The 72,089-nt window shown below is 38.7% G+C and overlaps 1 non-coding gene across 1 annotated transcript; it reads right to left on the bottom strand.

The window, feature by feature from the left end:
* Positions 1-38,400: 38,400 nt before the first annotated feature.
* LOC141616356 (small nucleolar RNA R71) lies at positions 38,401-38,507 on the bottom strand. Its single transcript, XR_012530709.1, has one exon. It is a non-coding gene; the product is annotated as a small nucleolar RNA R71 (small nucleolar RNA).
* Positions 38,508-72,089: the final 33,582 nt, after the last annotated feature.

The raw sequence follows: 72,089 nt of genomic DNA, 5'->3' as shown, positions 1-72,089 counted from the left end.
GGTTGGAATGTATATACGGTAGCTAGAATTGTCTATCATATCAGTTGCATGCATGTTTATGTGAGTCGTAGTCTAGGTGAGCGACTATTTTTCTTTCTCTCTTACATATATATGTTCACCCTTTGCTTCATGAGAGAAGAGTGACCCGTGAGAGTCCATTATTAAAGGTCTTGCAAGGTCGACGGTTCAGCTTTATTTATAAACATCTTACAACTCGTTTGCATTTGACTATTTGCTATAGGTGTTAGTTTCCTTGCATTAAATTGGCTTAAGTGGGCATTTGTAGCTAGCTCTGAGTTATCTTTTTCCGTTCCTTTAGTTGCATTTTAGTTTACTCGGGGACGAGTAAAGGTTTGGTTTGGGGAGATTTGATACGTGCATTTTATATAGTCTTATTGGTCTATTTTATGCACGTATTTATATGCTTTTATCGTGGTTTTATGCTACGAAATGCCCCGAATATGCTACTTTGGGTTGTTTTGTCTTATTTGCAGGAATGAACCCAAAAGTAGTGAAATCAAGCCTTTTACCATCCTTTTAGCATGCATTTGGAGGAAGAGTGAATTTGGAGCGGGAATGAAGCTATTTTGAGATGCGCATTGGAGTAAGGAAGTTAGGCGAGCCAAGAGAGTGCTTCAATTTGCTAGTTCCTGCTTGTAAGAGCCATATCTCGAGTTCTACAACAGATATTCAGGTGATTCCAATTGGAGATGAAAGTTTGTCTTTTTAGCTTTCCAACGCCACCAACCACGCCCTGTTTGCCTAAGTAACGAAGAAATGGCAGCCGTTTGAAGTTTGGTGCGCGAAGCAGGAATTACGCGTCGAGAAGTGCTCGATCGAGGACTACTTGTTCGATCGAGAGCCCATTTGCTCGATCGAGAGCTACTTCTACTCGATCGAGTGATTAAAGGGAAAGAAGTTCTGGATCGAGAGGAATTGTTCTCGATCGAGAGGAATGCTAAGGAATATCACTCGATCGAGAGCCTTAAGTGCTCGATCGAGTGGATTTTGCTGGTGGGCTTTTTAGGTTTAATTCCGTCATTAGGTTTAATAAACCTTATTTTCTTATAAATAAGGAGTCAGTATGTCGATGTAAACTCTCTCACACACAGACTACTTCGTTTCTTTTCTCTCCGGTTCGAGGACATCACATTACTTTTGTTCTTTCATTTAGGATCCATTAATTTAGTAATTCTTTCTTCCCTTCTCTCTTTAATTTAATGTTTATTGTTTTTATTTCTTTTATTTATGTTCCCCTTATTTCCATGTCTAGCTAATTCCCCCTAGTATGTTAGGATTAGGGAAGCCGTGGTAGCAATGCTTTAATTGTACTAAATAGATTAGCCCTGCGATAAGAATTGTATTAGGCAATTTAACTGTTATCCGGTCGAATGAATGCATGCAGGAGACCATAAATCTAGTTAACCCCGACCTAGATCGAAAGATTGGAAGGGAAGGCTTGCTTAATTACAATAGGGTATTGCAGTGAGGGCGAAAGTTAAGCTGTTTACACTCTAGGGCGGTTTAAGGACCGAAAGGTGACGACCATAGCTCTTCTTATCAATAGTCTAATCGTCTTAGTATTCCTGATAGTTCAAGATCTGATAGCTGCCACGGTGGACCGACTCCTAGCATACTCCCTTCTCCTACTGTTAATTCTCTTATTCATTTCCCTTGCCTTAATCTCTAGTTTAGTTGAATCAATCAAAACCCCCAATTGTGACATTTAGACAGATAAACAGGCAAATAGATAGTACACCGCCTCCCTGTGGAGATCGACCCTACTTACCGCTGACTTCTGTTAGCAGTAATCTAGGTATTTTATTTTTGGTGTAGAAACGACCGCATCAGGAGTATTGGAATTCCGGCGGATTATTGGAATCATCGTCGTCACTGATGCGGTCAGACACGCAGGCGGGAGCGACAACGATAGTACCATCACCGTCATCAGCTCCGATGTCGCCGTCGTCTTCAAATGTTTCAATGAAGAAGAAAACCGCCAGTCTCTACAAAAAATCTCAATTTCATCAACTTCAGTTCTATATACTTGAATTTGATGTTCTGATTATTGATTGACTAAGTTTTGTTCAGGTGTAGAAGCCAAACGGACAGAAACACAGACCACCGAAGCCGGCGTCAAAATCATCACCGTCGATACAAGACGAGATTGAAATTGAAGTCGCCGAGGTTTTATACGGTCTTATGAGACAAACACAAGCACCGTCAACTTCAAAACCCGAAACCGTATCCAATGATTCACCTGCTGTCTGTTTGTTAAATTCGATTGAAAAATATAGAGGCGGGATCTCGTGAGTTTGCTGTCTGTTTTCTTTCCAGAAATTGTAATAACCTTGCTTGTGACTTGTTTTTGCTGGACTAAAATGCAAGTGTGCTCAAAATGGGTAATGTGCGTGCAGATGGGAGAAGAAACCTTTACGAAACAGGGAGAATTTGCCAGTATTGGGAAGAATACTAGAGATGAGTCGTAGAGGTTCAATGCTAGCTACCATGTTTTGATTGGCTTTGGGAAAGATCCTTTTTCCTGATCATTTTGTGTTCAACAAACTTTCACTCAAATATGGTACGATGATGATGATAGAATGGTAATGATGGTGGTGCTTTTAATGGTGTAGATGTATGGTGATTAATGGGATTAAATGGGATAGATATGATATAGTGGTAATTGGGCTTATGGCAGCGGGACTTCGTGTACACATTTGCCATTGCTTCAAGTCAAGAATTGACACTTGTGCTACATTTAGAGTTACGAGAGACTTTTGTGTGAGACTCGGCTCAACCCGTTTTATTCCCGCTTTAACACCAGAATAACAGTAAAATAACACTAGAAAAACAATAACAGCACAATAACACGGGAAAAAAAAGAAAAAAAATTAAAGTGACACCGGAATAACATCACAATAATGAGAATAAAAGAGAATAACAAAGACAATAACACGTGGTAAAAAAAAGAAACCAAATCAAAGTCGTAAAAAAAATCAAAGTGGCACCGGAATAACATCACATTAACACCAGAATAACAGCACAATAACATGCGGTAAAAAAAGAGTAAAAAAATCAAAGTAGTAAAAAAAATCAAAGTGAGACTTGGAATAACATCACAATAACATCGGAATAACAGAAGAATAACATCACAATAACACGTGGTTAAAAAAAAAATCAACGTCGTAAAAAAAATCAAAGTGGCAGCGGAATAACATCACAATAACACCAAAATAACATCACAATAACAATAGGTAAAAAAAAGAGTACAAAAATCAAAGTAGTAAAAAATATCAAAGTAGTAAAAAAATAAAGACACCGGAATAACATCACAATAACAGCAGAATAACAGTAGAATAACAGCACAATAACACGTGGTAAAAAAAGAAACAAAAAATCAAAGTCGTAAAAAAAATCAAAGTAACAGCAGAATAACATCACAATAACAGCACAATAACATGTGGTAAAAAAAAAAAGAAAAAAAAATCAGTCAAAGTCGTTAAAAAATCAAGTTAAAAAAAAAAGCACAATAACAGCATAATAACACGAGATAAAAAAAATAAGACTGAAAAAAAATTCAAGCAAAAAAAAATTTGGTACAAAAAGAAAAAGAAAAAAAAGGTAACATAATGAGAAAATTAGAGAAAAACATAAGAAAAAAAAAATCAAAGTTGTAAAAAAAAAGCATAATAACACGACGTAAAAAAAAGAGAGAAAAAAATTAAAGTAAAAAAAAAAAAGTAGTGCTAGAAAAAAGAGAAAATAAACTAAATAACAATGCTTTTATATGACAACTAAGATTAATGTTGGCCACTCATCTCTAATTTAATCTAATGGTTGAGATTCCCCCAACTCACAACTCACCATAAGAACCAAAATCACCAAATCCAATCTCTCTCTCTCTCTCTCTCTCTCTCTCTCTCTCTCTCTCTCTCTCTCTCTCTCTCTCTCTCTATATATATATATATATATATATATAGAGAGAGATGAGTTCTAATGAGTCATCCTTCCCAATTGAGTCCATAAGTCCTTCTAAGGGTCATTGGATGGACTCATTGGATGGTTGAGATGAGTTTGATTAAGGGCTATTAAAAAGAAAAGGAAAAAAATGTGGATGGGTGGTTGAGATTGAAAATTACCAAAAAAAATTACCAATAATCAAATATCTATACACTAATTAATTTTTCTTTCTCTCTCTAGCCCCTAATTAATCAGTTTTGAGTTTCAGATTTAAGAAGTGTAAATGTAATGTTGTATGAGTTTTACAAGTGTAAATGTGATGTTTTACGAGTGTAAATGTAACATTTTAAGAGTGTAAATTTGATTTTTTGTGACGGAAATTTTGAATTTATATAATTTTAACATTTTACAAGTGTAAATGTGATGTTTTACGAGTGTAAATGTAACATTTTAAGAGTGTAAATTTGATTTTGTGTGACGGAAATTTTGAATTTATATAATTTTAACATATTACAAGTGTAAATTTGATGTTTAACGAGTGTAAATGTAACATTTTAAGAGGGTACATTTGATTTTTTGTGACGGAAATTTTGAATTTATATAATTTTAACATTTTACAAGTGTAAATGTGATGTTTTCCGAGTGTAAATGTAACATTTTAAGAGTGTAAATTTGATTTTTTGTGACGGAAATTTTGAATTTATATAATTTTAACATTTTACAAGTGTAAATGTGATGTTTTCCGAGTGTAAATGTAGTATTTTAAGTGTGAATTTGAAAGTTTAAGAGTATGAATTTGGTCCTTTGAGTGTGACTTTGGTCCTTTATAAGTGTAACTTTGGTCCTTTTACGATTAAAACTTTTGTCCGACTCCCAACAAACACCACCAACGCCGTCCTCCACCACCAACTCATATCCACGAAAATATGAGTGCAAATATATATATAGATTTAACGAGTGTAAATGTTCAGATATACGAGTGTAAATGTAAAGAAATATGAGTGTAAATGTTAAGAAATATGAGTGTAAATGTACACAAATACAAAACACCAACTTTTTATATTATTAAAACACTACTTTAAAAAAAAAAAAAAAAAAAAAAAAAAAAAAAAAAAAAAAACGACACAAACATGAAATGCAGGACAACAATGAAAACAAAAAACAATATGAATCACCATCAACAACAACGACAACAATAAAAAAGTGTGTAAATGTAAAGAAATAAGTGTAAATTTAAAAAAATACGAGTGTAAATGTGAGGACATATAAGTGTAAATTTAAATAAATACGAGTGTAAATGTGAGGAAATACGAGTGTAAAAGTGAGGATATACGAGTGTAAATGTAAAGAAGTATGAGTGTAAACTTAAAAAAAAAAAAGGTAAAAACATTTAAAAACAGAAACTTTGGTGTAAATGTGACGAAATACAAGTGTAAGTTTAAAGAAACACAGGTGTAACTGTAAAATAACACAAAAAAAACAAAAAGATCTAAAGCCACAATAGTGTAACTTTATAGATCTAAAAAAATAAAAAAAAAGAGGAGATTTGAAACTCTGAAAGTGATGACAATAACCATAACAATAAAAAAAATATAATTAAATAGAAAAAAATAACAATCAAACACACATGGACGACAACTATAATATGACGAAATAGAGGAAAAAAAATATATCAAACAAACACACACATCACACTGGACAAACAAATTCAATAGAAAAAAAAAAAGAAAAGGAAAAGGCGACAACTACACATCGAAGACAACAACAACATTCAGATCTGAAAGTTGTGATGGCAGTGCGACGTTGGCTCAGATCTGGAGTGGAGGCCGTCGGAGATTTTTTTTGTAGGTGATGGTGGTGGTGGCGGTTCGGGTTGGAGAGGAAGGAGGGATAGTGCGTGGTGGTGGCGTTCGGTCGTGTGTGTTGTTTGGTGGTGTGTGGTGGTTGGTTTCATCGTGGAGAAGGTGGTGGTGTACGTGGTGGGATGTGGTCATGGTTGTAGATATGACGGTGGTGGTGGTGTGGTTGGTGGGGCCGCGGCGGACAAGAGGGAGAAGGCAGGGAAGGGAGGGAGGTGTGGGGTAGTGGTGGTGGTGGAGGCGTGGTGAAGGGCAGGTGGCCGTGGTGCGGTGCCGTGGTTGGAGGCGAGGATGGATCCGGGAAGTTGGGACGAGAGGGTGAAGTTTTTTTTATTTTTTTTGTTTTCTGATGGTGGTGGTGGTTGTAGGATGTTGGTGGTGGTGGTGAGGATGAGAGGAGGCAATTTTTTTGGGCTTTTTGAATTTCGTGGTGGTGATGGTGGTGGCTGAAAGGTCGGGGTAGTAGGGTGGGGTGGTCGGTGGTGGTGAGGATGAGAGGAAGGAATTTTTTTTTTTTGGTTTTTTGAATTTTTTGGATTTTTGGATTTTTTTTGGTTTTTAGAGAGATGGAGGGATGATATTTGTGTGATAGGAGAGAGAAGTGAGTGGAAAAAGAATGGTTTTATAGTGAAATTAGGGTTTGATTAGTGATAGTAGAGAGGGAAAGTATTTAATTATGATTGATCCTCTAATTTTTACACTAATCCTCCCTTTTTCTCTTTCAATCTCAACCCTTCATCCCATCTTTTTAAGGGTCCTAAAGAGGATTTATGGACTCAATGAAAAAGGGGTGGACTCATTAGATCTCATTTATATATATATATATATATATATATATATATATATATATATATATATATATATATATATATATATATATAATTAGGATCACATGAGTCCATCCTATCTTTTTGAGTCCCGTGAGTCCACTTATGTATCACACGCTCTACACAAAAATATCACGTTTTTTTTTTACAAAAAAAAAATGGATATTGTTTAGTATAACCTGTGATATTGTATCTGAGTCTGTGAGTCCAGTAAAAGAGTATCACGAGTTATACAAAACAGTATCACACCTTACAATAAACAATATCACTGGTTGTACTAAACAATATCACGGGTGACTTGTGACCACGATACTGACAATTGCATTTAGCCAATGAGGTAGTGTGGTATCAACAATTAGCCTATGTGTTTCGCAGGCTTTTAAGTTCCCTGCACATCTGCCTTCGGTTCGTTGCTTGGCAATTGCATTTAGCATTTGTGAGTTGTGACCACGATACTGACTCTTCTTGGCCATGGAACCACATCTATTGCTGTAATAACTTTCACGTTATTAACCTGAAAATTTCTTGTCTAATACTCCCTCCGTCCCGGTCAATTGTTGTCCTTTGGTTTTGGCACAAAGACCAAGGAATGAGGAAAAGGCCAATAACTAAATGACAAGTGGAACAAATTGAATGAGAATGATCAAATTACTCATTAAGTTCATTTTTAAAATAGAAAGGACAACAAATGACTGAAACACCCCAATATGGAAAATGACAACAAATGACCGGGACAGAGGGAGTAATTAGTATCAACTTGTAGAAAAATGCTTCAACATCACCTTCGTAGTATAGGTTCACGTTCTTAGTTCATATTCTTATAAGTTGCTTGTTCCGTTGGTGTACTTTCTACAACTCAAATGTGGTTTGTGTTCATGTTGTATCTATATGTTAGTGGATATTGCTGGAGGTAGAAGTTAGGCCAAGCTTGCTTTCATCTGAATCTTGAAAAGTACTTCTTGAAGATATTGAACGGGTATGAAGTTACCTGTCTCAAATGGTTTTGCCTAGACATGTCTTTCCTTGCACACACTTTCGTAATCTTTCAGCTGCTTATTACGAAGTACTTGTGTAGTTGTGTACTGTGTGGATGATAATTTATGTTCCGACGGTTGGATTGTACATTCAGATTAACGAGAAATGTCAGAAGTAGCTTTCTTTATTAGCTTAAAAAGACGAAAGTAGTTTCTGAGTTTAATAATACGCTTTTATTTTCTCATTTTCCTAAGAGACTGTGCATGGAAATCTCGCTGGAATTTCAGGAAGAGGCTCCATATTTCCGACATTCGTGCTCTTAATTTTACTGTGATACATGATACTAAAATTAACAAGTGATATTCTTGTGTACAGCGTGTGATACATAAGTGGACTCATGGACTCAAAAATATAGGTGGACTCACCGGATCTTGCCTTTTATATATATATATATATATATATATATATATATATATATATATATATATATATATATATATATATATATATATATATATATATATATATATATATATATACTTCAACAAAAAAGTATCCAAAATCAAATCCATATATAAATATTGGGTAGCCAGAGGTCATATAAACAAAAACTCAAAACAAGGCCAAATATATAGAACACGAACTATTCTATACAATAATGAAATCTTTTTTAATTAAGTAAGGCAGAGGCGATTATTCGCTCTGATACCAACTGTAAGTTTTATAATCTAAAATAACATGTTCTAGTCTCATAATGAACATGTATAAACTGAATGTGGAAGCGATAAAAGAGATCAATTACTTACCTCCAGCCATTGCTTGAAATAATTGGAAATAATTGATCCATCTTATTGAATAACCCAATTTCTTATGCACTAAATCTGACTTGGCTTCCAAACCCTCAGCCTCACAATTTAGATGTTGTATTTTCTTAATAAGGTAGGCTTGGTGAACCTTAATCAGAATAAATATGTTCCCCTTATATAGACTATTGCCATCAAAGAGTCAACTGAAGAGTTTCCTAAATTGTGAGTGGTGGGAGATAATAGTGGAAATAGAATCCTAGGTAAATTTCATCATACAATGAATCAACTTAATTTACATAAAATAACTTAATTAAATATTAATATAATACTTATTTGATTTATGGAAATATCATTGAGGCCTACTTATTTGCTAATAATCTTCTATCAATATAGAAATCATGTAATTAGCATCAAATCTCATCCTAAATTCCTAGTTGTTCAAAAGTGAAAAATAGAAACGCCAATTTATTGTGGAAATGAAGATGGGAAATGGATGTCAATCTCAGAGAAAAGGATAGAGAGCATCGAAACAAAGAAAAAGGAAAGGAAGTCGGAATTTCGAAAGCATACCTTTGTTTATGTACTGCAGGACGACGATTTGGTATGTCTATGTGATTTCGTTTTCGGATTTTGCTTGAAAAAGAAGAGTGAGATTGTACGTGTGGAAATTGTTAGCAGCATGGTGTATAAATACTGATCATCGTCGGTATTCAAAAGAGGGAATAAGATCATTGACTAGCCAGAGATTTGGTACTTAATGCCCTGATAATTATTCCATATGATTTGTAACGGATGAATGTTTGGAAAAAAAAATCAAGGGATATTTTGTTACAACTAAAATCTCGCCTCCCAGTCTTGTCTAAGTTGAGTGGGTACAGTGTACAGTTGTACACTACTAATTTCATTCAAATTGGCTTTATTAGGAATATCGTATATTATTCGATATACGATATTCCATAAGTCAAAGATTTTATATTCGGTTGTTATTTTATGCGATATTTTACCGATTACGTTCACATATACATTGTAACTATATAAGCCGATATTCACAAATCAATGAAATCATCGCTTTCCCTTCTACTCTCCTTACATGGTATCATCGTCAGGTCAATTACTTCCTTTTCCACGTTCTCCATAAACCACAAACACGAAAATAATTAAAACCCTAATCATGTCGACTGGCGGAACTACCACAACGTCGACTGATTTTCCAAAAATCGATCCTTCAAGTCCTTATTATCTCGGGTCCAACGATGGTCCGGGTCAAAAAATTTCAAACATCATGCTTCGTCGGGATAATTATGCCGACTGGAAACAATCCATGACGATGTCGCTCAAATCAAGGAGAAAGTTTGGCTTCGTCAATGGCTCTATTAAGAAACCCACAAATGCGTTTGATCTCGAAAATTGGGAGGCAGTTCACGGTACAATTGTGCAGTGGATCCGTAATACAATTGATTCCTCTATTCTTGAAACTGTGTCCAACGTTGATGACGCCTCTGTTTTATGGGACGAATTGCGACGCCGACAACACCAATCATCATGGACATTCGCCATTGCACTCTTTTGGATGTCGGTGGCTTTCGCTTTCCTGTCACTGGCGACTTTATGGACTCACGATGTACATTTCCGACTCCGAATAATCAGCAGAAGCATCAAATGGAATTAGTTTTTTCAAATTTTGGCTATAAATGAATAGATCTAGTATACTCAATTCAATGTTGTGATAAATTTGCTAAAAAAGAAAAAAAATGGGAGAGGCATGTGATGAATTGGGGATACTGAGGATGACGACTTTGCCGGTGGTCGCAGGGTGGTTGATGTTTGCGTCGTCGGAGGCAGCGACGGGATGACGATGGTAGATAACTACGAAGTATGAAGGGAGGTCTGCTGGGGTTGAGTTTGGAGTGAGAAAGTGACGTGTGATTGTGAGGATATATTTGGTTTTAATAGTAGCAGTGCTAATCTGAATTAGATTTAACGGCTAAGATTTAGTTCGTACGGTTCGCACCGTACTTTAGTTCGCACCGACCCCCCTATATATATATATATATATATATATATATATATATATATATATATATATATATATATATATATATATATATATATATATATAAGGCCCTAAGTCCTTATAAGGGCCTTTGGATGGAAGGGATGAAGGGATGAGATTACATCTCATTCAAGGGTCACAATTCTTCCTCCCTAATCTCCTTCCCTAATTGTGTATAACTCTACCTAATTTTGTACAACTCTTCCACCATTCTAATCTCCCAACTCACTTCCTCATTCACTCATCCCCTCTCATTTCTCACATTCACTCTTTCTCTCTCATTTTCTCCCACCCTCTCTAAACAAAAAAAAAACCAAGTTGATAAAAAAAAACCAAACTAAAATAATTCAAAAAAAAAACCACAAAAATAACTCCACCACACCCGACCCACCACCACCCCACCACTACCCGACCCCACCACCACCCTATCACTGCCTCCACCTCCTCACACCGCCCACTTCCAGCCCCACCACCGCCAACTCCAGCCCCCACGACGGCTCAACTGGCCACCCTCCTTCCTCAACCCGTCACCCTCCTTCCTCCTCCTTCCTCAGCCCGTCACCCTCCTTCCTCAACCCTCCTTCTCTCATTTTTTTTTTTGTTGGATTTGTATTGTTATTTGTTGTTTTTGGTTTTCTTGTTTGTTTGTTGTTTTTGGTTTTGTTGTGTTGTTTGTTTGTTGTTTTTTTTTTTTTTTTTTTTTTTTTTTTTTAAATATGTCTTGTTATATGTGTTATTTGTTGTTTTTGGTTTTCATTGTTTTCCTGTGGGTTTTTTTTCATTGTTAAATTTTTTGGTTTGTTTCATTGTTATCATTGTTTCGTTTGGTTTTTTTTTTTTTTTTTTTTTTTTTTTTTTTTTGATTTGGTATTTTAATGTTATTTATTATTGTTGGTATTTTTTGGTTGTTATTTTTTTATTTGGTTGTTATTGTTATTTGATTTTTTGGACTAAAGTTATACTTCTTGTCTATTAAAGTTATACACTATGTGCATTAGAGTTATACACACGATATTTAAATTTGGTTTTGTTATTTGGTTTTTTTTTATTGTTATTTGGTTTATTTCAGATTTCGGGTTGGGTTGGGTTGTTGGTTTTTTTTTTTTTTTTTTTTGTTATTTACTTATTATGTTGTTATTTATTTAGATCTAGTTTTTAGATTTTTAGATTTGTTTTAGATTTTTCATATTATTTTTTTTGTTTTTTTGTTGTTATTTTTTTTTTTGACTAGAGTTATACATCAAATGCCTAGAGTTATACATTGTATGTCTAGAGTTATACAGATTGTGACTAGAGTTTTACATCTTTTGACTAGAATTATAAATACTGTGACTAAAGTTATACATTAAATGCCTAGAGTTATACATTATATGCCTAGAGTTATACATCATATGCATAGAGTTATACATTATATGACTAAAGTTATACAATTTTGGACTAAAGTTTTACAAATATGGACTAAAGTTATACATATGAAGGACTAGAGTTATACAAAAATGGACTAAAGTTATACAACTATGGACTAAAGTTATACAAAAATATGGACTCAAATATATAATGGACCTTAGATTTTTAGATTTGTTTTAGATTTTTCATATTATTTTTTTTGTTTTTTTGTTGTTATTTTTTTTTTTGACTAGAGTTATACATCAAATGCCTAGAGTTATACATTGTATGTCTAGAGTTATACAGATTGTGACTAGAGTTTTACATCTTTTGACTAGAATTATAAATATTGTGACTAGAGTTATACATGAAATGCCTAGAGTTATACATTATATGCCTAGAGTTATACATCATATGCATAGAGTTATACATTATATGACTAAAGTTATACAATTTTGGACTAAAGTTTTACAAATATGGACTAAAGTTATACATATGAAGGACTAGAGTTATACAAAAATGGACTAAAGTTATACAATTATGGACTAAAGTGATACAACTATGGACTAAAGGTATACAAAAATATACCAAAGTTGTACAAAAATGAACCAAAGTTATACAAAAATAGACCAAAGTTATACAAAAATAGACCAAAGTTATACAAAAAAAGACTAAAGTTATACAAAAAATGGACTAAAGTTATACAAAAATTGGACTAAAGTTATACAAAAATGAACCAAAGTTATACAAAAATGAACCAAAGTTATACAAAAATTGACCAAAGTTATAAAAAAAATGGACTAAAGTTAGTCAAAAATGAACCAAAGTTTTACAAAAATGAACCAAAGTTATACAAAAATAGACCAAAGTTATACAAAAATAGACTAAAGTTATACAAAAAATGGACTAAAGTTATACAAAAAATTGGACTAAAGTTATACAAAAATGAACCAAAGTTATACAAAAATGAACCAAAGTTAGTCCATATTTGTATAACTTTGGTCTATTTTTGTATAACTTCAGTCTTTTTTTGTATAACTTTAGTCCATATTTGTATAACTTTAGTCCATTTTTGTATAACTTTGGTCCATTCTTGTATAACTTTGGTTCATTTTTGTATAACTTTGGTTCATTTTTGTATAACTCTGGTTCATTTTTGTATAACTTTAGTCCAATTTTTTGTGTAACTTTAGTCCAATTTTTCTATAACTTTAGTCTTTTTTTGTATAACTTTGGTCATAAAATGTATAACTTTAGTCGTAAATAGTAAAAAAATCAAATAATAAATATGAAAAATATGAAAAAAAAAAATAATAACAAAAACCAAAAAAACTCATAATAACAAAAACAAAAAACCAAATAACAATAATAAAACCAAAAAACCAACAACCCAACCAAACCCGAAATCTAAAATAAACCAAATAACAAGATTTAAAACCCGAAATCTTAAAAAAAAGTATAACAAGAAGAGATTTGAGAAAATGAATAAAAAAGGAGATGTAACAAAATAAAAGAAAATAAAAGACAACAACAAAAAATGAATTGAAAAAACAACTCAAAACATGAAAATAAAGACCAAACGAAAATAAAAAAAAAAAAAAAAAAAAAAAGTTGGGGGCCGTGCGGTGGCGGCGGTGTGGTGGCGGCGGTGGTGGGCGGTGAGTTGGTGTCGGGTGGGATAGTGGTGGGTGGTAGTGAATGAGGAAGAGAAGAATGAATGATTTATTTGGGTTTTTTGATTTAATTGGATTTTTTGGGTTTTTTGATTTAATTGGATTTTTTGGGTTTTATTTATTTATTTGGGTTTTGGGTTTTTTATTTATTTGGATTTTTATTTTTTGGGGTTTTAGAGAGAAGATGAGTTGTGTGATATGTGAGAAAAATGGATGAGAGGAAAAGAAGTTATAGTGAATTAGTGATTAATTAGAAAGATTAGTGAAGGAGGAGAGAATGAGTGATATTAGTACATAAACACATTTTTGGAGGTTGATCTTGGTCATCCATCTCCCTCCATCCAATGGCTCACAATAGAACTTATGGACTCAATATATATTGGGACCTTAGTTGATCTCTTCTCTATATATATATATATATATATATATATATATATATATATATATATATATATATTTTTAAAAAAAAATGTGAAAAGATGAGAAATACAAAAGATATACGTGCTTAGATTTTTTTTTTTTGGTAATAGGTATATATTTTTTTACAAAAATGACGATTATTTCGGAAAAACTAAAATAAAATTAAAGTTTCTATTTTTCAAGAATTTTAAATTTGTCTTTGTTTACATTTAAAAAAAAAAAAGAATTTTACACTTTTCTTCAAACAAAATATAACCTAATTGAGTCTTCCTGTATGAGAATATGAATTTCTCATGAGTTTTTGGGGGTAAGGGACTTAATTTCACCTTTTGCACAACTTATGGAGCCTAATTGCTACAATCTAAACTTAAGGGGTTTGATCTCACGATTAGTCAAAGTAATAAGGCTAAATTACCACTTTCGCGTAGTATAAAGGGAATGACGACAATCAGTCTTAGCAAATTACGTGATCGTTAGTGCGTCCGATCAACAACAAATTTGACCTTAAAACAACAGCCTTAAAACTTGTACTTCCTATCATTGATGAAAAATACATCTTCTCGATTCAAGAAATAAGGATAATATAAACCAACATCAAATAGTATCAAGACATAAGTAATTATTTTGTGATATATTTATAATAATTGAATCTAAAAGAACAATTAAGAATTGTAAACTTGTACACTATATAAACTAACATTTGATGGATATTTGATATTAAATGCCCAAATCCTTACAGCATATTAAAAAAAAACATACAATAATCAGGATATGTATGAAATATTAACGATTGTACTTGTACAAAATCGAGTTTATCATCAGTATCTAAAGTTTCACCACTTCAAGAATCCTGTATATATTGAGAATGTTGTGTGTAAAGAAGAATGTATAAAATATTTTAGAAATTGCCCATTACATGGTTATATACAACTATCAGTCATCACTTTGAAGGAAAAAATTAGTCGAGCATAGTAGCGAATGGGAAAGGTAGAGTTGTTAGGTTGATTTTTTTCTTACAGAGGAATTGACGGCATAAGCTAAGATTTAAGAAGATAATTTTAGGGTTTTTTATGTTGGGATATTATTATGTTTAGATTACTCTTCTATTATTGCATGACGTTTAGCGGGAAACAAAGCTCTATAATTTCGACACGTGTACAGTAGATTGTTTAGTGGTTCTTCTATTATACTTTTGGGAGGCAGTTCACGGTACAATTGTCCGACAATCCATGTTCACGTGTCCAGTCTAATGTATAGTGGTTCTTCTATTATACTTTTATATAGATTCAATAACTTAATAAGAGACTGTCCTTCCAAAGTTTTAGTGTTCACCATAAAAAAGATTATAACAAACAATGTCATTTCGTTTTTGGTACGCACAAACAATGTCATTTCTAAAATAAAATAAAACAACACAAACTGAATATTCAAATTCATTGTAACTACTTGACTGCACATCAGTTAGAGGTGACGACAGATAACACACACCAAACAATGTCATCACCACAATTAATTCTCCACTTAATCATGCGTTATGATTAACTTAAACCTTCTCTCTCCCTATAACTTGGAGCCGCCAACAGAGTCCCGTCGATGAGTATTATTTTTGTACAGATGAATGGGGAGTATCTAACAACCGTGTAGTTTTCAGTCTCATTTGTAATTGTCACTTTTGTCCACTGTTAGGGATAAAAATACCACCTATTTTTATGGGTGACGTGGCAAGGGATCATTGGTAAATGAAAAGGGGAAAGGACCGGTGACATGGCGCAAGGAGAGCCACAAGATCAAAAGTAAACAAACACAACTTGGCAAATAAGAAAACACACGTGCAAAAGAGAGGGGCTATTAACCAAGTCAATAACCACTTCCTATTCTTGTGGGGTTGACCAAGAGTATAGGAGCAAAAGCAGGGAAGAAGTTTTTTGGACTCTAAACCTAGCCTCTACAACTATATAAAGCGAGGGAAGAGCAAAGCAAAAGGATCATCTCATTCCATACACAATACTTCAACACACTTTACTACTCAATATTCCGTCTACTCTTAGCAATAATTAGCTAGCAAATAAGTCTTGTATTTCCTTGCTAGCATAACTCCGTCTCGATTCTAGTGCAAAGTTGGTGGGATTCCGTTTCCCCCCGCGGTTGTTCCCACATCGGGTTTTCCGCGTCACCAAAATTCCTCGTGTCAATCTCTTATTTCGTTACTTTTTTATTCGTTCATATTGTTGCATTTGTTTAGTTTGTTGGCCTTAGATCGATCGCTTTAACCCACAATTCAAATCAATTAGTCGGTAAATTTTTACCAAAACATCCACCTTTCTTCAACCCAACCCTATATGGCTATATACCTACACTTAATAATACGAAAGTGTGAGAAGAGGTTAATAGGGATAGATACGATAGAACCATAGTTAGAACATTGCAGCGAAAAAAGGATAGGTTGGGATTTTTTAGGTAGCAATACCATGGAAAAGTTTGAGAGATGAGAGGGAGAATAAAGGCAGGGAATATGATTTAAAATTTTCATTAAAACCGTCTTAACTTAAAAAAATTTAGGTAGGAATACCACGGAAAAGTTTGAGAGAGGTGGAAATTAGAGAAGGTTATGATGGGTTTTAAGTTAAGACGGTCTTAAGCATAACAAACTAAAATTTCATACGGAGTACAATTGATGGATCCTATTAAGAAAATGAAATTTGACAAATTTGCTTGTGTCTTGAATGACCGTTTAACATACGTCGCAAGTCAATTAAGGAGTCCAAAACCATCAATAAACCTAGAAGATTATAGTGAATATAATCTTGCCCTCGACAACATAATACTTAGTGGAAGCAGCACCCACACCGTAAGAAAATCAAAGACTGGGTTGGGGTCATCGTTCTCCACTTATACAAAGTTGTGACTAATCCCTCAAAATGGCTTATTAGAAGCATCGTCAAAGTAAAGAAATAATGTTCACCAAAAAAGACTAAAGAATAATGTTCACTAATAACTTAATAAGGCAGCGTCGAAAGTCACTCTGTAACACATTGATTTACCATCGACAATTTTTTCATTCACCAACAATATACTCCTATACTCCTATTGTCGTTTGTACAAAATCACTTCAAATTATATCCATAAAATCATTCAATGAGAAATTTAAATTTACTACTGCAACGAAGAAAAAGAATTGCATAAATGTGAGTAATTTGCAAATTTGTTTTAAACAATCAGCCTTATTTAGTTTTTTCACCTATAACTCTATGTAATGTTACCAATTGTAGTTGCCAAAATTCCGTATCTTAGTAATTGTTATTTTATGTTAAAACATTTGCATATTAACATAAGTTTATCTTTTAAATGTAGTTTCTATTGGCATAGTTGAAAGCAATAAACGTAATCTAAAATACATTTATATTTCAGGGTGGTAGAGAAAAATTTGATTGCATATAATAATAAAGATCAAAGAGCCAAATTTAATTGTTTGTGTAATAAATGTAAAAAATAAACACAATAAATTTGTTAATTAAAGTGGACAATGAATAAATAAAATCACATATTATATATTCTACCAAATTTAATTGTTTGCGTAATATATGTAAAGAATAAAATCACATGAATTGAAGTGGACAATGAATTTAAGCAAAAATCAACACAACAGATTTGTTGATTCAAACGAAAGTGGTAAATGGAAGAAGAAGAGGTAAAAAAGTTACATACCCTCGCAAGACCGATTAAAGCTTATACAACTTGTACATGCCTAATCAATCTAAAGTATTCACAAAGTAATAATTAGTACTCTGTAATTAATTGAAAATATTGATCCTAGCGAATAGCGGAAAACTAATTACCTCTTTAATAATGAATTTTATAATCAATAGCACCATGATATACCTGTTGCTTGCTTCATTATTCAAGAAGTAGGCAGCGAAAATGAAAAGAAAGAGGAGCAGCGACAATCGATCTGAGTATGATGCCAGAATAGCGAGACTTCGAGAGCTTTGTATTATTTAGGGTTAAGTCAATTAAGCACTCTTAAGCGAAATTAGGAGGGCTGTAGAGATAGACGGTTGAGGCAGTATATGCTTGAGTAGATTAGTTTATTAGGGTTAGATAGGTGGGCGGGAAAAAAATGCATAGAAAAGCGACACGTGTCCAGTCTAATGTATAGTGGTTCTTCTATTATACTTTTATTATATTATATAGATTAGGGTTGAATTAATTCAAGTCTATATTGTATCTTGGGACTGATTTCATTATCGAAATCGTAAAGTTAATCTTACACCCGGCTCTTGCTGTATTTGTGTTTTCTATTGCTATAAGTGAAAATTTCAGCGACTAGTTGTGGATTGTGTTCATTCGATTAATCTTTTAGCAGTTATATTATGCTCTCCCTGGGGCTCCAGCCCGACATTCACACAAGAGAAATTTTCCCGCCCAACCTAATCTAATTGACTAAACAGGGAAACAAAACCAAAAAAAGGCAACACAAATTATTCTGAATTTTTTGACAAATTGGTGTTTATTAGCAAAATAATTAGGGAATTGGGGTTGTTTTGAAACTATTTTGATTTATGGTGTCCACGTCATCAGTTTTTATTTTTTTTTCCAGTTTTTATGGTAAGCCGCTAAGTTTCTTAGCGGCTTTTTTTTTTTTAATTTTTTTTTTTTTTTTTTTTTTTTAAAAAAAAAAAAAAAAAAAGTGAATAGTAAAGCCGCTAAGAACCCTAGCGGCTTTACTATTCATTTTTTTTTTCAAAAACCGTTACCTTCTAACACTGATGATAGCCTATTCTAGAAAATGAATAACCACCAAAGCCGCTAAGAAAGTTAGCGGCTTCCCTATTTCCCTATTTTTCATAAGCTTATGACATTTATTATCTAAAAAATGACAAAGAGACAAAGCCGCTAAGAAACTTAGCGGCTTTGCCTAAAAATTGGAAAAAAAATGAAACTGATGACGTGGACACCATAAGTCTAAGGGGCTGTTTGGTTCACGCATTGGTATGGGTTTGGAATCGGGAATCATACCTGGGTGGTATCGGGTTGGAACTTGATACCTCATACCTTGTGTTTGGTTCAATTTTGGGGGTATGGGGTTAGAAATCAATCAAAGCTAAAAAAATCTTCAAAATACAATTTTTTTTAATAATAATTTTATATTATTAAATCATGTAGATAAAATTTAATCAAATAAAAATATAAAAAGATTTTTTTACAACTTTTTTTATCACTTTTTAATATTTCTAATTTGATACCATAGGTATCAATCTCATACCCACCCCCCTCCATGGGTATGAGAAACCCATACCTCATGGGTTTGAGGTATGGGTATGAAACCTTCATTTCCGTCAAACAAACACATGGTATGGGTTTGGTTCATTCCAAACCCATACCTCATACCTATATTGGGTGAACCAAACACCCCCTAAATAGTTTCAAACCAACCCCAATTCTCTAATTATTTTGCTTATAAACACCAATTTGCCAAAAAATTCAATTATTCTGCTATTATCTTAACCCTAAATTATTAACGCAGTCTTCTCCTTTACGGACTTCCTCATTTGATTTCAGTTCATGCATTAATACAATTTCCTTTGAGATTCCATGGATCACTACGAAGCATTGAATGATCAAGGTTATTATATAGGAGTAGGTAATTTGCCCAAACTCAGTTGATTTTTCATAATTTCACTTTAATTAATTCCTTCCTATGTGTTTGTAGTTCCCATAAGTATGATACCATATCGCCATATCTGAGTTATTTTACGCATTCTTTTGTATTTACAATGACGAATTTCGATTTTGAAGGGTAATGTTTTTCTTAATTTCTAATTCATATACGGAGTAACTAATTTTATTATTCCTACTAGGTATATCTATTTCCCATAAGTTTTTATGTCTAATCTCCGTCTTACTCAATGTAGTTTTTATGTCTAATCTCCGTCTTACTCAATGTATTATTGTCTTCTCCATCAATTTCCCCCAGACATATCTATTCCGTCTTTTATTTACATTTAAGTGTAGAACTCTTTCAAAGAACAACAAAGGTAAAGTGTAAACAAATGAATGAGACGAATATATTATATTAATTATTAATTAAACACTTGATTAGACAAATGTGGTGTTGTAATTTTGCATTGTTTTGATGAAAATTGACCTATATTTGGTGATGTTCACCAAAAAAAAAATATATATATATAGGAGTAATTTGTGGTTGGTTTCGCTATTGATCGGCTACGAGCTGTGGTTGAAGATTATGAGTTCAAGACCGGTTTCTGGTTAGACGGAATTGTAGACGCACTGGGGTAATGTACATGTAGAGTAATTTTTTTTTTTTTTGACAACGATAAGGAGAATAACTTACAAAGTACTACCAACTACAATGCAAGCTACTCGACTAAGTAGCACCAGAACATCGACAACCAAATCTAGCACTACAAAGCCATACCTAAGGCATACATGTAGAGTAATTGTAGACATGTACTTCCTAGATGTCAATTTTTAGAGCAATTTTACTTTAATACCGTTTTTTGTGCGAGACCATTGAAATGTCACATTTAATTGCATAAGTTATACATGGATTTAGTGATCATTTTGCTTTCATATAGGTTATTCACATATTTTACTCTAAAGTAGAGTACGTATATACTTTTTCTGTTCCGATAAAAAATTTACGTTTACTTTATTTTGTGAGATGAAATAAAGCAAATGTAGACTATTTAGTATTTACTCACCCTTCTCCTATTTAGTCCATGTTCATAACTCATCAATTGCTCTCATCGTAGTCAGTTCTTATTGTTGCCTTATGGATTATTCTTTTGAATTATCATCTACGTACTATTTGTAATACATCGATTTCAGTGACGACCGTTTATGATTTTAGCATACTTACAATCCTAAATGTCCACTTCAATGGGGAAGAATTGAGATTATCAGGTTATGTTTTTTTTTTTTCCAATTAAGCCGCAAAAGCGGTATATTATCGGGGGTGGGGACTGGGGAGTACGAACCTAAGATATATTGTTCACTTTACCTCTTTCTTAAGAGCTCTTAGTTGAAATGATTAGTGATTGAAGCAATCAAATGGACTTTCAACAATGATTCATGATGATCAAGATAATCAAGAAAGTCAAGACAATGATATTTTCTAAGCCTTGGTCGAAAAATGTAAGAGTAAGTGCAACATTCTCATTTAAGTCAAGTTATGGCAAAACCATGCAACAGTACGCTGTACTGTGGTTTCTGGTACTACCGTATGGAGGAGGTCTTTCGACCAAAATGTTTTAAGTGTTAAAACTTTGCAAATTTCAAACCTTAAACATTTGAATTTTCAAAAGCTTGAAAACAATCTGAAATTTTGGAGTCACAAATCCACTTGACTAAACCCCTAGATTTGTGCAAACACCTTTTACTAAAATGGTAAGGAAGACTTGTCAAACTTCTAAAGTAAGAAAAGCTTTTTGCCATTTTGGTAAAAGGTCACATGTTGGGTGTAGTAGCTTAAGTTTTCTGATTTCTTAAGCCCCAAGCTTATAGTCTAACACTTACCATCACTCAAGGCTACTATTTTAATATTGGATTTAATTTTCCTATGTTGTACTTACCTAAGACTAAATCCACTATAAATAGAGTGTCTTAGTCACATTTATTTCTCAAGACTTCCAAAACATTTATTGTAAAACTTTGCAAATCATTTGTGCATTTAAAGCTTTTTTCTTCAAGTGTTTGCAAAACGTTTTTCAGATTTTAAAGTCTTCAAATTGTTTTCGAAAAAGCTGTAAAACCTCCAAGTATCAGTTCGCTGTACTGTGACATAATGAGTTTGTTCCATGATTCTCGTGTTAGATCTTAATTGTGATCTCCATGTTCATTTAGTGAACTCTTGAGATTCAAGATTCTGTAACACCTTGAGATAGAACCCATAAACTCTTGAAGCGGAGTAGCTTTAAGTTTGAGTGCAACCGGAGTAGGTTGACGAGTTATTTTCATTGTAAGGGGTTTAGTAAGTTTGAGTAAATTTCTAAACAAGTAATAAAATAACGGTTGGACGTAGGCCTCGGAGTAAAGGCTGAACCAATTTTTAAAATGTCATTTGTTTGTTCATTTACTTTTACGTTCTTCCACTTTGCTATTTCTCGCATGTACCTAATCAAGTTCTGTGTCACATCACCTATACTGTGACATAGAACTGCTGTACCTTCTTGTGAACTTACATTCAATTAAGTTTCTCAAGTTTTGTACTTCAATATTCTTTACTTAAGTTAATTAATTAACCAAGTTAAGGATAAAATTTTTAAAAGGTACACCTAATTCACCCCCTCCCCCTCTTAGGTGTTAATCGTTCTTAACTCTTCAATCACCATTGGATAAGAGTCGGCCGTTACAAGCTATATGTAACGGGAAAGGTCTTGGTGTGTGCGGATAGTCGTACAAGACACTGTATGATCATGGTATGTCGTGCATGGGTTTTTTTTATTGTTGTCATCCGGTCCTGGAAGCTTGAAGAAGGAGTACAAGCGACAATTTTCATGGGGAGTTAAATGGACTTCAAACGGGTTGATTATCACGACCTATATGGGTCCTAGACCTGTGGCTACAGAGATGTTAAAAAAGACAAGTCTGTTGGCTTTCTTGGTTGAAGGATTGTAAGATCCGAATACTATTTACAATCACAACCCTATTGAATATGATAAGAATGTTTATCATGTTTAGACGCTTGACATGATAAAAGATGTTTTTATCATGTCTCGGATATTTTGTACGACAATTATAAGTTCTCACGTTTTAATATCTTAATGTTATGTGTAACAGTTATAAATTGTTAAAGTATAACAATGTAATATTTGATGTTGGGAATAATATGTTGTCAAATTTCCTTATACAATTATTGGGCAATCATCTTTGTTATCCTTAAAGGAGTTTTAAGGAGAGTTGATGCCTTATGTAGAAACTATCTTTGAGATGGAAGTGATGAGTACATTAAAGCACCTACGGTAAGCTGGGAAAAGACTTGTGCTCCTAAAGCTGAAGGAGCTTGGGGATTAAAGAGAGCTCCTCCTGGAATTAGTTGCTATTGGAAAGTTGGTTTGGTGGATTTACACTAAATCTCGTAATCTGTGGGTTAAGTGGGTTACCCAATTCTATATGAAAGGTGCTGATTGGGCAACTTATTGTCTAAAGAATGATACTTCTTGGGATTGGAAGGTTGTATGTAAAGTCAAAGACAAATTTTTCCATGGCTTATACTGCTGGCCAATGGACTCCTAATCCTGTTGGTTACACTATCTTAAGTGGTTATCAATGGTGTAGGAAAAAGCACAATTTGGTTACTTGGCATAAATACGTATGGAATAGTTGGAGTGTACCTAGACATACATTCATCAATTGGCTCATTGCCGGGGAAGCACTACAATTAAAGGACAGGCTATGTTAGCTGGGTATAAGCTCTGATGATACCTGCCTGGTTTGTGGAATATCCGCTGAAACTCGTGCCCATCTTTTTCAACACTGTCAGTATATTAACATCATAATTGCAAGGCTGAGCACCAGTTTATCACTCAGATTGCCTACTAATAACACTCTGGCTTGGATACAGGCTAAGCCATGGTCAAAAGTGAAGAAACGGGTTACTAATGCATACATTCAAGCTATTTATGATGGAGTACGTGTGGCTCCAAAGGAACAAAGTAATAAGGGTCGAAGGCACTCTAGTTCGACCTGAAACTCTCATGCAACAACTTGGTTTGTAGATAAAAACGAGATCAATCTTTTGGTTATCTTGCACCAAGACTAATAAGATGCAGCTATATTTTTGTTCTTAATGAGAAGTGACACGGCTGTCGTAACCCTATCAAAAATAAATCAACTGGCCTAAACTAATATATAGTAGAGGTAAGTTGGGTATCGTACTCCAGAGGGAGGCCATTATACTTACTTGTTATTATAGTCCGTCGGGTAACAAACTGGATGTTTTGATTTGATTTCTAACTACTAAATGAGATTAAGACAGAGAGAAAAGAGCAATAAAGACAGTAAAGAGAAATAGGGATGTGATCAAATAAGGAGAAGAATGCTAGGATGTCAGTTCACCATAATAATTAGCCAAATCAGTCATAAATAGCTCAGTCGGTCTAATGTGAGAAGGGTAAAGGAAAGGTCCTCTCGGTCCAGTTTCTACCCTAAAATACAACTAACTTAGCTCTCGCCCTCATTAGTGTAGTCTACTGTTCATAACAGGTCTGTTCATTCCAATATCTCGATTTAGGTCTGAATTTAACCTGATTAACTAGCTTAGAAGCGTGCACTCAACTAAACGATTACAATTAAATTGTTATAAAACAGTTCTCACAATCAAACCATCTATTCTATTTACAAAATCATTTATTCACTACCATGGCTCCCCTAATCCCAACATAAAGGGAATTAGCTACTCATGTTTATAACGAAACTAATAACAATGATTGAAGAATTAATCAAAGACATGATATGGAGATTAAGAGAATAAAATTGCATAAACCTATAACATCAATTAAAAACAGTAATTAAGAGACTAATAATTAAGAATGCAAAAGAACAAATTAAGTGTAAAGAGTAAGAGAGATTACAAAGTTTAGAGATCCGGCAAGAAAGAGCGAAAGCAACGTAGCAAAAGAGAGAAATTGTCTACTCAGTAATTAAGAGCAAAGTATCAGATTAAGAAATGTTTAGACCTAATGACGTCTTCTCTTTATATTGAGAAGATATTTTATTAACCTAAACTTAACTTAAGATAAATAAATCTTACTACTAAAGACAGAAGCTCTCGATCGAGTAGAATGAATCTCCTTGATCGAACACTTCCCAGCAAAACCTCTCCATCGAACAGTTAACATGTTCGATCGAGGAACCTTAAAATCCCACCTTTCGATCGAGTACAGTAGAGACTCGATCGAACAGTCTTGACCACCAAATCCACTCGATCGAACACAGAAGCCTTCGATCGAATACTCAGCCACTGAAACAACTCGTTTTCTTTGTTGGTTAGCTTCCGAGATCACTTCACACTTTCCGAGGCATAGTAATTCCGCTTCAAAACTTCCATCTTCATAAATGCATGCTAAGGGGACTGAAAAAGGTACAATTCCGCTACTTTCGGGCCCGTTCCTGTAAATAAGGCAAACCAAATCAAAGTAGCCTATTCGTGGCATTTCGCAATATAAAACCATGAGAATTACATGGAAATGCGTGCAATAAAGGTTAAAAAGGTCTACATGAAATGCACGTATCAAATCTCCCCAAACCGAACCTTTACTCGTCCTCGAGTAAACTAAATGCAAACTAAAGGAACGGAATAGAAAACTCAGAGCTATCTATAAGTTGTTCACTTAAACCAGTTTAATGCAAACAAAACTGACACTTATAGCTACAATAGTCAAGTGCAAACGAGTTGTATGATGTTTATAAATAAGCCGAACTGTCGACCTTGCAAGACCTTTAAAAATGGACTCTCACAGGTACTGTTCTTTTATGAAGCAAAGGGTAAGCATATGAGTGTAAGCGAAGAAGAAAAATAGTCGCTCACCTAAACTACAACCCACATAAACATGCTTGCAGCTAAAATGATAGACAATTCTAATCACAATACATGCATTCCAACCAAGCAACGTCTGTCACAGCCGAGGGCTTACAAAAATATGGTTTAGTGAGGCAATGGGTAAGAAAAGGCAAAACATTTATGGGATTGTGAGGTAATAGTCAAGCTAGCAACCTAACAAAACCATACAAATCAAATCCGATTCTTAACCATCTCAAAATTAAGCACATGTCTCCCTTACTTTGGCACACAAACTCACTAACCAAACCAAAAATATTCCTCATAAGATATAAATAAAGCATAGGAGTGAAACCGTCTCATCAATACAAACACTTTTTTTTTCATCATTTCCCACGGTTTTTTTTCTTTCTTTTTCTTTTTCTTTTTCTGTTTTTTTTGTCTTCACGTTTTTTTTTTTTTCTCTTCTTTTCAATTATTTTTTTCAACACACCCTCGCTTCTTTCTTTCATGAATTACCAACTCCAAAACAAAACAAAATGAGCCAAATCGGATCAATATACAAAATATTGTATAAACACACTAAACTAGCTTGACAGGCAGGCTAAATTTGGGTGTAGTAAAGGGTCAAAAAGGCTAATTTGGCTAATAGTGGAATTAATTGGGTAATTAAGAATGAAAGAAAGGAAATTGTAAGCACCTCCATGCATATGACACCAACCACAAACCCGAATGTATGTAGGCAAAAAAGAAATTGAATTTCATATACGTGCAATTTAATGAACATGTTATGCAAGGAGAATACTACTCTCAATTCCTACATGAACTGGTCGTAAATGACACCAGTTATAAGGCTCTAAAACTTAGAAATTCAAAGTAGTTTGCCTAATTTATCAGGTCAAGTCTATATGTTCAGCTGTATTGAAAGATTAACTCGTAGACTATACAAATGACAAAGCTAATAAAATATCAATTTTGTTGCAAGGCTTAAGTGAAATGACAAATTATAGTGCAATTTCATCATTGAAATCCACCGTTCCGACTTGGCCTAAATGCAAAAATAAACGTGAAATATTTTTTTTGAATTTTTGAATTATTTTTTTTTTTTTGGTTTTTTTTAAAATTAAATACAATGCAAGCATAAATTATGTAAACGTGAATGCAAAACAAATGCAAATGCAGACTCAAATGATACATTACCCCCTCCCCCAAACCAAAACAGACAATTCCCTCGTTGTCTTCCAGCATACACTAGCAGAATAAATGGGGAACGGGAAAAATACAACCGATATATAAATAAATGAAATAAATAAAATAAAAGGAGATGGAAAATAAATAAAAGCAGAAAATACTCACAATATATACGAAGTTCCCCAAACCAGCCAGAAAACTGGGGAAGTGAGTAGACCAGTAGCTACTCGTCAGCCACCGTAAAGGTGGAGTCTGACTCCTCCTCTCCTTTCTTCTAGCGACCTCCAGCTGCAAGGTCAGCTCTGTACCTCTCCTCCCTCACAGCAGTGTCCTCCTCGATCTCATGCTGTGGGTACCCCTCCGCCGAGAATCGGTAGAAAGAAGGGTGTGGCCAGCCCTCAGGAATAGGACGTCTCCTCATCATATGGTACTCAGAGGGAATAAGGCAAGTGCCTGATCCCGCTCTATACGAGTCACTCTCCTGCACAAGTCCAATAAAAGAGCATTACGACGCCCATGGTCCATGACCTCGGGGGCCTCAAAAGTAGGGGAAGAAACAAAATTGGTCGGTAAGGTGTGGACATGGGCCACCCGCGCCGCGCGCACCCGCGCGTTGTGATGGTTGAGGCGGCGGTACTTCTCCCACGGAACCTTGGAATTCCAAGGCACGTCATGGGCCGTTACCGATTTGTGAGGCATTGAAACCGGTGGAAGGTTGAATAAGCCTGCATATGTGGAGTTGCCACCAATTTTTATGGGAAATTGGAACCGTTTGAATACCTCATATCATGTCAAGACACAAAGTAATGATATGAACACTAAGAACTCGTTACCCTTAGCATTCTATGTCTAGAATGACTCTCGTGGATGCCAATGAACACGGATGTTCACAGAGATCTGGAGTAAGGGGTGAGGGTACGTATTAGGAAGCTCTTTATTTGAACACCTAATCCCGCCCGCCTCGATAGCGGCCCCTACTAATGATTAGGGAAATCGTTCATCTTTGATATGTCGTCCATTATATGCATGCAATGCAACAAACAATGTTTTGATCCTAGCATGTGAAATAGACTATGTCGGTGAACACGTAATTTAGCACTTAATTGGGTCGAAGTAAATGTTAGATTAAATTACACGTGAAAACCAAGTAAATAAATCATACAAAATAAATATGAAATAAAGAAATAAATTACAACTGATAAACTTGAATTTACGTCATAAACATGCTCAAAATAATTTTAGAAATAAAAGAAAAGAATAAATGAAATAAGGAAATTTAGAAAATTGGAAAAAATAAGGAAATTGTAAATTGATTTAAATAAGAAAAATAAAATAAAATGGGAAATAAAATAAATTAGGAAAATAAAAATAAAGGAATAAAATAGAACATATGGAAAATATGAATTATATGGAAAATATGTCGAATTATGGAAAATATGTCAAATTACGGTGATAATAAGAATAATAGTCGATTAAAACCTAATTAGAGTGCCTACGTCAAAACAAGACGAGTTCAGAGGCAGAAACCACCACAGAACAATCGCAGCATCTGCCGCGTCCTCTGGAAGAGGCGCAACATTTCATGGGTCTGTTCTTGAGTTGGGTTCTGACTGTGAATGTAATACTCCGTATTTTGATAATATTTTGTGAAGGTAATTTCTGTAATTTAATAATTGATTAAAGACATTTCTAATAGTAATTATAATAAGACGTTAAGTAAATAATAAAATAAGTATACAAGTCGGGAATTGGGTTTAGCTAATATTTAGCATTGGGCCGTGTGCCATTGTTATTTGGGCCGAATTTATGGTTCATCTAGTATGAGTGTAATCGGGATTTATATCGGGAAATTAATAATAATATAATATGGAAATAATAATATATAAAGGTAATAATAATAATAATAATAATAATAATAATAATAATAATAATAATAAAGTTATGGCAATAATAAATTAGTAAATATTATATGAGGAAATCCTAGTTATGGTAAGATTAATAATAATAATAATAATAATAATAATAATAATAATAATAATAATAATAATAATAATAATAATAATAATAATATAATAGTAATGGCAATTCCTATAATAATTAGAATAAGGTAAGTTATATAGTTTCTTAATTGACCTCGTATTCTCTATAATCCTACACTATAAATACCACCTTAAATCTGATAAATAAGTCACAAATTAAAAGAAGAAGCTTTAGGAGACGGAAGAAGAAGGAATTAACATAAATCAATTAATCAACTCGAGGTAATTACTTAGCTTAAAACGGTTTATATTCTTTTCATGCAAGCATCTTTAGATCGATAGTATGACTTCTATAGACCACCATGGGACACGAAAATTGGACCTATAGCGACATTGGACTGCAAAGTTTCTGGCTTGACCATTGTTGATCGCCGTTGACCTTGTTAGGGTGGCTTTTTGGGCGGTTGAAAGATGGCTGGTCAGAAGGGATTTCGGGTTGGTGTCGTGGCTTTGGGGTGGCTATTTAACCCACTAATTGGACACGGCCTGATCTGGGGTTTGGGTGGTTGGTATTGTCGACAGGGGGCGGTTGTAGTGGTGGTGTTAGGGAGGTCATGGATGGTGGTTTGTGCGGTGGTAACGGAAAACATGGGAGGAAGTCGTGTTCTGGGAAGGCGGTTTTCGGGGGGATTTTGGTGGTTGTTGGTGGTCTGGGTTAGGGGGTTTTTGGGTGGTTCTTGTCGAGGGCGGATAGGGGAGTTGAGTAGTGGTTGTAGGTGGCAGTGAAGGTGGTGGTTATGGGCGGGTTTTATGGGGGTGTCAGGTGAGTGTTGTTGGTGTCGTGGGAATTTGGGCGTGCGTGTTTTGGGTTGTTGGTGGTGGTGGAGCTGGAGGTTGGTGGTTGTCGGGAGTCGGGGTGCTGCAGGCTTCTGGTGTCGGGCTTGGGTGGTGTGAGTTGTGGCCTGTGGTGGCGTGGAAGGAGGGGTTTAGGAGGGATGTTTGTGACGGGTTTTATGGGTGTAGTTTGGTGTTTGTAAGCGGGTTTTGGTTTGGTTTGTCAGGTGACTCGGGTTAGTTTATAAACGGGTCTTTAATATCGTAATAATTAAATCAATGAGTCGGTTTGAATAATTTATATAATAATAAGAATAAATAAATAAATAAATAAATAAAGCTAGTAATTTTAATTGTTGTAATTGTTATTATTATATAGGTCACGGAAATTGTGAAGAGTTTATAATTGGATTTGTTCGCTTTAATTATTGGATTGCGTAATTGGAGTGCTTGCTTGCCAGGTAGGGATAATCCCACTCAACTCGTCTTTTAATTATCTATGTTTGGTATGGTGGATTACTTACGTTAAAGTGAAATTGTCCATATGTTGAAAAGGGAGAATTATTTTGTCTTGTGTTGGTTGTATTTAATAATATTGACAAGGTGGATGGAATTGGAATTGTTTATATTGATAATGTTGACGGGATGAATTATGTTGGTTGTGATTGTGACTAATGTGTAAAGCTGTGCGACAGTCAGTGTACGTTGTTGAGGGAGTTTGTACACTGGGAGATAAATATGTAATTTGTGAGGGAGGGGTACTAGTACATATTGTGGTACGTTGTTAAGGGAGGGGTACCAAAGTAATGTGAGCACATTGTTAAGGGAGTTGTGCTAAGTAAAGGAAAGGAGCACGTTGTCAGGGGGTTGTGCAATGAAAGTGAATTGAATTGGATTGATAATTGTATGTTCTTGTTGTTTAGTTTTATTCCTACTCAACCTTGCGGTTGACTGTGTATTCGTGAACACCTGCGGTCAACCGTTTTATGGGAAGCAGATTTGACAGGTACCAAAGATTAGTTGACTTGGGATCATTGGGATGAGAGCCAAACTTGGAACCTTAGATGAAGTCTAGATCACATATATAGTTATATCACTTATTTATTTTCCGATGCGAGTTGTAAATATTTTATATTAAGTTTTAATTGGTTAATTTGTAATAAACATGTAATCATTAAAGTTTTTAATTTAAAGTACTTTGGTGAGTTGGTCTTCGTTATTCACTACCTCGGGAAACCGAGATGATAACGGTCCTTTTTATTTGGGAATGTCTAGCTAAAGGCTCCTAAATAAATGGGGGTGTTACAGTGAAAGTCAGACCCGCGGTTAGTTATTGTTCGTTGATTGGTGTATGACTCGAGTGGAAGTGATTGAGCATGTTTATGCATACAAATATCGTCATAGATCAGATTAAAACAAACTGAAAGAGTTATTACGGTGATTTACAAAGACGTGATGTCGAAATCAATTTATATACAAAACTCGGATTCAAGACAGTTGAAAGCAAAATAGAACAATGTCTGAAAAATAAGGGAGAAATATATACAAAAGGCGAATTCCAGGGACTTGATATGATTAAATCGAGTCTCAACAATATGGGTTTGAATTTACGACGAAAACCCGCAAATATTGAGTATAAAGAATTTAAGTCGGAAAATTATTGAAAAGGATTTTATAAAATAATTTGGAATCTGAAACATAAAAGATTTGGAGAAATAAAGAAGGAAAAATGAAAAGACAAAAAGATGAAAAGATGAAAACAAACAGAAGCACGAGGAAGAAGAAGAAGAGCAACAACTGATAAGCAGCCCCTGGAAGAGACACAGTAGATGCTGCGACTATTCCAAAAGGCGCATCAACTGATACATTTCTTCTCGATGTCATATCGCTGCTGTTTTTAGCAAAACGGTTTGAAACTTGACTTTTGAAAACGGTTTGAGCATATTTATGATATAAATCCGTACATAAACTAAATATTGAAAATAAATAAATAAAATTGGGATTTTACACCCTCAGACTTACATGTTAGCGTCACGAGATTTAACTAAATCGGTTTTTAGTGGTAACTCGACTCGATCTATGTAAATATGAAAGTGCCCTGGAAAAAGGAATTAAAAGATTGATAGTGTAGTGGTCAAATTGATCGGTCATGTAAACATGACTGGTACTCAGAATGATCTGAGCTTACGTGGTCGATTAATCAAGCACGTAGGCGTCGAAAGCTTAGAGCAAGGTCTAGAATGCAAAGAGAGAAGAGAAGGGCGGACACTCGCGTGAAAAATATGTGAGGCAAAGGCCTCTATTTATACTAAACACACTGAGGAATTATGGTAAGAGTAGAATTTGGAAAAGAATAGGAAAGAAAGGTCCAGAAATAACTGAACACGTAAACTTGGACAAAAAGAAAGCCTTTTCGGCGCAGCAGGTGCTGCGGCCCTTGGAAGAGGCGCAGCTCTTACTGCGTCCTTTCTCGGGTAGGGTTCTTCTGCGCGAGAAAGATCATGGCGTATTTTATGCATAACTTTCTCTAAAAGAATCGGGATAAGGTGATTTTGGTGGCGTTGGAAAGCTAAGAGAAAGATCTAGAACTTTCTGTGAAATAGGCCTGACCCAAAAAAGTCGTTATCACCTCGTAAAACTGGTCTAAATGTCGGGTTGTCATTTTAGCTAAATGAAATGCACATTTTGTAATGTAAACTTTAAGTTTAGTCCAAATAAGTGACATGGGACTCAAAATGAGATATACTCATAAAATTTTATGACATCCTAACCTTAGGTAGACAAGCACATTGCTTTGACTCGGGATTTGACGGTTTTAGGAAATGAAGACGATTTTTGACCCGAACTCCAAATGTACTCTAATTACTGTCAAAACGACCGTAATGACACCTAGATGACAACCAAGGGGTAGACACAAGTGTATGAGTTACCTTTTAATAACCGATTTATGAAACGTCATAAAATCGCGACATATACTAAACACGCGGCTGTAGATACCCAGTATCTGCTGAGACTCCAACAAACACCCGATGATTATCGGACTACAACATGTTTTGGGATCGCAGCGTTTGATCGACAGTTTGTGTACAACTTTACGTCGGAAAACTTAAAACGATTTCGAAAACAAAACATTTCAAAACATTTCAAAAATACCTGGAGTGTTTAATGCACGACGACGGGGTCGCGATGACACTAACTAGAGTCAAAACCGACACCGGACCAAAAACCGACTCGAAAATTCAAATCCCGACTCCAACAATGAGTCAAACCGAGTCAAACACAAAAACATAAAATATCTCAAGCCTTCTACCTTAAGTTTTCCCGGATTCATGGTGGTCAAGTACCAAACATGTGACTACAAAACCTAGGATAGAACAAATCATGATTGCGTTTGTTGTGATAGTGACAACACAACTCGAAGTGCCGCGACGTGGCTCGCGCCTCTTTGAGCAGCCCAGGTGGCCACGTCGCTCAAAACTCACACAACCACTCATTCTCCTATAAATACCCCTCAAATGCCACCCATTTGAGACTTACGCGAGTGTCCGCCCCCTCTTTTCTCCCTTAAAATTCTCGACTCGACTTCTTAAGGCACAATCCGACGCGTATTTACGACCTACCGATCGTAAACACGAGCCTTACACATTGTTTGGTACCGTCATCGTGCATTAAATCACTTGTTCAACCACTTTGACCACTACACCATCACTAAACATTAAAACACTCTTTTTACTTACCAAAACGGTTTTAAACCGAGTTTTTCCGATCAAACGAGTTGTTACACTTACGTCGGTCACTCGCCATAACCAAACATGTAAGTATGAGGGTGTAAAAATCCTCTTTTATTATGTTTTCATTAGTTTCATGACTTTAACATGCTAAAACATGCATAACATGAACCAAAACATGGAATAAACGAGCCAAAACTGATGTTTGGTCTGAGGCAAAAGCCCCTTAGGTCGCCAAATGGCTCGCGCCTAAATGGGGTACTCAGACTAGAGGTCAACCGTGTTTGTTCTCGTCATTTCCCTTAATCCATTTTTCATATTTGTAATCGGTTTTTACCATTTCAAGTATTTTCGAAACCCTTTTGTTTCATTTCACATGTTTTAACCATAAAGCATTTTTCACCCTTGGTTCCTCATACCATGACGGTTAAATCCGTGTTTCGGTGATAATATTTGGTTAATGACATTTAAAAGGTATTTTAAAACCTTTTATTTCATTTATTTACATTTTCAAACAAACACATTAGTCACCAACACAAAATCATCCTTGGTTCTACATACCATGCCGGACTTTAACCCGGGTACGATGATGAGTATCGACTAATTACATTCAAATGGACTTAAAACAATTAGTCCATAATCACTTTTCAAAACTATTCATGTCAAGTTTCTCAAATCGAACCCGACACCGAATATTATCAAAACAATGATGATTATTCGAGTCTAGTTCTTCAAATCAACAAATGCGGTCTAAACGACCCCTTCAAATCAAACCGGGTTCAAATACCCATTTTCAACACGTTTTATAACGTTTTCTAAATAGTCAGAACACGGCATACAACCGTTGGCTAACCCGCGCCTCAAACAGGCTCCCCTTTTTCATTTTCAAAACCAGAGGGAGGCCTCTTACACCGCCGGCTGGCTCGCGCCTCTTATAGCCGTCTGGTACAGGGCATGTTCCCTTCCAGCACTAGTCTAGGACGATCCCGACTCCGGTTAACCCGGATATAGGACGGATCAGATGACTATTCAAACCATATTTGCAAAATGCCTTATTAAGACAAATGGATCATGTTATGCACCCTAAACCTAATACGGTAAATGGATGTTTAATTTCCGTCTTGCATGCAAATCAACCATTAATCCAACTCGACATCTTATACTTGATATTTGGATTAAATCAACCGACTTAGAAAGCTCTCACATGTTAGGTTTAAATCATTGGATGCGCATTCATGCATTTAAACCGTTTTATCAACCTTTGCATTTAACCAACCAAGATCGATCAGTAGAGGCCGCTAAACGCGGGCGGGATTGGGTGTCTGATTAAAGGGCTTCCCAATACGTACCTTCACCTCTTACTCAGAAACTTTGGATAGTGGACGACCTTATCCAGGGCGTACGAGAGTCATTCTAGAGATAGGATGCTAAAGAGGGACGACTTCCTTATATTTAGTACCTATGTCAAAACGCTGCTTTGTGCTTCGATTTGACCGAGGTATAAAGTGGAATTCGAACGGGTTCCAGGCATCCCACAAATGCTTGGTCGCGACTCCGAACATCTCTAATCGTTTTGAGACCCTTACCGAGACGAAACCGACCGATCTAAAACGATCCGGTCGAAAGCAACTTTACGCCGCCGAGCGTGGCTTTCAAAAGACCGCTGCATGTCCACAGATCGACTGGGCTTGCAGGTGGCCTGCGACTACAGACGGGTAGGCGGCCCGAATACGTAGACCGAGACGTGGCCCATGACCACAGATTGGCGACTCCACTGTGGAAAACTAGGACACTTACGTCTTTGTGATCCCTAGATGGTGAGACTCGAACGAGGTCTTGGTTGGAATGCATTGAATGATATTACGGTCACGGTCGGGTTCCTTGTCCGGGCCCACAACCTAACCCCTTTCGACCAATTGGCTCGTTTCGTCGGCGTGAGTTTTCTCATCCCCGCGTTTCGAATCCCGATTGAGTCAAGCATACCATTGACGTTACACATTTCTGTTTCGTCATAGAGCTTTCATCACTTTCGAGCACGAGGCTAGGGCACCCTCCTTACACATTTTGTTTGGATTGGTATCCCTCTCGCAAATCGGGGTTTGATTGCTTGGTGTGTAACCCACCCTTTTAAACCAAAACCCGTGTCAGCATAATGCATAATATATTGAAACTGTGAGTGCTTCTGTGCTACTTGATCATAAGTCCTTCCGTGTCATTTTAAACTTTCAAAAGACTTTTTTGCGCCGTTATAATGGCCATTTCAAACCTCGGTCTTTCGCCGACCGATGCACGCCTTTCTAGGCCGTCGTAATGACGATTTTCAAACTCGGTTTTGTATACCATTTCAACACGCCTTTCTAGACCGTCGTAATGACGATTTTCAAACTCGGTTTTGTATAACTATTTCAAAACGCCTTTCTAGGCCGTCGTAATGACGATTTTCAAACCCGGTTTTGTATAACCATTTCAACACGCCTTTCTAGGCCGTCGTAATGACGATTTTCAAACTCGGTTTTGTATAACCATTTCAACACGCCTTTCTAGGCCGTCGTAATGACGATTTTCAAACCCGCTTTTGTATAACCATTTCAACACGCCTTTCTAGGCCGTTGATACCAGTCGTCGCAGTATCAAAAATAAACCTAAGTACAACTAACAGAAGCTAGCGGTAAGTAGGGTCGATCTCCGCAGGGAGGCAAAATGAGATTTATCTGTCTAATTTTAGTCTATGAGTGATGTGACCATAATTGGCGCATATTTAGCCCCCAAATTACCATTGTTTCCATGCTTTTTAGTGCCTATTTGGGTCATTTCTTATCTTTAGTTCTTTGTTTTGCATATTCTTTGAGATTTTGATCCCTTGGTAGGAAAGGAGTAAGAATCTTGCATTTTCATGGCAAAACAAGGCTAAATTGATCGTATTCAATGACCAAGCATCAAGGAGAGACAAGACTAGAAGGCCTTTGTACATAGCATAGTAGAAGAGCATTGTTGAGAAAGGATCCTTGAGTCCCCAAGGAAATCCCCAAGGAATTCATGAAGAAAAGAAGAAGAAAAGCTGCTGTCAGACAATCCGAACGGATTGTGCACAATCCGTCCGTCCGCCCTCGCCAATCCGAGCGTCCCTCAAAGGAATCCGCTCGGATTCCACCTCGCCAATCCGAGCGTCTTGACCAAGAATCCGCTCGGATTCTCCAGCCCAGATCCGGCCGTCCCGACTCCCATCCGCACGGATTGCGATGCAAAGACGTTTTCGTTCTTCAAGCCACGATAAGAGAAGCCCTTCTCTCGGAGAATACCGGAGTCTCCTTGCTCAACTTAAAAAGTGTAATTACTAGTTTAGCCCTTAGTTAACCCTAATGCATCCTCCCTAATTTTCACTATAAATACCCCATTAGTCTAATTAGAGGAGCATGTTCTTCTTATCAATATTTAGAGTAGTTAATATCAATCAAATCTCTCTTCAATATTGTAATCAAGTATTAATCAAGTTTTAATCCAAGTTCTAGTTCTTTAATTTCTCTCTTGTTCTTCATTTATTTTGGGTAATTAGAAGATTATTGGGTTTATTGGGAGATTGACAACCTTCCATCAATCATCAAGTTCTTCTATTATTCTTTGCATCTTTATTATTGGAATCATTAGTAGGTATAATCTCTTAATCCCTTTTTAATTATTGCTAATTACTTTCATTTATTCATCATGTTTCATTATGTTAGTATGATTGACAACCTTTCTAGCATGATCAATATGATAATGAGTGAGTAGTCTCTTAGCTAGGGTTTAGTGGGTGATTAGGGGAAACCAACATGGGGAATGATTCATGCTTAAATTAATATGCTTTCATATCTTATTTGCTTGCTTGTTTTGATCTTAATACATGCACATGTTATATTTGATGAAATGCTAAGCCTATGAATCCTTGCATTTACTATCATCTTCTATCCTTTCAACTTGACTTGTAAGACATAACCCAACTCGAGTCTTGTTAGACCATGCATGTGTTGAGTAGGAAAGATTAAGTCGACTTGTAGGTGTTGTACAATCTAATCGATTCGGCTCCGGGACCCAAACTTTCCTAGGATTGTAAGATATAACCCAACTCGATCCATCACAACAATAATTGCTTGCTTATAATTTGAGAACATGTTTGTATGATCATATCCCATGATTCCCCTATGAACCCATGACACCCTAGTGCTTTTAATCAATTGTTTACACCCCTTATTTTATTTACCTTGCTAGTTTATTTTCATTGTTATTTTAGTTTAGTAACCTTCTACATCAACCCAATTTGTGACACCCCCTAGACACCACTAGTTACATTAGAATCTTCATTTCAATACCCGTCCCTTGGGATCCGACCTTTACTTGCCTCTTTACTAATTGTAGAGTTGTTTGTGAAGTATAAATTGTGTTTTGTATCGACCATTGACCAACGACCACATATGTTTAATTGTGAACACCAAATGGCTCCGATCAAAAATGGCGCCGTTGCCGGGGACGGTGTTTAATTGATTTAAGATTTATTTTATTGTTATTAGTTGTGTCTTTTTCACCTTGGGGAAGTAAAACTCCTCAAGGTTTGTTCTAATTGTTTTCTAGTTGTTTGATATTTTGCATGTCTAGAAGGTTACAAAGAGATTTGTTACCTTTTGACCGTGAAATCGAAAGAACCTTGACGAATAATAGGAGACTTGTTAGGAGGAATTTGGGAGGTGTTGGTGAAGTTGTTCAACCCACTAGTGAGTTTGTCAATCCTTTCGCAATAGAAGGAGAAGAGAACCCATTTAACAATACCACACAAAATCCACCTACAATGCCTAAATTCTCGTCACACTCTATACCCACCGAGGAGGATTTACCAAATGGTACTCCTACACCGCAACATCTCACCGGTAATTTTATTGCCAAGTCCGCCTTCATGCAACTAGTTGAGAGGAGCCAATTCGGGGGAATGCCTAGTGAGGACCCTCATTCTCATATGGAAACCTTTTGTGATTATTGTGAAGCTATCTCTCAAACGGGCGTGACTCAAGACCAAATAAGATGGGTCTTATTTCCTTTTTCGTTAATCGGCACCGCAAAGCAATGGTTGAAGGGCCTTGATAAGGCCACCCTTGGAATAGATTCTTGGAAGAAGTTAGCTCTAGCTTTCTACAAAAAATTCTACCCACCGGAAAAGACTAACATGCTAAGAGCTCAAATCACGGGTTTTAAGCAAAGGGATGAAGAATCTTTGTATGAAGCTTGGGAGCGGTTCAAAGGTATTTGTTGCTCATGTCCTCACCATGGACTTAGCGAATGGTTTTTAGTGCAACAATTTTAGAATGGTTTATATGAAGATTCAAGGAACATTCTCAATATGGGATCAAATGGAATGTTCACCGAAGTTGATGACAATCAAACATGGAACAAGATTGAGGAAATGGCGGTCCATAATTCACAATATAGTAGACCTCGCAAGGCTACTAGAGGAGGAAAGTATGAAGTGGACACCGTTACTCAATTGGGTGCTCAACTTAGTGCTCACATTGACACAATCAACTTGAAGTTTGAACAAGCTATTGCTAGGCTTGAGGAAAACTCAAAATCATCAAAGCATCATGTCAATGCCATGACGGCATCCTCATCAATCCCAAGCGGGATATGTGAGAATTGTGGAACCTTGGGTCATGACTCAAGTGAATGTAGGGGAACAACCGAACAAGTTAATGCTTTCCAAGCTTACAAAAGCGGTACCCCTTATTCAAATTTTTACAATGAAAACACCAAGTTCCATCCAAATCTCTCATACAAGAGCCAAAATGTTCAAAACCCTCAAACAACATACACTTCACCACCCATGAGAAATCAAAATCAAAGACCCTTTTTCAATCAAAACCAAAGTTACCAAAATCAAAATCCATACAATCACCAAAATGACCAAGGTTTTGATGTCCAAAAAGCGGTCCTCCAAATGCAAAAGAATCAACAAGAATTTTTCACCCAAATGCAAAAGGATAGCCAAGCAAAAGACACCACCATCAACAACATTCTAGCTCACACCAAGATGTTGGAAACACAATTGACCCAACTAGCATCTTCAAACTCACAAAGACAAAAGGGGCAATTACCACCTCAAGGTAATCCCCCTAGACATGAAATGGTTAGTGCCATTCACTTGAGAAGTGGTACAAGATATGAAGCACCGAAGGAGCAAGTTGAGAATGAAGTTGTGAGAGCTAGTGAGAATGAAGTTGTAGTGCAAGGTCCCAAAGAAGGGGAATCATCGAAAGAAGAAAGTTCAAAGAAAAATGAAGACAAAGCCAAAGAGAAGGAGCCCATTGTGGTTAGACTTCCTTTTCCAAGTCGTCAAGCCAAGCCCAAATTTGATGATCAACTTGGAAAGTTCATGGAAATTGTGAAGAATTTAGAAGTCTCAATTCCTTTCACGGAATTAATCAATCACGTTCCGGCCTATGCAAAGTACATGAAAGATATCCTCACAAAGAAGAAGTCGATCCGGAAACTTGAGACTATCGCCTTCACTAAGGTGAGTAGTGCAATACTTCAAGGGAGTTCACCTCCAAAGTTAAAGGATCCGGGATGCTTCTCAATACCGTGTACCATTGGCGACACGACGATCAACAAAGCCTTATGTGATCTAGGGGCTAGTGTGAGTGTCATGCCGTACTCGGTAAGTAAAAGGTTGGGAATGGGAGAGCTTAAATGCACCAATATCACTCTTCAAATGGCCGATAGATCGACGAAGACACCATTAGGGATATGGGAAGATGTCCCCGTGCGAATTGGGAAGTTTTTCATCCCGGTGTACTTTGTCATTGTTGATATGGAGAAAGATTCCAACATTCCAATCATCTTAGGAAGACCTTTCCTACACACCGCGGGTGCGGTGATTGATGTGAAACATGGAGAGCTCACTCTAGAAGTGGGAGATGAAAGCATAACTTTTAATCTTGACAAGACCATGAGAGCTCCTCGTTTGCATGAACCATGTTTCATGATTGATCATTATAGCCGAAAAGATGAAAGGAAGAAATCGGAACTCCAATGGAGGAAGAAAATTGAAGATGCTCCATTCAAAGAGCAAGTGAATTGTGACAAGGAGAGCTTGCAAAGCTCATCAAAATCAACCAAGGAAGAAGATGATGGCCTCATTGGCCAAGAGAAGAAATTGGGAGAGGTGTCTCCATCTAAGCAAGAGATTTTCAATGATCAACTCAATGAAGTTTGTGGTCTTTGGGACGACGAATTTGAAGGGATCTTTAATCCCTACATTGGGCATGCCATCGATCATGATCAACAACAAGGGCCACGGTCTATTGAGGACCTCTACCACAACAATGAACAAGCTTTTGATTACTTTTTCAAGGTGTTAAGCAACATCAACAACACCTTGAACATGCCCCCTTGACATCTCATCAAGAATGAGAGTTTGGTGGAGTCCTCCCTAAACCACCACTTGTAAATATTTCTAACTCCCTAACCTACTTTTAAATTTTTGTATTGCATTTTTGTCATTTTTGGATTTTATTTACTTTGATCAAAATAATTGTCATGAAAAGAGAGAAGTGAGGGAGGGATTAACAATTTTAAATTGATGTGTAGTGCTTCACCTTAGTGTGGGGATGGCAATTGCCTAGGCTATTCATGCCTTAGTAGTGCCCCCACAATGAAGAACACAAGATTTGAAAGAAAGAAAGAAAGAATGATAAGGGAAATGCATTGTGCACGAATGAAGTGAATCCGGGTACAAAGGACAAGAATCCGAGCGGATTCCTGAGAATCCGCCCGTCTGAAGAAGATCCGAGCGTCCTGCTGAGAAGACGCCCGTCTTGGGCTGTGCTGAAATTACAAATTTCTTGTCTGTCGAAGAATCCGAGCGGATTCCTGGAAAGACGCCCGTCTCACAGAATCCGTCCGTCTTTTGACAAAGACGCCCGTCTTGAAGCTGAAAAAAAAACAAGGAAAAATCTCTGGATAGAAATCCGTCCGTCCTGCGAGAAATCCGCCCGTCCCATCCAGAAGAATCCGAGCGGATTTCCTAGAATCCGCCCGTCTCTAGGCGGGATTTTGAAATTTTGAAGCTGTAGAATCCGCACGGATTGCGCCCAATCCGCACGGATTGCCCCTGCGTTTTGAAATTGTCGAGCTCTTTAAATACCCATCCCACCTTCATTCATTCATTCATTCATTCATAAACACTACCCTCAACATCAAAACCCTCATCCTCTCCATCTCAAAAACAAAAACCCTCAACAAAACTCACCAAAATCAAATCAAACCATCCTTCAAACAACAAATTAATCACTCCATCTTCATCAACAATCAAAACCAAGCACAAAATCTTCACCTTTGAGTCGATTTTTGTTCTCATAAAGGCAAAGCCTTTCACCTTCAAATCGATTTGGGCATACTACAAATTGAAGATTTTTGACTCTTTACTTGGTTAGCTCATCAAATGGCAAGAACAAAGGGAGCAACAAAGGCAACAAAGGCACCAAAAGCAAAGGCTCTCTCTCAAAGGCAAAAAGCTCTACAAACAAAGAAAGCTTTGGCAATGGTGGTAGCAACACCAAGCTTGGAAGTGCAACCACAACAACAACAAATTTCTATGGAAGCATCACCTTCTACTCCGGTAATCGATCAACTCTTGCATTATCCGGAGGTAACTTTCATCTCCGATACCCATAGAAATACATTTGTCAAGTTTGCTATGAAACAAATCCAATCCACCAAATTCATATGTCAAGATGCTTTAGAGAAGTTAGGTGTTCTTGAACAAACAAGAGTCTTTTTCAATGCCATGGGTTTGAAGAAATTGTTTGAAATGAAGGAAGTAACATACCCCTCCCTTGTCTTGGAATTCTTAAGTTCTTTAAAAGTGACAAAAGTTGAGAATAGGGAAAATATTGAGTTTCGTCTAGCTAACACTAGTAGACGCATTACCTTTCCGGAATTGGGTAAAATTTTGGGTCTTAGCGATGAACATAAATATTATAAGCAATATGGGAAGTATGACCCCGAGCCTCTTTGGGAGGCAATCTCCGGGAAGAAATTTGAAGATTTTCATGCTTGTCGTTCTCTTTTGGTCCATCATCCGGGCATAAGAGTATGGCACAAAGTTGTGGGAAATACCATAATTGCTAGGAAAGACACCAATCATTTCACGGGACTCGACTTTATTCTCCTTGAATCAACTTTGAATATTGGAAGAATTCATACCAAGCCTTACAATTCTTTGAGGCTATTGGTTGATAGATGGCTCCATGTAGATAGTGGGAAGAAAGGTCAAACCGTTATTGTTAATGGCGGCCTTGTCACGGTCCTAGCCAAGCACTTTGATCCTAATTTCAATAAGGATAGCAAGTACAAGGCAAAGGAAGGTGGCCATCTTATTGATATGTCCACCATGATAAACAAGTTTAAGTGGGTTGCTCACAATCCCCTTGACACCAAATTTGGGTGGCTTACTAGTGAGGCTCGATCATTCACTTTACCCGCAAAGATTTGCCGTCTTAGTGTCCACCGGACCAACTATTTACTTCCCCTATCCAAGGAAGCCGAGTACATCATTCAACAACAAAAGGGTGATCATGAAACTCCCTCCTCTTCCATTGTTATACCGCCTTACCCCTTTGAATATGAAGAGTTCAAACCGCAAGGAATTGAAATTGGGAAAGACTATGTAACTCTTCTTATGCAAGCCATGCACAAGCAAGCTTATGAAGATCGGAAGAATGCTTATTTGGCCCAATATCCTCCCCTCTTACATCTAGCTAGGCAAGGACTCCTTGATCCATCTTGTCCTTTGCCTAGTTGGGCGGATAAAGAAGCCTTATTTCCGGGTGCATCTAGGGGCATGGTGGAAGACAATGAGGTTGTTGGAAATGGTGAAGAATTTGATGATAACATTGAGGAAGAAGCAAGTGGAGATGAAGAAGGAGATGGTGAAGATGATGATGAAGAAAGCAATGAAGAAAGTGCCAAGGAAAGTGGCAATGTGACCACTTCTCATGAGGGAAGTGGTGATGATGATAGCATGATGGAAGACTAGCCTTGGAGACTCCTACACTCCCATGGTTTGTCTATATCTCTTTGTATTTTATTTCATTTTGATCATTGTTGGTTTAGTCCTAGCAACATCAAAGGACTCACACCTCGGTTCCATTGAGGTGTTCTTTATTGTTCCCATTTTTGAAAATCCAAAATGACAATCTAATTTCATGCATAGCATAGTGTGTGCATGAACTATACCCATACTTTGACATTAGCAATAGTGTCTTATTTGGTTTGGGGAAGTTAATGCATACACAACGGGAGGTAATCTAAATTATCCTCTCCGTCATAACAAAAACCATGCATCATGTAGTATAGCTTAGTGTAGAATTGCATTTAGTATAGAAATCATGCATCATTTTGCATAATTTCCATCATTTTGGCCATTGAGGACAATGCCCATATTAGTGTGGGGATGGGAATTCTAACACTTAACTTTTATTCAAAAACCATAAAAATTGAAAAATTTCAAAAAAAAAAAATCATAAAAATCATAAAAATTGAAAAACCAAAAACAAGTTCATTTCCTTTGTATATATTGTCTTGTATATATTATGTTTGTTTTATCCTTGTTCACTTTGATCGACTACGCCACATCCGAGACATGAGGATATTGAAGACCGCATGGTATGATCTTTCCAATCTCCTTTTTCCTCTTTATGTTAATGACTATGTGGCTTTATTTTGATTGATGCGGTAAAACAATGTGAACTTAGGATTGCATTTAGAATATATGTCATATTAGTTGGTAGAATCATTTGCATTAGGATGTTTATATGCTAGTTGCATCATGGCATGTAGTTTGCATGTTAGAAAAATTTTGCGAAACCGTCTACTTGGGAAGCTTGACAAGTGTATATAGGCCCTAGTAGATGCTTTTTGTTCTTAAAACTTTGCTTGTTAGAATGCTTGTAAAACACCCTAGGATGTGTCATGCTAGTATCCTTTGACCCATGGTTTAAGGCCGAGTCAAGAGTACCTTGTGGTGTGATAACTCCTTGGCTACCGTTTATTCCAAGGTGACCCTTGAAACCATGCATACTTCTATCATTCATCCATGTTCTACCACATTTTTGTCAACAAAAGGGAATGGGCACAAAAAGAAATCAATTTGAGTTCAATGAAATGAAAAATGAAAGAAAGTTTGCAAAAAAAATGCATCAAATGAAAAGAGGAGCAAAAATAGAACTCCTAAGCTTCAAATACAAGGCACCCTCGTTACTAATTAGGGTGACTTTGAAAATGTTCAAAAAAAGAAATGCAAAAAAGTTGTCAAGTATTGAAAAGCCAAAAATCAAAAAGAAATGGGAAGAAAGTGTTCTCAAATGTTATATGCCACAAGAAATTGGGGGGAAAAACAAAAACAAAAGCAAACTCCCAAAATGAAACTCGAATATCTATTGATCCCTTTATCCATCATATCCATTTTTGTGCATGGTAGAGAGGGGACGACCCTTCTTCTTGTCTAGGCAAGAGGGGGAATTCCGCGATCCTCCAGTGTTTCTAACACCATACGGAGTCTACTCTTGACAAAAGCATTTAACGATTGAGGAAAAAGGTACCCTAGCTTGACACCTTTTGGAGGTGATTTATTGGTATCCTTCTAGGCTTAGTAGTTTGAACAAATTGCATCTATGAAGGATTGTGTACCCTTGAATTGCTTCCCTTGTAGATAATTTCCGCCACTTAGATGAGGAAAGTGGCTATTCTTTTTGTAGATGCATCCATTATGTGTTTTTGTGTGCTTAATGTTTGGATGTGTCGCCATTTTGGCAAGACCCACCTTGCCTTGCAAGAAGGCATCCTACCTCATGGTTGTCTTGTTGTGAGTTGAAGGGGCGGAGTGAGACCCGCTAATTGTCTCATATCGGCTATTATTATTAGGTTAGGTTAGTATTGGTCCTAGTCTTTGTCACCTCTTTACTCGGGACGAGCAAAGGTTCGGTTTGGGGATATTTGATGTGACCATAATTGGCGCATATTTAGCCCCCAAATTACCATTGTTTCCTTGCTTTTTAGTGCCTATTTGGGTCATTTCTTATCTTTAGTTCTTTGTTTTGCATATTCTTTGAGATTTTGATCCCTTGGTAGGAAAGGAGTAAGAATCTTGCATTTTCATGGCAAAACAAGGCTAAATTGATCGTATTCAATGACCAAGCATCAAGGAGAGACAAGACTAGAAGGCCTTTGTACATAGCATAGTAGAAGAGCATTGTTGAGAAAGGATCCTTGAGTCCCCAAGGAAATCCCCAAGGAATTCATGAAGAAAAGAAGAAGAAAAGCTGCTGTCAGACAATCCGAACGGATTGTGCACAATCCGTCCGTCCGCCCTCGCCAATCCGAGCGTCCCTCAAAGGAATCCGCTCGGATTCCACCTCGCCAATCCGAGCGTCTTGACCAAGAATCCGCTCGGATTCTCCAGCCCAGATCCGGCCGTCCCGACTCCCATCCGCACGGATTGCAGTACAGCACGTTTTCGTTCTTCAAGCCACAATAAGAGAAGCCCTTCTCTCGGAGAATACCGGAGTCTCCTTGCTCAACTTAAAAAGTGTAATTACTAGTTTAGCCCTTAGTTAACCCTAATGCATCCTCCCTAATTTTCACTATAAATACCCCATTAGTCTAATTAGAGGAGCATGTTCTTCTTATCAATATTTAGAGTAGTTAATATCAATCAAATCTCTCTTCAATATTGTAATCAAGTATTAATCAAGTTTTAATCCAAGTTCTAGTTCTTTAATTTCTCTCTTGTTCTTCATTTATTTTGGGTAATTAGAAGATTATTGGGTTTATTGGGAGATTGACAACCTTCCATCAATCATCAAGTTCTTCTATTATTCTTTGCATCTTTATTATTGGAATCATTAGTAGGTATAATCTCTTAATCCCTTTTTAATTATTGCTAATTACTTTCATTTATTCATCATGTTTCATTATGTTAGTATGATTGACAACCTTTCTAGCATGATCAATATGATAATGAGTGAGTAGTCCCTTAGCTAGGATTTAGTGGGTGATTAGGGGAAACCAACATGGGGAATGATTCATGCTTAAATTAATATGCTTTCATATCTTATTTGCTTGCTTGTTTTGATCTTAATACATGCACATGTTATATTTGATGAAATGCTAAGCCTATGAATCCTTGCATTTACTATCATCTTCTATCCTTTCAACTTGACTTGTAAGACATAACCCAACTCGAGTCTTGTTAGACCATGCATGTGTTGAGTAGGAAAGATTAAGTCGACTTGTAGGTGTTGTACAATCTAATCGATTCGGCTCCGGGACCCAAACTTTCCTAGGATTGTAAGATATAACCCAACTCGATCCATCACAACAATAATTGCTTGCTTATAATTTGAGAACATGTTTGTATGATCATATCCCATGATTCCCCTATGAACCCATGACACCCTAGTGCTTTTAATCAATTGTTTACACCCCTTATTTTATTTACCTTGCTAGTTTATTTTCATTGTTATTTTAGTTTAGTAACCTTCTACATCAACCCAATTTGTGACACCCCCTAGACACCACTAGTTACATTAGAATCTTCATTTCAATACCCGTCCCTTGGGATCCGACCTTTACTTGCCTCTTTACTAATTGTAGAGTTGTTTGTGAAGTATAAATTGTGTTTTGTATCGACCATTGACCAACGACCACATATGTTTAATTGTGAACACCAAATGGCTCCGATCAATGAGTAACGGGGGTTGATTGATTGTAATTAATCTAAAACTAATCTAAAGCAAAGAGAGAAAGAGTACGAGAAAATAAGAGCAGAGTAATAAGAGAGAAAGATACTAGGATTTCGGGTCACTACAGCTATGACGGTCTAAAATAGCTAACGTCCGGTGTGGGTACTCAAAGAAGGGCAGTGAATATCTCCTTTCGGTCTCTATTCGCCCTAGATTACTTATAACTTAACTTTCGCCCTCATTAGAGTAATCTAATGCCTAAATAACTCTAGGTTCTTTCGGTCCACTAGGGTAGTCTATTGTTCATAATTAGGTCTATTCCCTTCCAATGTTTCGATCTAGGTCAGAAATTCCCAAGTTATCTAGCTAGTCTCCGGCCGGTCGATTCGCTAGATGTAACAATTAAAACAACTATGAGGCAATTCTACTAATACCAATTCCAGATCTAAAACATATTAGTCCATCTATGCTATAGATTCCCTAATCCTAGCGTGCAAATTAGCTATTCATGAAAAGGAATTGAAGGAAAAGAGATTTAAGGGTGCAAGAAATAACATAAATTAAAAGAGAAGGAGAAGGAGAAGTTACAGAGATTTAAGATCCAGAGAATTGAGGAAAGAAAGCCATAACGAATGTCTTAATATGTGAATGAATGAATAACAGTCCACGAATAATGACCGATCCTCTGATTAGCAAAGCTAATCTCTTATTTATACTAAAGCTAATACGAAATTAAACCTAAAGTGTCACGGGATCAAAGCCCATAAGAGAATCCACTCGATCGAGTGATTTAAAACCACTCGATCGAGTAAACTAAAGCTTAAACCACTCGATCGAGTAGAAAATCTACTCGATCGAGTAAATCCTAAAATGCAACTACTCGATCGAGTAGAAAAAGGACTCGATCGAGCATAATTGTGCTCGATCGAGTACTTTCCAGCGCACAATTTCCTGCTTTGTGCACTGAACTTCAAACGGCTGCCATTTCTTCGTTACTTGGGCAAACAGGGCGATTCCAGTGGCGTTGGAAAGTTAAGAGGACAAACTTTCATCTCAAATTAGAATAACCTGAATATCAGTTGTAGAACTCGAGATATGGCTCTTCAAAGTAGGCACTAGCAATTTGAAGTTCTTCCTTTGCTCGCCTAGCTATCTTTCTTCTTTGCGCATCTCAAAATAGCTATATTCCTGCTCCAAATTCACTCTTCCTCCAAATGTATGCTAAACGGACGGTAAAAGGCTTGATTTCACTACTTTCTGGTTCATTCCTGCAAATAAGACAAAACAAACTAAAGTAGCATATTCGGGGCATTTCGTAGCATAAACTACGATAATAGCATAGAAATACGTGCATAAAAAGGCCTAAAAAGACTATATAAAATGCACGTATCAAATCTCCCCAAACCAACCCTTTACTCGTCCTCGAGTAAACTAAATGCAAACTAATGGAACGGAAATGATAACTCAGAGCTAGCTTAACTTGTGTACTTGAACCAATTTAATGCAACAAAAACTAACAGTTAAAGCTAAGCAGTCAATACGCAAACGAGTTATATATGAGCTGTTCAGAAATATAGCTAACCTATCGACCTTGCAAGACAAACAAAATCGGACTCTCTCGTGGTCACTATTCTCTCATGAAGCAAAGGGTGAATGTTAAATGTAAAAGAGAGAAGGAAAGACAGTCACTCACCTAACTGCGACCCACATAGCATGCATGCAACAAAAATGAAAGACAATTCAAGTACTAATGCACACACTCCAACCAATAATGTCCGTCACAGCCGAGGGCTTACAAATAGTATGGGAATAGTGAGGTTCAGGTGAGAAAATGCAAAACATGTTATGGTAATGTGGAGGTAAAAGCGTCAAGCTAGTTCCTAACAGGACCATAATGAAACCATCTGAATCTCAACTGACTGAAAAACTAAGTACAAGTGCCCTTCAATTGGCACACAACTCGCTAAACTCAAACACAATCTCCTCAAAAATATAGAATAAGAATGGAGGAGTCAGACGGCCACAAACTTCCCTTTTTTAATACCGTCTATACGAATTTCAACAAACAAATCAAACTTATTTTTCAATTCTTTCTTTTCCTATCACTGTACACGTGGTATTCTTTTTTTTTTCATTTTTCATTTTTTTTCTTTTCTTTTTCTTTCCACGTTTTTTTCATTTTCAATTCCTTTTTTTTCTTTCCTCCTTTCTCTATTTACACCAACTCCATACAAAAGATACGGGCCAAACTGCAGACGGAAAATTGTACCACAAAAGACATACTAACTAGCTTGACTAGGCAGGCTCAGTTTGGGATGTAGCTAATGGGTCAAAAAGGCAAGATTTGGCTTAAGTGGAGCTAAATGGGTGAAAAATATAAGGAAAAGGGGAAATTTGCAAGCACCTCCCTGCATGTGACACCAACCACAATCCCGAATATGTGCATTTGACAAGAAATTGAATGTCATAAAAGTGCAAAAATGTTGAACATGCTATGCAAGGAGTACTACTCTCAATTCCTAATGAACTGGTCATGAATGTCACCAGTTATAAGGCTCTAAAACTCAGAATTTATCAAGTAGTTTGCCAATTTATCAGGTCAAGTCTAAACAGTCAGCTATATTTGAATAGAAACTCGTAGACTATGCGTATGCCAAAGCTAATAACTATCAACAGAAGTACAAGGCTCAAGTAAAATGACAAGTTATAGCGCATTATCATCACGGAAATCTACCGTTTCGACTCAACCTATATGCAAAAATAAACGTGAATATTTTTTGAATTTTTGAAAATTTTCAATTTTTATGAGATTTTTGATTTTTATGAAAATAAACAACAATGCATACTGAAATTAAACGTGATAACAGAAATGCAATAAAAACAAGATGCAGACACAAATATGGATGCATAACCTCCCCTAACCAAACTGTACAATGTCCCCATTGTACAAAGTAAAGGAAAAGAAATGCAAACTAAAGAGAGGGAGTTAGAAACTTACAAGAACGCGCGTACCACAGACCTCCCCAAGCCGAGCCAGACATGGGAGGGAATCGGGGCGCTCGATCGACGAAAATCCCAGTCGATCGAGTAGAAGGGGAAGCTTCACCGCTCGATCGAGTAGATAGAGAACTCGATCGAGCCCTTGTCGCATCAGCAAGCGACAAAACAGCAGCGGGAAAGAATGCGCACAATCAAAACAACTCAAAGCGCGCAGCAACCGATCAAATAACTGCGCATGTGCCACACAAAACTGTAAGTAGCACCATAAAACAGTGATAGCATAGGAAATTAAAATGTAATAACATTTAAGTCTAACAAATTTCCTATGACAGCTCCTAAAAATATCCACAAAATTATTCCTCCCTCCAGCTAAGGGCGGAATATAAAAGCTGGACTTAACCGCAAGTGGAAAAAGCTCAGGAGCATTGGACTCGAAAATAACGCGAGTAGAATTCAGATGCTCAGACGGGTAGAAACGGTGAGGCGGAGGAATGCAGTCCGCTAAAGGGGAAGGTGGGTATTCATCCCAGATGCAAGGGGCGGTAAAGGCAATTGGGTCAATTGGGTCCTCTATAATAGGTTCATCTACTATATCATCGTAACTATCCCATTTAACCTCAAGACAGTCAAAAATTGTCTCCTCACTCCCCCTAGCGCTAGACTCGTCAGTAGGGAAGTTCTCAAAGAGACCCTCCCAGTCGTCCTCACTGTCTGTGAAAGAATCATAAAAGGGTTCTAGATTTTCCCTATAGAATGGATTGTCAACCATGCTAGAAGTCTACTCTATGTCTCCGTAAAAAATTATGGCATCCTCTAGATTGGTCTCTAAAGTCTCACCCATCCCCACGTCTGAGTCAACATGAAGAGAGAAATTGGGTTTAACTGTTTCAGCAGCAAACCAATCAAAAAATTCTAATACCTCTTTTGTGGGGAGTCCATCAAAATCCCCCTTACCTTTAGCCTCGAGGTATGCTCGCGTAGGGACATTCATTCCTTTGATGATAGACTGGCATATTTGGAGTCCCGAAAGAATTCCTCGTCTTGGTTCGAGAAACTCCTCCAACCTGTCTATATAAGCACCAAAGCTTTCGTTCTCATCCTGCGGAAATCTGAGAACGGAAGACATAAGAACGGTCTCAAGGAACTGAAGTTCCCTGAGACAAGAAATAAACTAAAAAAACAGATAAAACTGCGCTGCCTCCCCGGCAACGGTGCCAAAATTTGATACCGGTCGTCGCAGTATCAAAAATAAACCTAAGTACAACTAATGAAGCTAGCGGTAAGTAGGGTCGATCTCCACAGGGAGGCAAAATGAGATTTATCTGTCTAATTTTAGTCTATGAGTAACGGGGGTTGATTGATTGTAATTAATCTAAAACTAATCTAAAGCAAAGAGAGAAAGAGTACGAGAAAATAAGAGCAGAGTAATAAGAGAGAAATATACTAGGATTTCGGGTCACTACAGCTATGACGGTCTAAAATAGCTAAGGTCCGGTCTGGGTACTCATCGAAGGGCAGTGAATATCTCCTTTCGGTCTCTATTCGCCCTAGATTATTTCTAACTTAACTTTCGCCCTCATTAGAGTAATCTAATGCCTAAATAACTCTAGGTCCTTTCGGTCCACTAGGGTAGTCTATTGTTCATAATTAGGTCTATTCCCTTCCAATGTTTCGATCTAGGTCAGAAATTCCCAAGTTATCTAGCTAGTCTCCGGCCGGTCGATTCGCTAGATGTAACAATTAAAACAACTATGAGGCAATTCTACTAATACCAATTCCAGATCTAAAACAAATTAGTCCATCTATGCTATAGATTCCCTAATCCTAGCGTGCAAATTAGCTATTCATGAAAAGGAATTAAAGGAAAAGAGATTTAAGGGTGCAAGAAATAACATAAATTAAAAGAGAAGAAGAAGGAGAAGTTACAGAGATTTAAGATCCAGAGAATAGAGGAAAGAAAGCCATAACGAATGTCGTAATATGTGAATGAATGAGTAACAGTCCACGAATAATGACCGATTTTCTGATTAGCGAAGCTAATCTCTTATTTATACTAAAGCTAATACGAAATTAAACCTAAAGTGTCACGGGATCAAAGCCCATAAGAGAATCCACTCGATCGAGTGATTTAAAACCACTCGATTGAGTAAACTAAAGCTTAAACCACTCGATCGAGTAGAAAATCTACTCGATCGAGTACATCCTAAAATGCAACTACTCGATCGAGTAGAAAAAGGACTCGATCGAGCATAATTGTACTCGATCGAGTACTTTCCAGCGCACAATTTCCTGCTTTGCGCACTGAACTTCAAACGGCTGCCATTTCTTCGTTACTTGGGCAAACAGGGCGATTCCGGTGGCGTTGGAAAGCTAAGAGGACAAACTTTCATTGCAATTAGAATCACCTGAATATCAGTTGTAGAACTTGATATATGACTCGTCAAATTAGGCACTAGCAATTTGAAGTTTTTCCTTTGCTCGCCTAGCTATCTTTCTTCTTTGCGCATCTCAAAATAGCTATATTCCTGCTCCAAATTCACTCTTCCTCCAAATGCATGCTAAATGGACGGTAAAAGGCTTGATTTCACTACTTTCTGGTTCATTCCTGCAAATAAGACAAAACAAACCAAAGTAGCATATTCGGGGCATTTCGTAGCATAAACTACGATAATAGCATAGAAATACGTGCATAAAAAGGCCTAAAAAGACTATATAAAATGCACGTATCAGCCGTCATAATGACGATTTTCAAACCCGGTTTTGTATAACCATTTCAAATCACCTTTTTACGCCGTTATAATCGCCGCGTCTAGACACGGATTTTAACCCGTTTCGCGCCGACAATGGCTCTTTCAAAACCCGAGGAAAGCACACACCCTTTTCTCGAGACACTTTCGAGATCCCGAGGACCATGCACCGTCCCCGAGACCTTTTCAAACATTTCAAACCCGATTTTCAAAACATACAATTTTGAATTTCAAAACCGTCTTGGGAAGCAACACACTGTTTTCTGAGCCGACTCAAACTCAAACCGTCTTTTGCAAATAAACTTAAGACAACCCCTTTTCAACTGATCGACTTGCGGAGATTTCTATCTTCGGAAGCCGCCCATTAAAGCAACAAATGAATATTTTTGGAAATTTCTATTTTCGAAAACTTCAGTCCACCATTCCAATTCCGCCTCGTGTCTATCGAGTCAAAGCAAACGTACTTATGGGTCTTTACTTATGAGTCGTCTCACCACGAGACCCGTCCAATGGCGTCGCGCCATCATAATTGGACTCGTGTCAAAGGTTCGGTCAAACACCGTCACGTCATAAATCGAGTCAGCACCGAGGGACCACACACGGTCACCCCGTGTTGTTGAGTCGATCTTGGTCTCGTCCTCTGTGTTGTCTGCGTTCAGTCTTGGAACCGTGTCGGATTGAGTTGTAATGTGAGCCGTTTTTCTGCCTCAGAGCCATGGCCCCGTCTTCAACTTCGTCTGTCAACCACAACAACAATGATAACAACAGAGATGTCACAACTGATCAGCTAGCCAGCCTGCTTACCGCTCTTAAGGTCACCCTGGATCGCGTCGAGACCCGTATCGACGCCCTGGAGAACAAGGAAATTGGGGAACATAATACCCCACCTCTGACAGAAACTGAGAAGAGGCTGAAACTTTTGGAAGAACAGCTCCTAGCCCGAGGTAACAACATCCATCTTGAAAACAACCGAAGGTTCGAACCTGTTGGGGACCAGTTACGTGACAACTTCACCCTGACTGATGTGCCTAAGTTCAAGGGAGTGGAGGACCCACTCAACCACATCCGTGCTTTCAAAGACTACATGGCCATTAAGGGGGTCAAACATGAGCTTTTTACCAGGATCTTCCCATCCTCTTTGGAGCCGATTCCTCGCTAGTGGTACTACTCCTTGGACCCGAAAAACCTTACCACCTGGGATGAGATCGCAGTTGAATTTGCCAAACAGTATGCCGACAATGTCGAGATCCAGGCCAACACCCGTACTCTCGAGGTGCTAACCCAAAACGACAAGGAAGGATTCACTGAGTTCCTAACCCGTTGGAGGAGGGTGAGTACTCAGTTGGTCAGTAAGCCGAGTGAATCAACTCTGGTGGAAAAATTTGTCAACAACCTCCGCCCGGTTTATGCCAACCTACTGAGGTATCAAAATATCAAAACTTTTCAAGATCTGCAGATTCTGGGGACACGTATTGAGGACGACCTCCGAAAGGGCGTCTTAGCAAAGACCACTGGCAGGGGTTATCAAGGATCCACCTCAACCGGATCTTGCCCTTACGGTCAGACAAACAAGAATTATGAGGTTAACCTCGTCGAACCATATGCCAAGAAAACTGAACGCCCCCAGTGAGTGTTCACCAACATAGGGTCAACTTATGCAAGTGCCCTGAAAAGGCTCATGGACCAAGGGAAGCTACAACCGATCGAGCCCACCCCGGACTCGGACGACGCCAAGAAGTCCCGATTTTGGAACCCCAACGCCTACTGCCAGTATCATCGAGGGAAAGGACATGATACCGAAAATTGCTTCAAGCACCTCATTCAAGACATGATTGAGAAGGGAGATTTGCCTATACCCCCACCAACTAAGCCAAACAACAAGACGAATCCTCTGGGAATTCACGCCATCTCTGACGATGAGCCGACCCTAGACTGCTCTAATCTCATCTTGCCGATTAACGACGAAGTGAATGTTCTGGAAAAGGATCCTTCAGACGGAGTGTTTGTGTTCAGCGCTGCCACTATGCTCACTATGTTTCAGCAAGTTGAGGAGGCCATTGCCAGCCTTTCTGAGAGAATCCCCCGACTCGACGACGCCTACCGTCGACTCATCTTCAATCCACCCATACCGCGTCCGAGGGAGATTTCCCCGAACATTCAAAACTACCCACCCCAGGATGGATTGCTCCTGCGACTATTCTGGCATAGACCTCACGAAAAACACCTTCAAAATAACTACCCCCATAAAAATCGCCCTCACAAAAATATTCCCCACAAGAACTACCCACCGAGGAATACCCCTCCAAGGTATCCTCGAGACCCTGAAATTAACGGCATATGGCGGGATGATGTTGAGGATGTCTATGTCATCCCAGGGAAGGAAAAGCGGACGAAGGAAATCGGACATCTCACCCGGTCCGGACGTCCCTATCAGAATCCGAGCAACCCAGCGGTCGTTCCAACAACGAATGACCAAATCGTCCCGGAAGCGGACACTCAACCAAAGGCTCCCGAGAACTCAATCCTGAGACAGCTCCAGAAAGCAAAGGCCGAAATCTCAATTTGGCAATTGATCGCAACGTCTTTTGAGCACCGACAGGCCCTACTGCAGGCGTTGGAAAAATTAACCGTGCCCTCCACCTCTTCCCCAGAAGAAATAGTGGCACACATGACGAGAGACGCCCCTGATCTGAGTAACCCGGTCGTCTTATCCGACGAGGATATCGCCCTGTTCGGAGCCAATCACAACCTGGCCTTGTACATCACCGTACAATGCCTCCAAAAGAATATACCAATGGTCCTTGTGGATGATGGTTCCGCCGTGAATGTCATTCCTCTCAAAACTGCCCACAGGCTGGGTATCAAGGAATCTGATTTAATACCAACGAATTAAGGAGTACGCGCCTACGACGGCACTCGTCGCAAGGTCGCTGGGCTAGTCACTTTAACCGTCGCAACCGGGCCACTGGAAAGGCAAACCAGTTTTCAAGTGGTCGACATCGACGCATCCTTCAACATGCTCCTGGGACGTCCCTGGATTCACGTCGTCAAGGCGGTCACATCAATGCTCCACCAAAAGATCAGGTCCCCGTCAACGGGAAAATGATCACGATTCCCGCTTCCCCAATCAAAGCAGTTATGAGAAGAGGGGTAGCCTCCCAAGCCATTGAGGAGGACGACAATGAAATGTGGGGTTTCCAAGTCGTGATTGCCATAACTGATGAACCTGCAACCTCTGAGTGTGACCCGTTCACCAACCTTACGGTCAACCGTATCATAATGCGTCAGGGTTACTTCCCGGGTTTGCCGCTCAATCCACTAAAGGACCCATTTCCGCCCTTGAAACAAGCTAAGGTCCCCAACATTCCCTTTGGGCTGGGGTACGAACCTACCAATGAAGATATCCAGGAGATGAACCTCCTAGTCCGAAAACGCAAGAAGCACGGGGTTATCCTCCGTCCCTACCACCTGACTCTCAACGGATACTTTGTCCCCGAGGGAGAGTCTGATCTCTACCACGGCTTTCCAGAGCCAATCTATGACTCTATAGCCAGGGCTAGATACCCGGGAGTGGAAGTCTTCCAGGACTGCTACTTTATTCCCGACAACATCGAAGCTGCATCAACTGAGTCCAAGCCGTCACCATGCCTTGATGGACAAGCTGTCACACTCCTATTTGGGGAAGATAACGTCAAACACCTCGACTATGAGGACATTATCAACATCGCCCTGAAAGACAATCAGTTTGATTCAACCGCCTTGATCTCCGATACTGACCCGGAGAAAGCCACCCAGGGCTGGAGGAAGACCATCAAGTGGACCGATCGCCAAGGCCGCATTCTCAAGATCACAACCGGAGAAGGCCCTATGTTCAAAGAGGTAAGTGAAGAAGGATCTGAGTCTGAGTCTGAGTCGGAGTCAGAGTCTGTCATAGCTCCTAACACTCCGAATGTCCCAGTCAAGGTCCCCTTCCCACTGTTTTATCACAAAGTCGTGGCTGATTCAGAGGTTGAGTCTACTAGGGTCACCCCCACTCCTATGAAAGGTGACAACCTGGAGCCTGTTCCAGGGGCCACTTCCTCTGTTGTGTCGCCTCTGAATGACCATGAGATGTCTGTCCTTTCCGAGCTTTTCGCTCGTGTCAACTTAATGAACGCTAAGTTTGCTTATGACTCGTCTCAATTTAACTGCAATGCGATTCTGAATGATTATGAGGAACTTGACTTGAGTGATTACCCACCTCACTTAGCCAAAGAACTTGACAAACGGGAAACCAGAACCCCCATCATTGAGGAAACCGAGCCTATTAACGTAGGAATCGACAATATGCCTCAAGAACTTAGGATAGGGACAACCCTGGACCCCTCGGAGAGACAACAGTTCATTGACCTCCTCCACGAATACAAGGACGTATTCGCCTGGTCTTACAGAGATATGCCTGGGATTGACAGAGAAATTGCAGAGCACCGGATACCCATCAAACCCGGAGCTAAACTTGTGAAACAGAGGCTACACCGGATGCGTCCTGAGTGGGCCCTAAAAATCAAGGAAGAAGTGGACAAACAGTTCAAGGATGGGTTCATCAAAGTGTCCGAATACTCAGATTGGGTGGCCAACATTGTTCCGGTACCAAAGAAAGATGGAAGAATTTGGGTTTGCGTCGACTTCAGGGATCTGAACAAGGCAAGTCCAAAGGACGACTTCCCTTTGCCACATGTTGACATTCTGGTAGACAACACCGCCGAACATGCTCTCCTATCATTCATGGACGGGTATGCCGGGTACAACCAGATTAAAATGGCTGAGGAAGACATGCACAAAACTGCGCTCACTACACAGTGGGGTACATATTGCAACACGGTCATGCCTTTCGGCCTCATCAACACCGGAGCAACCTATCAGAGAACCGCTACCACTCTCCTACATGATATGATGCACAAGGAGGTAGAGGTATATGTCGATGACATGATCGTCAAATCAAAATAACGGGACGACCACATCAATGCCCTCTGGAAATTCTTCGCTCGCCTGCGGAAATTTAACATGAGACTAAATCCTCAGAAGTGTGCATTCGGGGTCACCTCCGGAAAACTCTTGGGAGATGTCGTCAGCAAAAGAGGCATTGAGATTGATCGAACCAAAATCAAAGCTTTTTAACAAATGCCTCGGCCTAGGTACGAGAAGGAGATTCGGGGATTTCTCGGTCAGGTCCAGTACATCAGCCGGTTCATTGCCAAACTCACTATGATTTGCGAACCAATATTCAAGAAGCTTCGTGCCTCTGATCACACCGATTGGGACGACGACTGTCAGAAGGCATTCGACAGGATAAAGGAATTCCTATCCAAACCTCCGGTCCTCATGCCACCTCAACCGGGGATTCCTCTATCCCTATACCTAACTGTTACTGACACAGCCATGGGAGCAATTCTAGCACAAACAGTTGGCAACGAGGAGCGAGCCATCTACTACATCAGCAAAAAGTTCATTGAGTACGAGACGAGGTATACCCAACTGGAAAAGACATGCCTTGCCCTAGTATGGTCAACAAAGAAGCTGCGGCATTACATGCTCAGCTACTCGGTCCACATCTACTCCAAGATGGACACGGTTAAATACATCTTCGAAAAGCCCGTATTAAACGGAAGGCTGTCTAGATGGACACTCATGCTGTCCGAATTTGATCTCAAGTTTGTACCTCTCAAGGTTATCAAGGGAAGAGCAGTCGCTGATTTTCTAGCAGAAAATCCCGTCAACGAGGATCCAACGACCGACACATGGTCACTTCCTGACGAAGACATCCTTTGTGCCGACTCCGACGCATAGGACCTATACTTCGATGGTGCATCTAATCTGAGAGGCTTCGGTGTAGGAATCCTTCTAATATCACCAGAGGGAGAACATGTTCCGATCTCGGTCAAGCTGGACTTCGCCGTCACCAACAATGTCACTGAATATGAAGCATGTCTCATCGGCCTACAAGCAGCCATCACACTTGGCATCAAGAGATTGAGGGTCCATGGCGATTCCTCACTCATCATCAATCAGGTATCCGGATCATGGAAAATCCGATCTGACAGCTTAGCTCCCTACCGAGCAAAGATCAATCAATAGGTCAAATTCTTCGACCAAGTCGACTACTTCCACTTGCCGCGAGAGGAAAACCAATTTGTTGATGCCCTAGCAAAACTTTCCGCGCTCGTCTACATACCTGACGACATGACATCGATGCCCCTTTGTGTCGAGAGAAGGAGCGAGCCAGCTCACGTTTGCGCCATTATCAACGACGAGGAAAGCCATGATGAACCTTGGTACCAAGCCATCCTCAATTACAAAACCATAAACGAATTCCCTCCCAACTCTGATCAAAGAGGACAAAGAGCCATCCGTTTACTTGCATCACAATTCGTGATAAACCAAAATCAACTCTACAAAAGAACACCCCAAGGAATTCTCCTCCTTTGCATTGACCATCACAAAGCCAAAAAAGTCATGGGAGAGGTTCACGACGGAGAATGTGGCCCTCACATGAGCGCAATGATGCTTACACGGAAAATCATGCGGCTAGGTTACTACTGGACAACCATGGAAGCCGATTGCCGTAACTACGTCAAACATTGCCACAATTGCCAAATCTTCGCCAATATACAACATATACCACCATCCCTTTTATACACCATGACGTCACCCTGGCCTTTCTCAACCTGGGGCATTGACATCATCGGGAAAGTCAACCCGGTAGGCACCAAGGGGCATTACTTCGTCCTCGTCGCCATCGACTACTTCACCAAATGGGTGGAAGCGTAGTCATATGCAGTCTTGACCGCCAAACAAGTGGCCAAGTTCATTCAAAGCAACATCATCTGCCGATATGGGGTACCCCATGAAATCATCAGCGATCAAGGCTTTCACTTCCGGGCGGAAACTCAGGCTTTGCTGGACAAATACGAGATCAAACGACATCGATCATCCCCCTACCGTCCCCAAACTAACGGAGCGGTGGAGGCAGCGAACAAAACTCTTGTTACCATTATCAAGAAAATGCAAGACAACTACCGCGATTGGCCGAGCAAACTCCCATTCGCACTCTGGGGATACCGAACCTCCATTCGAACACCGACAGGCGCCACACCCTCCTACCTAGCATACGGTATGGAGGCGGTTCAACCGGTAGAGTTAGAGGTCCCATATCTACGCATCCTACTAGAGAGTCAAGTCCCTGAGGCGGAATGGACCCGTCGAAGGTATGAACAGCTCACTCTTCTAGACGAACGGCGACTCAACGCCTTGCACAACGTCCAGCTATACCAACGACGTATACAACGGGCATTCAACAAGAAAGTCAAACCCAGAAACATCTAGGAGGGCGACTTGGTCCTCAAGTCAGTTCGAGCACCATTACCCGTCGATCCGAGGGGAAAATTCAAACCCAACTGGGCCGGGCCATACCTGGTCAAGAAAATACTTTGGGGGGGCGCAGTGAGACTGAGTGACCTAGATGGGGAGGACTTTACAAACCCGACCAACCTAGACCAACTCAAGAAATACTACCCTTGAACCCTATTAACCAACAACCTAGCCTAGTTTTGCAACTAGCACCGACCTCAACCCTTTTCAAGTCAAGTTCCTCAATATGTTCTGATTTGAAATTGCATGTTTTATCGAGTCTAAGCTGCGGCACCTTGCCCGTTTCGAATGTCCTTTGATCCGTCAAAGGCAACGTCCATTTGCACTACAAAAACAAACCCTTGAACTACGAGCATGGTTTGATTTCACCTTTTCAGGTGAATACGTAGGCAGTCCCTCTTATGCCTGAGGGATACAACCACAAAACCCAATTCAAATTCACATGACATTTCGAACTACGATCATGGTTTGATTTCACCTCTTCAAGTGGATACGTAGGCAGTCCTTTCTTACACAAGAAGGATACAACCATTCCCACAATCAAAAAGACAAAAATCCTACATACGAAAAAAACATCCCAAAAAAGAGAAAGGGAAAACCATTCCCTTTCCCCACAAAATACAAAAATGAGCCTTTCTCCCTTTCCACAAAATACCACTTTCCCAAGTGCAATTGTTTAGGACAATTCAAATCGGATTGCCTTTACAAAACGGATGGAAGAAACAAGCGTTCACAATTTTCGACACGGGCAGTCCTCTTATTTAATTAATAATGGGAGGGATTACAATTTAAACGACAAATAAAGCTCGACGAGTCTACAACTTGTCAGAGCCAAGGTGTCAACTAACACACCTCACATAGTAAAACTAGCACAAAACACACAATAACTAGCTAGTACAACATAATAAAAACCTACAACAATAATACAACATAATAATAAAGTGGGTAATGGAGGTATTCACTCTTCCATTCTACCCTTGCCTTTTCCTTCGGGGTACATCTTCCCCTTGTTCTTCTTGTTGGCCCGCCTAGAATGGACTTCTTCCTCGGAACGGATCCTAAACGGATCTAAGATGGGGACGGCCTCCGGTCTAGCACAAGACCCCATGTTCGACCCAAGACGAGCCAATGCACGGCCCACCATACTCTTGGGACCGGAACTCCTCCTCTTCGCTGTTCTCATCACATCGGGAGTAGCTCCATCAACATACTCTTCAAAGAAGGCACAGTTGGCCTTGCCAACCTCTCGATACTTCAAGTCAACGACCTCGTCCTTACGAAATTTGGACCTCTCTTCCAAGGACGGAGCTCGTGACCACTTGACATAAGCGGGAGTCATCCATGTCGTGGCAACGGGGTTTGGCACCTGTGGACAAGGCCCTCGGGAACTGCGTCCGAGGGATCCACACCCGGCATAATCGACTCGAGGTTCTTTCGAATCGAATTAAGACATATTAGAGTCGCCACCAAGTTTTTTGGGAACTTGGAACCGTTCAAGTCAACTTTACACCTTTCATCGAAAAGCATAAAGCCCATCGACTACGAGTGATTAAAGATAAAGACTTGTACCCTATATCACTCGATTTGAATGACTCTCGTAATCCAATGGTATTTAGACGGATCCACAAACCATAGATCTTGAGTAAGGGGTGAGGGTACGTGTTGGGAAGCCCATAAGGACACCCAACCCCGCCCGTCAATAACGGCCTCTACTAAGTCAAGTGTCGGATTTCAAACAAGGTCATAGCTACTGCGATGTATGTAATGCAAACGTTGTTTTAACCCTATCATGTGACGACAATTTCTATGTCGTTTTAGATGCAACTAAACTAACTTTGTCAAAGTTGTAATTTAGCATGTGGGTTGATTGATCTAACAACATATAAATAAACAAACAAGGCTTAAAGGGGAATGGGGGAGCCGTTGGGATCTACCTATTACAAACCAGGCATTTCATGCCGACACAACAATAAATAAATTACAACTCGATCTAATTACAATTGCTATAAACAAAACAATACACGACGCAAAACCACGGCCAATTGGCCTTGAAAACCGTGCACTTGAGGGTGGCCCTCGGCTCACATGACCCACGGTCCTTGGGTCATCCTCGTATTGCGTGCTCGCGCTTAATCTCATCGAATTAGACATAGGGCCATGCACCAAAGCATGTATTAGCATAAACCGGGCCATGTTGCTTTCGACAACATGCGGTTTACTACGCTTTTACAAGCATTGGGAACAACCGTCTAACCAAATAAGACCAAGGTTTTTGAAAAGGTTTTGACTCAAAAGAAGTAAAACAAAATTGAAAGATTACAACTCGATAAACAAAACCGTAAATTACAAGCTATAAACGACAAAGAACAAAAGATAAACAAAAGAGGGAGACGAACAAAGAAGGCCAAAATACACGGCCAAAGCACACGGCCAAGACACGGCCCAACCAAAGCCAACCTAGTTCCTAAGTTAGATTAATTGATTAGATCGAATGATGGCGAAAAGGAATCGAAAACAAGTTAGAAAACGAGTAAAAAAACGATGTTGATTGATTGTCGCGCAAGGGTGCATTCTACACGGCCTAATGGGTCCAATTAGGTCAGATATCATAAGATTAATGCTTACTCGTCGAGTGTTAATAGGGAGGTGCTAATCACGCACTCCTATGCTAGCGAGAAATCAAGTGATAAGAAAGATGCGTTCGATTATTTACGAAATTGTTAGTTGATTTTATAACTTACGTCGAAGCCACCTAAAGTGTCTAATTAAATTATTGAATTGAATTAAAGTCATCTAATTACGTCATAGGTTAACAATCAGAGGTTAAACTAACATACAACGGGTCCTAAGGTCCATCGATTTGGCCGAAACCAAAAGGGGGCTAAAACGAAGATCGAAGTTAAATAACTTGTTTTATTTATGCCCTACTTTGAACACGAGGATATGTAAATGAGACGAGGGTGTACGACCGACAGAAGGAGCGGTTTCTTTTCCCATCTCAAGTCAACGCGGGTGTTCATAGTGGTACTTTAACTCATACTCGAACTAACTAGTTTCATAGTTAAAATTAAAACAATCGAAAAACAAACAAAAACAAACAAAAAAACAAACTAAAAAAAGCATAAAAAAACGAAATAAAAAAGGAAAGAGAAGGGGATTTGATGCACCCTCAACCTACATGTATCGTTGACACCGTCTTGGGTCGTAATCGAAGGTAGATTTTATCTCGAGAGGCCGTCGTCGACGAAGAACAAAGCACACGCGCGTTTTGGAAAGTTTCTGGACAGCAGTTTTAAAACAGTGATATCTCCCTCGTTTCACGACGAAAATTCAATCCGAAAGATGTTTTGGAAACTAGAAAGAGAGGAGAACAGGGATCTTAAAGCAACCCCTGCTCGTTTTGGGTTATTGGGCACGAAAAACGAGCACAAACAGAACTGGACAGACAAGGAAAAACCGCGAAAACAGAGTGTTATTTCACTCTGTTTTTCGAGGGATTTCGTGTACTCTCAAGGGCAATTTGGCTCGTAATTCTTTATCTAATGTGTGTATGGATGTTCTATGGTTAATTAGGAACAAGAAACTCGAATTTTTATGGTGTTTTGATGGAGGAACGAAAGGGTTTTCGAAGGAGACACACAAACAGTTTCAGTTTGTGTGTCGGTTTTGTTTAGGGTTTTTGGAGGATGTTTAGGGTTTGTTTCTGAGGTTTAAAGCTTCTATGTGATGGTTGGATGTATGGAGAACTTAGAGGAATGAATGTATGGTGAAGGGGTGGTATTTATAAGGGTTTAAAATAGGTTAAAAGAGAGGAGAGGCAAATCGGGCTCAATGAACATAGCTGCTGTCCATCGGTTTTGGAAGGGGTTTCTAGGGTTCGTTTTGGGGGATTTCTTGGTGATCAAGCTAGGATAATATGGGTAGGATACTAGGGTATGGGTTAGGGTTAATGGGTACGGGTCTTGGTAGTGTTTGAAGCGGGTTTGGGCTCGGGAATTGGCTCGCAAAACAGGGGAGCTGTTCGGTTTTATGCGGGCTGCTTGGGGTTGGTTTTGAACGAGATTTTGGGCTGCTTGTGAGGGGGTTCGAACATGGGTTGATGGGTGTTGGTATAGGTGGGTTAGTGTACTCGAGATTCGTGCCAATTCGCAAAAGAAACGGGCTTAAAAAACGAGCTAAAATCGAGCTCAAAACACACGATGCAAAACGAGTTCCTCGCTTTTAAAAAACGATTTTTCAAATCAAATAACAAATTAAAATAAATGACTTTTCAAATCAAATATACTCATAAAATGATTTTTCAAATCAAATACTTATTTTATTTTCAATAAAATAAACTTAAGAAAATAAATTCAAAATAAAATAAATTGAATTTACCTAAAAAACCATATTTTAAATATCATTTAAAATAACAAAATGAAATCACTAAAAAACATTAATTTAAATATCATTCAAATTAATAAATTACTTCATCGACGACACCCATTCTACCTCGTAAAACGAGCCCAAATAATGACAATGACAACTAAAGAATACATGCGTCCTATCATCATCGGGTGTTTGTCGGGTTCTCTATAAATTCCAATATCGACGGATACGGGTATCTACAGAGCCCCCACTTTGACTGAGGCTTGGACAAGGCGAAAGTCAAAGTACACCCCAGGTCCCTCTCGACCTGAGGATTCTTCGGGTCGTTTATAGTCCATTAGACTTGCGTATATAAGCTCGCCAGCCATAAGAAGAGATCATACCTGAAACTTCTTTGGGGATTGACTCTTGCTTCTGTTGTGTCAAATTATCATTGTTGGTCATCGACCCATAAATTGCATAAATGGTGGGTTGAGCCTTTATCCTTAGGCGCCTACGTATCCGTTTCTGACGGAATCAAACCCGCGTCGTAGTTCTAAGCAATCGCCGACACATGCCCAAAGTTTATCATCTGTTTGGCGTATGTCCAAAATTCATCATCTACTCGACATTGGCCCAAGATTTATCATCTGCATTGGCACTTGTCTAAATGGGACGGGACTTTCCGAGGAGGTTGCCGTCGCTTTCATCATTTGCTTTCGGCTAAGGAATTCTTCCATTTCATACTCTTGTAATTGAATTGAATTTCGAGTGGATGTCATCCATTTCATCTTGATAATGGTCTCTGAAGCCAACGGCCAGAGCCCCGATTTGCAATGGCTCTAAAGTCGAAGACTTTAGAGCCCCCAGTTGAAGCATATCCTGCTACATTTGAAACATAGAAAATGTACTAGCAATAATCATCACATAAGCACATTGGGATCATCGATCTTGGAATTGGATCATTTTGAAGTACTTGGGTCATCGACCGAAAGTTGAATTTGATAATTTTGAATAATTGGGCCATCGACCCGAAAATTGAATTTGAAAATTTTGAATGATTGGGTCATCGACCGAAAATTGAATTTGAAAGACTGGGTCATCGACCCGAAATTTGAACATGTTGACAATTTTGAATTTGAAATGAATCACTTGGATGTTGGGTCGTCGACCCAAAAAGTTTTTGAAATTTTGAAAGTTTGAACCTTGATGGGTGAGCATGAAATGCGACTCAGACATTCTATACGACCGGTAAACAACGTGGGCGTAGCCCGCTACCGCAAAACAAAAAAGAAAATAAAACCGTAAGTGTGCACGAGTTTAAATTCAATTATTGACTTGTTGGGGGTAGAAATGTAAATTGGCCATTCCGGCGCCAAAATATGGCAAATGGGAATCACAAGGTCGTCGAACTTGGGACGGAGATATCGTATGGCATGGGCGTGCTCCCGAGGGCACATGGGAAACAAGATCACTTGGCATTGACAAGGTGGATTAAACTCACAGAGCAACAACGTTGGCTTCGCCCAGACACTAAACACAGACTGATTTTATGAGAACAGTTGGACATCACACATCACTCTTGTTGGGAACATTCTGCCACTCTTCTCCTCGCCTCCTTTCTTTTTTTCAAATGAGTATTCATCATTTCTTGCCACCGCCTTCTTTCTTTTCAGCGGGCTTTTACTATTTTTCTTCCACGCCTTCTTTCTTTTCAGCGGGTTTTTCATATTTTCTGTTCCCAACAAAAACCTACATCTATATGACTCGGCATCTTTGCCTAAACCGTTCGATAAAGCTCATTCTGAGACTTGATACTATTCATCTGAACCTATATCCTTATCCTAGCTTACATCGAGTACTAAGACCAACTCAAACAAAGGTGGCTTTATTTGGACTTGGTTAAGACCCGTAAGAAACCGATAATATGGCAACTTGGATGATGGGTGGATTGAATCCTTTAATCTGAAGGACTGCCTACGTATTCGCGTGGAGCGAAATCAAATCCGACGTAGTTCGATCAAGGTGCATTAAATTGGCATTTTGATTGTGTGTACACACTCGAAGGTTTCACCTAAAGTATCATGTTGTATCCCATTCTAGCCTGTAAGGTACTGTTAAATCCCGTGTCTAGGGTTGGTACAAAAAGGCTTGGATCTTTTGGGATGTGGAGCTTGGTAATAACAAGTTGGAATGGTTAACCATCATTCTGAAGGTTTGTTTTGTGGTGCTAAGGCCAAGGGCTATGGCTGCTGATGTAGTTGGAATGGGTGTCTCGGGTTTGATGAACCACGAGTGCAAATGGGTTGAAAAATGATGTGGGTTCAAATTTCCATGTCTGGACCCTAAAGGCTGGGTATAACAACACAAGCGGAATGATTCTCAAAATTCCCGACTATCCCTTTGTAACTGTCTCAGGAAGGACTTAGAGGGTAAAGAGGTTACTACTTAAGCTTTTGGGCTTCGCCTTTGAACTTCGATCAACATTTTGACATTTCTTTTTCTTTTTTCTTTTCTTTTTCTTCTTCTTTTTCATCTCTTCTCTTTTTTCATTTTTCATTTTTTTCTTTTGCTTTTTTTTTCTCATCTTTTCATTCTTTTTCATCTTTTTTTTTTTTCCTCTCTTTGAAAATGATCTTCTATTCATTCTCTTAGTCATAAATGGATACACCTTGAAAACTGGGCTTCGCCAACTAATTTGGATAGGAACTAACAATTCCTTGTTAGAACGGGTCGATATTTTCTCTCTTCGAGATGGGATGATTTTGTTGGGGAAAAGGCTTGCCTTCCATCATCGATAGGGGAAACAAGGAGCTAGTCGGGTTTGTCATAAAATCATCTAAAAGCTTGTCACAAACATTGGTTCAGATGGAGGTTTTCTACCACCAGACATGGAATAGGTAAAGGAATCAAACACGGAATCCTATTGTACCTTACATTTTGAAACGGGACATATTTCTACCCCAGGGATGCCTTTGAGTGTGTTGTGCGTTTTATCATGTTTCGGAATGATTGAGGATTGAAAACAAGGGATATTTGGAAACGAAACTGCAACTTTTATTGGAATGACAAAAAGCTTAACAGACTCGAAGGAACGATTCCTAGGACACACCCTAGGTCATCGTGGAACAAACGACTCAAACTTCAAGAAAAGAAAGTCCTAGACTCGACTCGACTAAGATAAGAAAACAGATCCCGACTCATAATTTTCAAATCTGGTCTTGAGCTTTCCCTTGTTCAGCTGTCAGCTTAGATGCTCGGCTCTAGTCCTTGATCTCTTTGATGGTCTGCCTCCATCCCGAGGTAGTCCTCTGAGGATCTACACTAGTGATGAAGGTTGGTGAATCAAATTGTCTTTTATTAACTTCGTTAACGAGAGGAGTACATTCTAGAGCAAGACTCCCGACTTGAATTTCATTCTTCGGGTTTGGCAAGAATTCAAAGCAATCCACAAATATTTCCCCGATAAACACCCCTTTCAAGTGACATGGGTGGATAAGATGGGAATAATCGACATTGTCTTCGACAGAAACAAAGTTGGCGTGATCGGCAAATGGATTGGTGATGTTATTGGGTTTAACAGCTGGGATCGGGAGCGTTCCGTTCTCAATCATGTCTTGAATTTCGTGCTTCAGTCGATAGCACCTTTCCGTATCATGGCCTTTCCCTTGATGAAAGGCACAGTAGGCATTTGGTTTATACCATTTACCTTGTTGATCAGCGGGAGGGTCCGGAGTTGGACCAATAGGCTTCAGCTTTCCTTGGGCTATGAGCCTTTGGAGAGCGTATGTATAAGTGCATCCGATATCGGTGAATGCCCTAGGTGTTTGGCGTTGCGACTTCTTCGATTGCCCTTCTAAGAGATTGATGGCTTCATCAGTATGGGACGTTGCTGGGGTCCTACCCTTAGACGATGAGGCCCCTTGGTACCCTTTCGGCCTTTCAGCCTCTGCCCTTATGACATCATCTTCTACCTTTATCCCGATTCTTATCAATTCTTTGAAAGAGCCAAAATTCTGGTATTTCAGAGCATTGCGGTAAATAGGTCGTAGATTCTTTACGAACTTATCTACCATTTCAACTTCATCAGGCTTCTTGGCTAATTTCACGCTTTCAGCGCGCCATCTTGCAAGGAATTCAGTAAAGCCTTCTTTGTCTTTCTGTGTCATCACCTCCAATGTTCTTATGTTGGTTTGAATCTCAACATTATCAGCATAGTGCTTACAGAACTCCACCGTGATATCTTCGAAAGTAGGGAAGTTCTTAAGGTCAAGATTATAGAACCACGCCTTCGGGTGTTCATCCAGAGATTGGGCAAAGATTTCAGAGAGCATGTCAGCAGGTACTCCCTTTAGTGCTAAGTACCCCTTATAGGCCTTAACATGGTGGATGGATCTTTCGTGCCCTTAAACTTTGGGATGTCGGTGAGTACCATGTTCGTGGGCGCTTATCCGAACCGGGCGTAGGCCCTAGCATTCTCATAGTGGATGTTCTTCCCCTGGGAGAGCTTCAAACGGTCTTCGATGAACTTGAACCGTTTCTCCAGATCAGTCAGTGGTGGAGGGGGTGGAGGTGAATCTTCACTCAGCTTAGATTCGATTGCATCCATTCTAGTCATCATGAGGTTCACGGCCTCAGTAAGCTTGTTAACGGCATCTTCCATTGCTTGACGTCGGGTTTTTGGCGGCCTTTCTACAAGAAAACCCCGTACTGAGTCAATATTTAAAGTAAGAGCCCCTGCACACTTAAGGACTCGACCCCAACTTGACTCAAACAAAGACTCGTCTTGAGATTGATTAACAAGGATTCGACTCACGGTTTGATTTAGACATCGGTTCATTTTAGACTCGACAAAACGACATGACTCAAACTGTCATAACTCGATTCTAAACTGGACTTGGTGTGACTAAACCCGTGATTGGGCTAACATAGCCCATGGGTTCGAGTGAAAACGTCCTAAAGGGCCTAGCTTGGACGTTTTTTTTGGACTATCCTAAACCAAAAGGTCGACCAACATGACTCAAAGTCCAAGAGGTGAGCTTGGGTGACCCAACAAGGTCGTGTTCTAGACTCTTAGAACAAAACACACCCGGCCTAACACGGCCATGACCCGGACACGACTCGACGCATTTCATGCTTGGTTGAGGTTCGAGAAACATTTTGGATTGATTTTGAAAAGATGAAGGATTGATTTGAAAATGAGATTTGAAATGGGCAGCATGCCGGCTATAAAAGCTCATTTTGGGCCGAAATTTCTAGTCCTATTTGGGCAGCATTCCGCGTTTTTAAAACCATGCTATTTTGAAAGTAAGTTGTTCAAAAGTTCGGTTTTGAAAAGGACATGGGAATTTTCGAAAAAACAAGACTCGGGAAAACACATTGCACATTGTCATTCTCATGTTATAAGGATGTATGCTCCTAGACATCTCTAAGTCTCGGCAAGTCTTCTACAAGAAGGTCTATGCCCTCCATCCTTTTGCGGTCTTATAGAGCAAGGTGTCTTAAGGTAAAGTACCTAGAAGATCGTCCCCACTCCCAAGAACCGCGCGAGGCGAAGTGGAAGCGAGCAATGTGCAGCTTCCTGGCATAGTGGGACGTCGCCCCCCACGCATCACGAAGAAACGCTGGGACGGCCCGGGCAAGTCCTTAAGGGTTTATGCATGAATCGTAGCACTATGAGTAATGTTTTACTTTCCAACACTTTCTTTTCAAGTTTCACCTCGGAGGAAAAGACCCTAAAAACACAGTGTAACTAGTCCTCTCGGTCCCCGGTGGAGTCGCCAAATCGTGGACAAGGCCCTCGGAAGCTGCGTCCGAGGGATCCACACCCGCATAATCGACTCGAGGTTCTTTCGAATCGAATTAAGACATATTAGAGTCGCCACCAAGTTTTTTGGGAACTTGGAACCGTTCAAGTCAACTTTACACCTTTCATCGAAAAGCATAAAGCCCATCGACTACGAGTGATTAAAGATAAAGACTTGTACCCTATATCACTCGATTTGAATGACTCTCGTAATCCAATGGTATTTAGACGGATCCACAAACCATAGATCTTGAGTAAGGGGTGAGGGTACGTGTTGGGAAGCCCATAAGGACACCCAACCCCGCCCGTCAATAACGGCCTCTACTAAGTCAAGTGTCGGATTTCAAACAAGGTCATAGCTCTTTGCGATGTATGTAATGCAAACGTTGTTTTAACCCTATCATGTGACGACAATTTCTATGTCGTTTTAGATGCAACTAAACTAACTTTGTCAAAGTTGTAATTTAGCATGTGGGTTGATTGATCTAACAACATATAAATAAACAAACAAGGCTTAAAGGGGAATGGGGGAGCCGTTGGGATCTACCTATTACAAACCAGGCATTTCATGCCGACACAACAATAAATAAATTACAACTCGATCTAATTACAATTGCTATAAACAAAACAATACACGACGCAAAACCACGGCCAATTGGCCTTGAAAACCGTGCACTTGAGGGTGGCCCTCGGCTCACATGACCCACGGTCCTTGGGTCATCCTCGTATTGCGTGCTCGCGCTTAATCTCATCGAATTAGACATAGGGCCATGCACCAAAGCATGTATTAGCATAAACCGGGCCATGTTGCTTTCGACAACATGCGGTTTACTACGCTTTTACAAGCATTGGGAACAACCGTCTAACCAAATAAGACCAAGGTTTTTGAAAAGGTTTTGACTCAAAAGAAGTAAAACAAAATTGAAAGATTACAACTCGATAAACAAAACCGTAAATTACAAGCTATAAACGACAAAGAACAAAAGATAAACAAAAGAGGGAGACGAACAAAGAAGGCCAAAATACACGGCCAAAGCACACGGCCAAGACACGGCCCAACCAAAGCCAACCTAGTTCCTAAGTTAGATTAATTGATTAGATCGAATGATGGCGAAAAGGAATCGAAAACAAGTTAGAAAACGAGTAAAAAAACGATGTTGATTGATTGTCGCGCAAGGGTGCATTCTACACGGCCTAATGGGTCCAATTAGGTCAGATATCATAAGATTAATGCTTACTCGTCGAGTGTTAATAGGGAGGTGCTAATCACGCACTCCTATGCTAGCGAGAAATCAAGTGATAAGAAAGATGCGTTCAGTTATTTACAGAATTGTTAGTTGATTTTATAACTTACGTCGAAGCCACCTAAAGTGTCTAATTAAATTATTGAATTGAATTAAAGTCATCTAATTACGTCATAGGTTAACAATCAGAGGTTAAACTAACATACAACGGGTCCTAAGGTCCATCGATTTGGCCGAAACCAAAAGGGGGGCGAAAACGAAGATCGAAGTTAAATAACTTGTTTTATTTATGCCCTACTTTGAACACGAGGATATGTAAATGAGACGAGGGTGTACGACCGACAGAAGGAGCGGTTTCTTTTCCCATCTCAAGTCAACGCGGGTGTTCATAGTGGTACTTTAACTCATACTCGAACTAACTAGTTTCATAGTTAAAATTAAAACAATCGAAAAACAAACAAAAACAAACAAAAAAACAAACTAAAAAAAGCATAAAAAAACGAAATAAAAAAGGAAAGAGAAGGGGATTTGATGCACCCTCAACCTACATGTATCGTTGACAC

Source organism: Silene latifolia, chromosome 11 (assembly GCF_048544455.1).
Source record: "Silene latifolia isolate original U9 population chromosome 11, ASM4854445v1, whole genome shotgun sequence".
Classification (NCBI taxonomy): Eukaryota; Viridiplantae; Streptophyta; class Magnoliopsida; order Caryophyllales; family Caryophyllaceae; genus Silene; species Silene latifolia.
Note: the sequence above shows the minus strand (reverse complement) of the source record. Positions and strands in the feature narration are given on the sequence as shown.